Here is a 56,226-nt window from a genome sequence, read left to right as displayed (position 1 = left end):
GGAGGGAGGGAGGTAGCAGGGAGACAAGCAGAGAGGTAGGGAGGGAGGGAGGTAGCAGGGAGACAAGCAGAGAGGTAGGGAGGCAGGGAGGCAGCAGGGAGGGAGGCAGAGAGGCAGCGAGGCAGCAGGCAGGCAGAGAGGTAGGGAGGCAGCAGGGAGGGAGGTAGCAGGGAGACAAGCAGAGAGGTAGGGAGGCAGCAGGGAGGGAGGTAGCAGGGAGACAAGCAGAGAGGCAGCAGGCAGGCAGAGAGGTAGGGAGGCAGCAGGGAGGCAGGGAGGTAGCAGGGAGACAAGCAGAGAGGTAGGGAGGCAGGGAGGTAGCAGGAAGACAAGCAGAGAGGGAGGGAGGGAGGGAGGTAGCAGGGAGACAAGCAGAGAGGTAGGGAGGCAGGGAGGTAGCAGGGAGACAAGCAGAGAGGTAGGGAGGGAGGGAGCAGGGAGACAAGCAGAGAGGTAGGGAGGCAGGGAGGCAGCAGGGAGGGAGGCAGAGTGGCAGCAGGCAGGCAGAGAGATAGGGAGGCAGCAGGCAGGGAGGGAGGGAAGCAGAAGAGAGGCAGCAGGGAGGTAGGCAGAGAGGCAGCAGGCATGGAGGGAGGCAGCAGGCCAGCAGGGAGGGAGGCAGCAGGGAGACAGGCAGAGAGGTAGGGAGGCAGTAGGCAGCAGGCAGGGAGGGAGGCAGTAGGCAGAGAGGTAGGGAGGCAGTAGGCAGAGAGGTAGGTAGGCAGTAGGCAGAGAGGTAGGGAGGCAGTAGGCAGAGAGGCAGGGATGCAGGGAGGTAGCAGGGAGACAAGCAGAGAGGCAGGGAGGGAGGTAGCAGGGAGACAAGCAGAGAGGCAGAGAGGCAGCAGGCAGGCAGAGAGGTAGGGAGGCAGCAGGGAGGGAGGCAGGGAGGTAGCAGGGAGACAAGCAGAGAGGTAGGGAGGCAGGGAGGTAGCAGGGAGACAAGCAGAGAGGTATGGAGGGAGGGAGGTAGCAGGGAGACAAGCAGAGAGGTAGGGAGGCAGGGAGGTAGCAGGGAGACAAGCAGAGAGGTAGGGAGGGAGGTAGCAGGGAGACAAGCAGAGAGGTAGGGAGGGAGGGAGGTAGCAGGGAGACAAGCAGAGAGGTAGGGAGGGAGGGAGGTAGCAGGGAGACAAGCAGAGAGGTAGGGAGGCAGGGAGGCAGCAGGGAGGGAGGCAGAGAGGCAGCGAGGCAGCAGGCAGGCAGAGAGGTAGGGAGGCAGCAGGGAGGGAGGTAGCAGGGAGACAAGCAGAGAGGTAGGGAGGCAGCAGGGAGGGAGGTAGCAGGGAGACAAGCAGAGAGGCAGCAGGCAGGCAGAGAGGTAGGGAGGCAGCAGGGAGGCAGGGAGGGTAGCAGGGAGACAAGCAGAGAGGTAGGGAGGCAGGGAGGTAGCAGGAAGACAAGCAGAGAGGGAGGGAGGGAGGGAGGTAGCAGGGAGACAAGCAGAGAGGTAGGGAGGCAGGGAGGTAGCAGGGAGACAAGCAGAGAGGTAGGGAGGGAGGTAGCAGGGAGACAAGCAGAGAGGTAGGGAGGCAGGGAGGCAGCAGGGAGGGAGGGAGGGAAGCAGAAGAGAGGCAGCAGGGAGGCAGGCAGAGAGGCAGCAGGCATGGAGGGAGGCAGCAGGCCAGCAGGGAGGGAGGCAGCAGGGAGACAGGCAGAGAGGTAGGGAGGCAGTAGGCAGCAGGCAGGGAGGGAGGCAGTAGGCAGAGAGGTAGGGAGGCAGTAGGCAGAGAGGTAGGTAGGCAGTAGGCAGAGAGGTAGGGAGGCAGGTGGCAGAGAGGTAGGGATGCAGGCAGGCAGCAGGCAGGGAGGGAGGCAGGCAGGCAGAGAGGCAGCAGGGAGGAAGGCAGAGAGGCAGGGAGGGATGGAGGCAGGCAGAGAGGGAGGCAGGCAGGTAGCAGAGGGAGGGAGGCAGGTAGGGAGGCAGCAGGCAGGGAGGGAGTCAGCAGGCCAGCAGGGAGGGAGGCAGCAGGGAGACAGGCAGAGAGGTAGGGAGGCAGTAGGCAGCAGGCAGGGAGGGAGGCAGTAGGCAGAGAGGTAGGGAGGCAGTAGGCAGAGAGGTAGGTAGGCAGTAGGCAGAGAGGTAGGGAGGCAGTAGGCAGAGAGGTAGGGATGCAGGGAGGGTAGCAGGGAGACAAGCAGAGAGGCAGGGAGGGAGGTAGCAGGGAGACAAGCAGAGAGGCAGAGAGGCAGCAGGCAGGCAGAGAGGTAGGGAGGCAGCAGGGAGGGAGGCAGGGAGGTAGCAGGGAGACAAGCAGAGAGGTAGGGAGGCAGGGAGGTAGCAGGGAGACAAGCAGAGAGGTATGGAGGGAGGGAGGTAGCAGGGAGACAAGCAGAGAGGTAGGGAGGCAGGGAGGGTAGCAGGGAGACAAGCAGAGAGGGAGGGAGGGAGGTAGCAGGGAGACAAGCAGAGAGGTAGGGAGGGAGGGAGGTAGCAGGGAGACAAGCAGAGAGGTAGGGAGGGAGGGAGGTAGCAGGGAGACAAGCAGAGAGGTAGGGAGGCAGGGAGGCAGCAGGGAGGGAGGCAGAGAGGCAGCGAGGCAGCAGGCAGGCAGAGAGGTAGGGAGGCAGCAGGGAGGGAGGTAGCAGGGAGACAAGCAGAGAGGTAGGGAGGCAGCAGGGAGGGAGGTAGCAGGGAGACAAGCAGAGAGGCAGCAGGCAGGCAGAGAGGTAGGGAGGCAGCAGGGAGGCAGGGAGGTAGCAGGGAGACAAGCAGAGAGGTAGGGAGGCAGGGAGGTAGCAGGAAGACAAGCAGAGAGGGAGGGAGGGAGGGAGGTAGCAGGGAGACAAGCAGAGAGGTAGGGAGGCAGGGAGGTAGCAGGGAGACAAGCAGAGAGGTAGGGAGGGAGGTAGCAGGGAGACAAGCAGAGAGGTAGGGAGGCAGGGAGGCAGCAGGGAGGGAGGCAGAGTGGCAGCAGGCAGGCAGAGAGATAGGGAGGCAGCAGGCAGGGAGGGAGGGAAGCAGAAGAGAGGCAGCAGGGAGGCAGGCAGAGAGGCAGCAGGCATGGAGGGAGGCAGCAGGCCAGCAGGGAGGGAGGCAGCAGGGAGACAGGCAGAGAGGTAGGGAGGCAGTAGGCAGCAGGCAGGGAGGGAGGCAGTAGGCAGAGAGGTAGGGAGGCAGTAGGCAGAGAGGTAGGTAGGCAGTAGGCAGAGAGGTAGGGAGGCAGTAGGCAGAGAGGTAGGGATGCAGGCAGGCAGCAGGCAGGGAGGGAGGCAGGCAGGCAGAGAGGCAGCAGGGAGGAAGGCAGAGAGGCAGGGAGGGATGGAGGCAGGCAGAGAGGGAGGCAGGCAGGTAGCAGAGGGAGGGAGGCAGGTAGGGAGGCAGCAGGCAGGGAGGGAGTCAGCAGGCAGGGAGGGAGTCAGAGAGGCAGCAGGGAGATAGGCAAAGAGGCAGCAGGCAGGCAGCAAGGGGGTAGGCAGGCAAAGAGGCAGCAGGCAGGGAGGCAGGCAGAGGCAGTAGGCAGGCAGCAAGGAGGCAGGCAGGCAGGCAGGAGGCAGGCAGGCAGCAGGGAGGCAGGCAGGCAGGCAGCTGGGAGGGAGGCAGGGAGGCAGGCAGACAAGCAGGCAATGAGGCAGCAGGGATTGGAGGGAGGCAGGGAGCTGTCTCTCTGTCTAGCCTCAGTAAAGCCTCAGTAAAGGTCACCTAAGCTGTCTCTCTCTCTAGCCTCAGAAAAAGTCACCTAAGCTGTCTCTCTCTCTAGCCTCAGTAAAGTTCACCTTAGCTGTCTCTCTCTCTAGCCTCAGTAAAGGTCACCTTAGCTGTCTCTCTCTCTAGCCTCAGTAAAGGTCACCTTAGCTGTCTCTCTCTCTAGCCTCAGTAAAGGTCACCTTAGGTGTCTCTCTCTCTAGCCTCAGTAAAGGTCACCTTAGCTGTCTCTCTCCAGCCTCAGTAAAGGTCACCTTAGCTGTCTCTCTCTCTAGCCTCAGTAAAAGTCACCTTAGCTGTCTCTCTCTCTAGCCTCAGTAAAGGTCACCATAGCTGTCTCTCTCTCCAGCTTCAGGATTATTGATCTAATGTAGGGAGGATGATTTATCTGATGGAAGGAGTTTTATTGATCTGATTGGGTGAGGATAATTGAGCTGATGGAGGGAGGATTATTGATCAGATAAAGGAGGATTATTGATTGGATTGAGGGAGATTTATTGATCTTTTGGAGAGAGGATTATTGATTTAATGGAGGGAGGATTATTGATCGGATGGAGAGAAGATTATTGATCTGATGCAGGGAGGATTATTGATCTGATGCAGGGAAGTTTATTGATCCGATAGAGGGAAGATTATTGATTTGATGGTTGGAGGATTATTGATTTGATGGAGGTAGGATTATTGATCTGATGTAGGGAGGATTATTGATCGGATAAAGGCGGATTATTGATTGGATTGAGGGAGGATTATTGATCCGATGGAAGGAGGATAGTTTATCTGATAGAGGGAAGATCATTGATCTGAAGGAGGGAGAATAATTGATAGATTTTGATATAGGATTATTGATTTGATGAAGGGAGGATTATTGATCGGATAGAGGGATGATTATTTATTTGATTGAGAGAGGATTATTGATTGGATGGAGGAGAAGAAAATTGATCTGATGGAGGGAGGATTATTGATCTAATGTAGGGAGGATTATTGACATAATGGAGACAGGATTATTGATCTGACGGAGACAGGATTATTAATCTGACGGGGGAGGATTATTGATCTGATGGAGAGAGGATTATTCATTTGACAGGGGGAGGATTATTGATCTGATGGAGAGATGATTATTGATCTGACGGAGGGAGGATTATTGATCTAATGTAGGGAGTATTATTGATCTGACGGAGGGAGGATTATCGATCTAATGGAGGGAGGATTATTGATCTGATGGAGAGAGGATTATTGATCTGACGGAGGGAGGATTATTGATCTGATGGAGAGATGATTATTGATCTGACGGAGGGAGAATTATCGATCTAATGGAGGGAGGATTATTGATCTGATGGAGGGAGGATTATTGATCTGATGGAGAGATGATTATTGATCTGGCGGAGGGAGGATTATCGATCTAATGGAGGGAGGATTATTGATCTGACGGAGGGAGGATTATCGATCTAATGGAGGGAGGATTATTGATCTGATGGAGAGAGGATTATTGATCTGATGGAGAGAGGATTATTGATCTGATGCAGGGAGGATTATTGATCTAATGGAGGGAGGATTATTAATCTGATGGAGGGAGGATTATTGATCTGTTGGAGTGAGGATTATTGATCTGATTGATAATTTTTGATCTAATGAGGATTATTGATCGGATGGAGGATTATTGATTTGATATATGGAGGATCATTGGTCCGATGGAGGTAGGATTATTGATCTGATGGAGGGAGGATTATTGATTTGATGGAGGGAGGATTATTGATTTGATGTTAGGAGGATTATTGTTCTAATGGGGGGATGATTATTGATCTGATGGAGGGAGGATTATTGATTTGATGTTAGGAGGATTATTGATCATATCAAATCAAATGTACAGTGCCTTGCGAAAGTATTCGGCCCCCTTGAACTTTGCGACCTTTTGCCACATTTCAGGCTTCAAACATAAAGATATAAAACTGTATTTTTTTGTGAAGAATCAACAACAAGTGGGACACAATCATGAAGTGGAACGACATTTATTGGATATTTCAAACTTTTTTAACAAATCAAAAACTGAAAAATTGGGCGTGCAAAATTATTCAGCCCCCTTAAGTTAATACTTTGTAGCGCCACCTTTTGCTGCGATTACAGCTGTAAGTCGCTTGGGGTATGTCTCTATCAGTTTTGCACATCGAGAGACTGAATTTTTTTCCCATTCCTCCTTGCAAAACAGCTCGAGCTCAGTGAGGTTGGATGGAGAGCATTTGTGAACAGCAGTTTTCAGTTCTTTCCACAGATTCTCGATTGGATTCAGGTCTGGACTTTGACTTGGCCATTCTAACACCTGGATATGTTTATTTTTGAACCATTCCATTGTAGATTTTGCTTTATGTTTTGGATCATTGTCTTGTTGGAAGACAAATCTCCGTCCCAGTCTCAGGTTTTTTGCAGACTCCATCAGGTTTTCTTCCAGAATGGTCCTGTATTTGGCTCCATCCATCTTCCCATCAATTTTAACCATCTTCCCTGTCCCTGCTGAAGAAAAGCAGGCCCAAACCATGATGCTGCCACCACCATGTTTGACAGTGGGGATGCTGTGTTCAGGGTGATGAGCTGTGTTGCTTTTACGCCAAACATAACGTTTTGCATTGTTGCCAAAAAGTTCAATTTTGGTTTCATCTGACCAGAGCACCTTCTTCCACATGTTTGGTGTGTCTCCCAGGTGGCTTGTGGCAAACTTTAAACAACACTTTTTATGGATATCTTTAAGAAATGGCTTTCTTCTTGCCACACTTCCATAAAGGCCAGATTTGTGCAATATGCGACTGATTGTTGTCCTATGGACAGAGTCTCCCACCTCAGCTGTAGATCTCTGCAGTTCATCCAGAGTGATCATGGGCCTCTTGGCTGCATCTCTGATCAGTCTTCTCCTTGTATGAGCTGAAAGTTTAGAGGGACGGCCAGGTCTTGGTAGATTTGCAGTGGTCTGATACTCCTTCCATTTCAATATTATCGCTTGCACAGTGCTCCTTGGGATGTTTAAAGCTTGGGAAATCTTTTTGTATCCAAATCCGGCTTTAAACTTCTTCACAACAGTATCTCGGACCTGCCTGGTGTGTTCCTTGTTCTTCATGATGCTCTCTGCGCTTTTAACGGACCTCTGAGACTATCACAGTGCAGGTGCATTTATACGGAGACTTGATTACACACAGGTGGATTGTATTTATCATCATTAGTTATTTAGGTCAACATTGGATCATTCAGAGATCCTCACTGAACTTCTGGAGAGAGTTTGCTGCACTGAAAGTAAAGGGGCTGAATAATTTTGCACGCCCAATTTTTCAGTTTTTGATTTGTTAAAAAAGTTTGAAATATCCAATAAATGTCGTTCCACTTCATGATTGTGTCCCACTTGTTATTGATTCTTCACAAAAAAATACAGTTTTATATCTTTATGTTTGAAGCCTGAAATGTGGCAAAAGGTCGCAAAGTTCAAGGGGGCCGAATACTTTCGCAAGGCACTGTATTTATATAGCCCTTCGTACATCAGCTGATATCTCCAAGTGCTGTACAGAAACCCAGCCTAAACCCCCAAACAGCAAGCAATGCAGGTGTAGAAGCACGGTGGCTAGGAAAAACTCCCTAGAAAGGCCAGAACCTAGGAAGAAGCGTAGAGAGGAACCAGGCTATGAGCGGCGGCCAGTCCTCTTCTGGCTGTGCCGGGTGGAGATTATAACAGAACATGGCCAAGAGGTTCAAATGTTCATAAATGACCAGCATGGTCAAATAATAATAATCACAGTAGTTGTCAAGGGTGCAGCAAGTCAGCACCTCAGGAGTAAATGTCAGTTGGCTGTTCATAGCCGATCATTCAGAGTATCTCTACCGCTCCTGCTGTCTCTAGAGAGTTGAAAAAGGCAGGTCTGGGACAGGTAGCACGATCGGATGGAGGGATGATTATAGATCTGATGGATTGGCCAAAACAACAATTGTTAATGTCAATGCGATATTATCATTGACTAAATCCAGTACATATTATCCAGGTCAGAGTCGTTGATAACTTACACTGCATATATTTAGCTCTTTAATTCATTATTTCATGCAGAAGAGTAAAAGTGAAAGAGTGAGATTAACATTTACTAAACCCCAGACTGTGGCACAGTACTACTGTACATACTATGTTTTCCTCTCTTTAATTCATTATTTCACCCAGAAGGGATTTTGTTTTACATTGTTGTCACGCCCTGATCTGTTTCACCTGTCTCTGTGCTTGTCTCCACCCCCCTCCAGGTGTCGCCCATCTCCACCCCCCTCCAGGTGTCACCCATCTCCACCCCCCTCCAGGTGTCGCCCATCTCCACCCCCCTACAGGTGTCGCCCATCTCCACCCCATTATCCCCTGTGTATTAACACCTGTGTTTTCTGTTCCTGTTGCCAGTTTGTCTTGTTTGTCAAGTTTTGTCCTGTCAGCTCCTGTCTTTTCCCAGCCTCTATTTCTTCTCGCCCTCCTGGTTTTTGACCCTTGCCGGTTCGGACCCTGAACCCGCCCGCCGGACCACTCTGCCTGATTTCGTTCTTGAGCCTGCCTGACCCCGACCTTGAGCCTGCCTGACCCCTGACCTTGAGCCTGCCTGACCCCCAACCTTGAGCCTGCCTGACCCCCAACCTTGAGCCTGCCTGACTCCCGACCTTGAGCCTGCCTGACCCCCAACCTTGAGCCTGCCTGACCCCCGACCTTGAGCCTGCCTGACCCCCGACCTTGAGCCTGCCTGACCCCGACCTTGAGCCTGCCTGACCCCCGACCTTGAGCCTGCCTGACCCCCGACCTTGAGCCTGCCTGCCCCTGACCTTGAGCCTGCCTGACCCCCGACCTTGAGCCTGCCTGACCCCCAACCTTGAGCCTGCCTGACCCCCGACCTTGAGCCTGCCTGACCCCCGACCTTGAGCCTGCCTGCCGTCCTGTACCTTTTCCCCTGTTGCTGTAATAAACATTGTTACTTCGACACGGTCTGCATCTGGGTCTTACCTTATCCTGATAACTATGTCAGGTACAGTATATCATTGTTGAGTTTGATATTTCATAAAACACAAGAGGGCATGAAGAACTGACCAATACTGTGTAGGATGTAATAAACAACCATTACAAACAGCTAAACAAAGTCCCCTGTCATGATAGTGCCTCTCAGCCATCATCTGTATGACATGTCTAAAACATTATAAATAACATAAAATTAAGGTGTACCATAAGTATTTGGAATGGAATTACATAGAAAAGACTCAAGGTATACTGTATGGCGTATACCGTAAGTCTTTAGTAAATCATTCCGTTTGTGGGATTAAATTCTGTCTACAATAAATTCATCCCAGGACTCACCCCTCCCGGTGGAATTGAAAAGGATTGTCTGCAATGTATCTACACATGATGACCTCTAACCCTAAACATAATCTAGACATGATGACCTCTAACTCTAATCTACACATGATGACCTCTAACCCTAAACATAATCTACACATGATGACCTCTAACCCTAAACCTAATCTAGACATGATGACATCTAACCCTAAACCTAATCTAGACATGATGACCTCTAACCCTAATCTAGACATGATGACCTCTAACCCTAATCTACATATGTTGGCCTCTAAACCCTAAACCTAATCTACACATGATGACCTCTAACACTAAACCTAATCTAGACATGATGACCTCTAACCCTAATCTACACATGATGACCTCTAAACCTAATCTACACGTGGCACATGTCTACATGTGACGTCCTCTAACCCTCTAACCCTAATCTAGACATGATGATCTCTAACACTAATCTAGACATGATGTCCTCTAACCCTAACCCTAATCTTGACATGATGTCCTCTAACCCTAACCCTAATCTAGACATGATGTCCTCTAATCCTAACCCTAGTCTAGACATGATGTCTTCTAATCCTAATCTAGACATGATGTCCTCTAACCCTAATCTAGACATGATGTCCTCTAACCCTAATCTAGTCATGATGTCTCCTAACCCTAATATAGACATGATGTCTTCTAACCCTAATCTAGACATGATGTCCTCTAACCCTAATCTAGACATGATGTTCTCTAACCCTAATCTAGACATGATGTTCTCTAACTCTAATCTAGACATGATGTTCTCTAACCCTAATCTAGCCATGATGTTCTCTAACTCTAATCTAGACATGATGTTCTCTAACCCTTATCTAGACATGATGTCTTCTAACCCTAATCTAGACATGATGTCCTCTAATCCTAACCCTAATCTAGACATGATGTCTTCTAATCCTAATCTAGACATGATGTCTTCTAACCCTAATCTAGACATGATGTCTTCTAACCCTAATCTAGACATGATGTCTTCTAACCCTAATCTAGACATGATGTCCTCTAATCCTAACCCTAATCTAGACATGATGTCTTCTAATCCTAATCTAGACATGATGTCTTCTAACCCTAATCTAGACATGATGTCTTCTAACCCTAATCCAGACATGATGTTCTTTAACCCTAATCTAGACATGATGTTCTCTAACCCTAATCTAGACATGATGTCTTCTAACCCTAATCTAGACATGATGTTGTCTAACCCTAACCCTAATCTAGACAATGTTCTCTAACCCTAACCTTACTCTAGACATGATGTCCTCTAACCCTAATCTAGACATGATGTTCTCTAACTCTAATCTAGACATGATGTCCTCTAACCCTAATCTAGACATGATGTCCTCTAACCCTAATCTAGACATGATGTTCTCTAACACTAATCTAGACATGATGTTCTCTAACCCTAACCCTAATCTACACAGGATGTCCTCTAACACTAATCTAGACATGATGTTCTCTAACCCTAACCCTATTGTAGATGTGACGATATCTTGTCCTGCTCATCCCTTCTGTTCCCAAGCGACTAGTCTCATCTCTGCTGATCTCTTGCTTAGGGAAAACAACACACATACACTGATTAAGAATTCAACCCTGTGGCTTCCCCTCATTGGCCAGTCAATAACTCATGGTGAGTTCAACATATGGCCAGGTCAACATGTGGCCAGTCAATTACTCATGGTGAGTTCAACATGTGGCCAGGTCAACATGTGGCCAGTCAATTACTCATGGGGAGTTCAACATGTGGCCAGTTCAACATGTGGCCAGTCCAACATATGGCCAGGTCAACATGTGGCCAGGTCAACATGTGGCCAGGTCAACATGTGGTGAAGTCAACATGTGGCCAGTTCAACATGTGGCCAGGTCAACATGTGGCCAGTTCAACATGTGGTCAGGTCAACATGTGGCCAGTTCAACATACGGCCAGGTCAACATATGGCCAGGTCAACATGTGGTCAGGTCAACATGTGGCCAGTTCAACATGTGGTCAGGTCAACATGTGGCCAGGTCAACATGTGGTCAGGTCAACATGTGGCCAGTTCAACATGTGGTCAGGTCAACATGTGGCCTGGTCAACATATGGCCAGTTCAACATACGGCCAGGTCAACATATGGCCAGGTCAACATGTTGCCAGGTCAACATGTGGCCAGTTCAACATGTGGTCAGGTCAACATGTGGCCAGGTCAACATGTGGCCAGTTCAACATGTGGCCAGGTCAGCATGTGGTCAGGTCAACATGTGGCCAGTTCAACATGTGGCCAGGTCAACATGTGGCCAGGTCAACATGTGGTCAGGTCAACATGTGGCCAGGTCAACATGTGGCCAGTTCAACATACGGCCAGGTCAACATATGGCCAGGTCAACATGTTGCCAGGTCAACATGTGGCCAGTTCAACATGTGGTCAGGTCAACATGTGGCCAGTTCAACATGTGGTCAGGTCAACATACGGCCAGTTCAACATGTGGCCAGTTCAACATGTGGCCAGGTCAACATACAGCCAGGTCAACATATGGCCAGGTCAACATACGGCCAGGTCAACATATGGCCAGGTAAACATGTGGCCAGTTCATCATGTGGCCGGGTAAACATGTGGCCAGGTCAACATGTGGCCAGGTCAACATGTGGCCAGTTCAACATGTGGCCAGGTCAACATGTGGCCAGGTCAACATGTGGCCAGGTCAACATGTGGTGAAGTCAACATGTGGCCAGTTCAACATGTGGCCAGGTCAACATGTGGCCAGTTCAACATGTGGCCAGGTCAACATACAGCCAGGTCAACATATGGCCAGGTCAACATACGGCCAGGTCAACATATGGCCAGGTAAACATGTGGCCAGTTCATCATGTGGCCGGGTAAACATGTGGCCAGGTCAACATGTGGCCAGGTCAACATGTGGCCAGTTCAACATGTGGCCAGGTCAACATGTGGCCAGGTCAACATGTGGCCAGGTCAACATGTGGTGAAGTCAACATGTGGCCAGTTCAACATGTGGCCAGGTCAACATGTGGCCAGTTCAACATGTGGTCAGGTCAACATGTGGCCAGTTCAACATACGGCCAGGTCAACATATGGCCAGGTCAACATGTGGCCAGTTCAACATCTGGCCAGTTCAACATGTGGCCAGTTCAACATGTGGCCAGTTCAACATGTGGCCAGTTCAACATGTGGCCAGGTCAACATGTGGCCAGGTCAACATACGGCCAGGTAAACATATGGCCAGTTCAACATGTGGCCAGGTCAACATGTGGCCAGGTCAACATGTGGCCAGGTCAACATGTGGCCAGGTCAACATGTGGCCAGGTCAAAACAACAATTCCAGTGTGTATTGAAATAGACTTTCTCAGAATGAGATAAAGGGTCAGGTTGTTTGGTGTGTGTGTGTGTGCATGTGGGCATGTGCATGTCTGTGTGTGTGCGTGCGTGTGTACATGTGTGGTCCTGTGACTGAGTACGTGTGTGTCCGCTGTGTCTGAGGTGACAGAAATAGCAGATACTTCCTCACTCTAGCTTAACCAATCACAGAGGAGGAACATAGAATGATTACCATGGCAACCCGGTCCTCAGACAGACTCCCATTCGCTCTCTCTCTCTCTCTCTCCCTCCCTCTCTCTCTCTCTTTCTGTCTACTCAAATCACATGTGCCAAATACAACAGGTGTAGACTTTAATGAGAAATTCTTACTTACAAGCGCTTTTCAACGATACAGTTAAACAAGAAACAAGTTAAATAGTAACACAAGAGGAATTAAAATACACAAGAATGATGCTATATTCACCTTGGATTGTAAACTGTCATGGTCAAAACATATAGATTTAATGAGTGTAAAGATGGGGAGAGGTCTGTCCGTAATAAAGAGATGTTCTGACACACTCCAAAAAGCAAGTCCTTCAGGCTCTAGTGTTATCTTACCTTGATTATTATTATTCTGTCATGTAGTCAAGTGCTTCAAGGAAAGACCTAAACTCAGCAAAAAAAGAAACGTCCTTTTTTCAGGACCCTGTCTTTCAAAGATAATTCGTAAAAATCCAAATACCTTCACAGATCTTCATTGTGAAGGGTTTAAACACTGTTTCCCATGCTTGTTCAATGAGCCATAAACAATTAATGAACATGCACCTGTGGAACGGTCGTTATGACACTAACAGCTTACAGACGGTAGGCAACTATGGTCACAGTTATGAAAACGTAGGACACTGAAGAGGCCTTTCTACTGACTCTGAAAAACACCAAAAGAAAGATGCCCAGACTGTCCGCAATAGGCTGAGAGAGACTGGACTGAGGGCTTGTAGGCCTGTTATAAGGCAGGTCTTCACCAGACATCACCGGACATCACCGGCAACAACGTCTCCTATGGCCACGTCTGGCTTGTAGGCCTGTTATAAGGCAGGTCTTCACCAGACATCACCGGCAACAACGTCTCCTATGGGTACAAACCAACCGTTGCTGGACAAGACACGACTGGCAAAAAGTGCTCTTCACTGATGCGGTTTGGTTCGCGTTTATTGTCGAAGGAATGAGCGTTACACCGAGGCCTGTACTCTGGAGTGGGATCGATTTGGAGGTGAAGAGTCCATCATGGTCTGGGGCGGTGTGTCACAGCATCATCGGACTGAGCTTGTTGTCACTGCAGGCAATCTCAACGCTGTGCGTTACAGGGAAGACATCCTCCTTCCTCATGTGGTACCCTTCCTGCAGGCTCATCTTGACATGACTCTCCAGCATCACAATGCCACCAGCCATACTGCTCATTCTGTGTGTGATTTCCTGCAAGACAGGAACGTCCGTGTTCTGCCATGGCCAGCGAAGAGCCCCGATCTCAATCCCATTGAGCACGTCTGAGACCTGTTGGATCAGACGGTGAGGGCTAGGGCAGAACACGGACGTTCCTGTCCTGCAGGCTCATCTTGACATGACTCTCCAGCATCACAATGCCACCAGCCATACTGCTCATTCTGTGTGTGATTTCCTGCAAGACAGGAACGTCCGTGTTCTGCCATGGCCAGCGAAGAGCCCCGATCTCAATCCCATTGAGCACGTCTGAGACCTGTTGGATCAGACGGTGAGGGCTAGGGCCATTCCCCCCCAGAAATCTCCGGGAACTTGCAGGTTCCTTGGTGGAAGTGTGGGGTAACATCTAATAGCAAGAACTGGTAAATCTGGTGCAGTCCATGAGGAGGAGATGCACTGCAGTACTTAATGCAGCTGGTGGCCACACCAGACACTGACTGTTACTTAACGCCCCCCCCCCCTTTGTCGAGGGACACATTATTCAATTTCAGTTAGTCACATGTCTGTGGAACTTGTTGAGTTTATGTCTCAGTTGTTGAATCTTGTTACGTTCATACAAATATTTACCCATGTTTAGTTTGCTGAAAATAAATGTAGTTGACAGTGAGAGGACGTTTAGTTACGCTGCAGCTGGTCCAGAACAGAGCGGCAACGTCTTGCTCTTCATTGTAATCAGAGGGCTGATTATAAATACTATGCTGCCAGTCTCTCTTGGTTAAGAGTTGAGGAGTGACTGACTACATCACTTCTTCTTACAGTATTATGCAGACCCATTGTTGCATGGAACTCCCTTCCATCTCATATTGCTGAAAGGAACAGCAAACCTGGTTTCAAAAAACAGATAAAGCAACACCTCACGGCACAACGCCTCTCCCCTATTTGACCTACATAGTTTGTGTGTACTCATGTATTGATAAGTAGGCTATTTGTTCCTTTTTATAAATTGATATTGATATATTCTGTCCTTGAGCTGTTCTTGTCTATTGATGTTCTGTATTATGTCATTCTGTATTATGTTTCATGTTTTGTGTTCTGTTTCCTAGGAAGAGTAGCTGCTGCTTTCGCAAAACAGCTAATGGGGATCCTGATAAAATACCAGATACCAAATAACAAAGTAGTGCAGCCTCGTCAGTGTTGGAATGTCGTGGAGGGACGCACAGATGATGTCACAGAGCCGATTGAGATCCCCTTGTAAAAGATAGAAAATGCATACAGTATGGAGAGATGCACATACAGTACTAGTCTAAAGTTTGAACACACCTACTCATTCAAGGGTTTTTCTTTCTTTTTACTATTTTCTATATTGTAGAATAATAGTGAAGACATCAAAACTATTTTTTATTTTTATTTAACTAGGCAAGTCAGTTAAGAATAAATTCTTATTTTCAATGACGGCCTAGGAACAGTGGTTTTAACTACCTTGTTCAGGGGCCTGAACGACAGATTTTTACCTTGTAGCTAGGGGATTCAATCTTGTAACCCTTTGGTTACTAGTCCAACGCTCTAACCATTAGGCTACCTGCTACCCCATGGAATCATGTAGTAACCAAAAAAGTGTTAAAACAATCTAAATATATTTTATATTTGAGATTCTTCAAAGTTGCCACTCAATGCTTTTATAACAGCTTCGCACACTCTTGGCATTCTCTCAACCAGCTTCACCTGGAATGCTTTTCCAACAGTCTTGAAGGAGTTCCCACATACGCTGAGCACTTGTTGGCTGCTTTTCCTTCACTCTGCGGTCCAACTCATCCCAAACCATCTCAATATGGTTGAGGTCGGGTGATTGTGGAGGCCTGGCCATCTTGATGCAGCACTCCGTCCCTCTCCTTCTTGGTCAAATAGCCCTTACACAGCCTCGAGGTGTGTAGGGTCATTTTCCTGTTGAAAACAAATGATAGTCCCACTAAGCTCGAACCAGAATTCTAAATAAACAAAAGACATAGTCACATGCAATGCACCCCCACACAATCACACCTCCTCCTCCATGCTTCACGGTGGGAACCACACAATCAAAGATAATCCGTTCACCTACTCTGCGTCTCACAAAAACACAATGGTTGGAAACAAAAACATCCAATTTGGACTCATCAGACTAGACAGATTCGGTCTAATGTCCATCGCTCGTGTTTCTTGGCCCAAGCAAGTCTCTTCTTGTTATTTATGTCCTTTAGCAGTGGTTTATTTTCTGCAATTTGACAATGAAGGCCTGATTTGTGCAGTCTGCTCTGAACAGTTGATGCTGAGATGCGACGTGGTAAGGTTGGATCCAGGTGCAGAGAAGAGACCAGACGAGGAATCCGCTGTTAAGAATAAACAGAATACTTTAGTGAGAAAAGGTAGCCGCAGGATCACAGTACACATGAAAAAACAACAAACACTAAGTCTCGAAAACTCCCTCAGTCAACAATTCAAGCTTCTGCATAGAACAGAAAACACAATGAGTAAATTGGAAACACCTGAATGTCGTTAATGTCTCTAGGACAGTCTCTGCCGCTCGCTGGTGACAGGTGGAATCATGACAGTACCCCCCCCCCCCCCCCCCCCTTCTAGGAGCGGCTCCAGACGCGGAGCCAGGGAGACCACCAAGTAGTTGGTTGAAGTCCTGGATCCAGGATGTCCCGGGCAGGCACCCACGCCCGCTCCTCAGGGCCATAGCCCTCCCAGTCCACCAGGTACTGCAGGTTGCCTCGGATCCGATGAGCCTCCAGCAGACGCTGGACAGTGTAGGCCATGTGACCATCAACAAGTCGAGGGGACGGAGGGGCTGGTGGGGAGAGGGAAGGGACTGGTCCTTACCAGCTTGAGATGGTAGACATGGAAGGATGGACAGACCCTCATAGACCTGGGAAGCTGGAGACGATAGGTGACTGGGTTGATGCGACTCGGATCTTGAATGGTCCTATGTAGCCTGGAGCGAGCTTCTGCGAGTCCACCTTTAAGGGAAGATCACGGGTGGACAGCCACACCCATTGACCTGGTCAGAGGAGCCGAAGAGGCCTTCGGTGCCGGTTTGCCTGGTGTTGGTGTCGGGCAGTGGAGCGGAGCAAGGATGATTGCACTCTGATCCAGGTGGGGCGACATTGCTGAATAAATGCCTCGGCTGATGGCACCCACACTTCGGCCTCTTGTTCAGGAGAAAGGGAGGGGGCCAAACAGACACTTGAACGTTGACAGTCCAGTGGACGAGTTCGGCAGTGTGTTGTGAGCATACTCCACCCACACGAGGAACTTGCTCCAGCTGCTGGCCTGGGTGGAGATGAAATAGCGGAGGAACTTCTACAGATCCTGGTTGGCCCGCTCAGTTTGCCCATTCGACTGTGGGTGGAACCCAGAGGAGAGACTCACCGATGCCCCTAACAGGGAGCAGAAGGCTTTCCAATACCGTGCGACAAACTGGGGCACACGATCCGAGACAATGACCTGGGGAAGTCCGTGTAGACGATAGGCATGGGTAACCATGAGATCAGTGATTTTTTATTTTTATTTAAATGCATTCCAGGTGACTACCTCATGAAGCTGGTTGAGAGAATGCCAAGAGCATGCAAAACTGTCATCAAGGCAATGGGTGGCTACTTTCAAGAATCTCGAATATAATATATATTTTGATTTGTTTATTTGGTTACTACATTATTCCATATGTGTTATTTCATAGGTTGGATGTCTTCACTATTATTCTACAATGTAGAAAATAGTCAAATTCAAGAAAAACCCTTGAATGAGTAGGTGTGTCCAAACTTTTGACTGGTACAGTATATATAATACCAGTCATTAAAGAGACAGAGACATATAAAGAGCAATCAAACCTACAGTGCATAGCTCCTTATTAAAGGAATAGTCCGCCACTATTTCTGCGTTGAACAACTGTTGCCAGAGTTGCAAAACAGGTAATATTATCATTGAACATCGGGAGGCTTACCTCTGATTATATTCTTTGTCATCAACAACCCCTGGGTACAATACAGTAGTATGATCATCATTACCCCTGGGTACAGTACAGTAGTATGATCATCATAACCCCTGGGTACAGTACAGTAGTATGATCATTATTACCCCTGGGTACAGTAGAGTAGTATGCTCATCATTACCCCTGTGTACAGTACAGTAGTATGATCATCATAACCCCTGGGTACAGTACAGTAGTATGATCATCATTACCCCTGGGTACAGTACAGTAGTATGATCATCATTACCCCTGGGTACAGACAGTACTGTAGTATGATCATCATAACCCATGGGCACAGTACAGTAGTATGATCATCATTACCCCTGGGTACAGTACTGTAGTATGATCATCATTACTCCTGGGTACAGTACTGTAGTATGATCATCATAACCCCTGGGTACAGCACTGTAGTATGATCATCATAACCCCTGGGTACAGCACTGTAGTATGATCATCATAACCCCTGGGTACAGTACTGTAGTATGATCATCAAAAACCCTGGGTACAGTACAGTAGTATGATCATCATTACCCCTGGGTACAGTACTGTAGTATGATCATCATAACTCCTGGGTACAGTACTGTAGTATGATCATCATTGCCCCTGGGTACAGTACTGTAGTATGATCATCATTACCCCTGGGTACAGACAGTACTGTAGTATGATCATCATTACCCCTGGGTACAGACAGTACTGTAGTATGATCATCATAACCCCTGGGTACAGTACAGTAGTATGATCATCATTACCACTGGGTACAGTACAGTAGTATGATCATCATTACTCCTGGGTACAGTACTGTAGTATGATCATCATAACCCCTGGGTACAGTACTGCAGTGTGATCATCATAACCCCTGGGTACAGCACTGTAGTATGATCATCATAACCCCTGGGTACAGTACTGTAGTATGATCATCAATAACCCCTGGGTACAGTACAGTAGTATGATCATCATTACCCCTGGGTACAGTACAGTAGTATGATCAGCATAACCCCTGGGTACAGTACAGTAGTATGATCATCATTACCCCTGGGTACAGTACTGTAGTATGATCATCATAACCACTGGGTACAGACAGTACAGTAGTGTGATCATCATAACCCCTGGGTACAGACAGTACTGTAGTATGATCATCATTACCCCTGGGTACAGTACAGCAGTATGATCATCATAATCCCTGGGTACAGTACAGTAGTATGATCATCATTACCCCTGGGTACAGACAGTACAGTAGTATGATCATCATAATCCCTGGGTACAGTACAGTAGTATGATCATCATTACCCCTGGGTACAGACAGTACAGTAGTGTGATCATCATAACCCCTGGGTACAGTACTGTAGTATGATCATCATAACCACTGGGTACAGTACAGTAGTATGATCATCATAACCCCTGGGTACAGTACTGTAGTATGATCATCATAACTCCTGGGTACAGTACAGTAGTATGACCATCATAACCCCTGGGTACAGTACTGTAGTATTATCATCATTACCCCTGGGTACAGAACAGTAGTATGATCATCATAACCCCTGGGTACAGTACAGTAGTATGATCATCATTACCCCTGGGTACAGTACTGTAGTATGATCATCATTACCCCTGGGTACAGACAGTACTGTAGTATGATCATCATAACCCCTGGGTACAGTACAGTAGTATGATCATCATTACCACTGGGTACAGTACAGTAGTATGATCATCATTACTCCTGGGTACAGTACTGTAGTATGATCATCATAACCCCTGGGTACAGTACTGCAGTGTGATCATCATAACCCCTGGGTACAGCACTGTAGTATGATCATCATAACCCCTGGGTACAGTACTGTAGTATGATCATCAATAACCCCTGGGTACAGTACAGTAGTATGATCATCATTACCCCTGGGTACAGTACAGTAGTATGATCAGCATAACCCCTGGGTACAGTACAGTAGTATTATCATCATTACCCCTGGGTACAGTACAGTAGTATGATCATCATTATCCCTGGGTACAGTACTGTAGTATGATCATCATAGCCACTGGGTACAGACAGTACTGTAGTATGATCATCATAACCCCTGGGTACAGTACAGTAGTATGATCATCATTACCACTGGGTACAGTACAGTAGTATGATAATCATAACCCCTGGGTACAGTACTGCAGTGTGATCATCATAACCCCTGGGTACAGCACTGTGGTATGATCATCATAACCCCTGGGTACAGTACTGTAGTATGATCATCAATAACCCCTGGGTACAGTACAGTAGTATGATCATCATTACCCCTGGGTACAATACAGTAGTATGATCAGCATAACCCCTGGGTACAGACAGTACTGTAGTATGATCATCATTACCCCTGGGTACAGTACAGTAGTATGATCAGCATAACCCCTGGGTACAGTACAGTAGTATTATCATCATTACCCCTGGGTACAGTACAGTAGTATGATCATCATTATCCCTGGGTACAGTACTGTAGTATGATCATCATAGCCACTGGGTACAGACAGTACTGTAGTATGATCATCATAACCCCTGGGTACAGTACAGTAGTATGATCATCATTACCACTGGGTACAGTACAGTAGTATGATAATCATAACCCCTGGGTACAGTACTGCAGTGTGATCATCATAACCCCTGGGTACAGCACTGTGGTATGATCATCATAACCCCTGGGTACAGTACTGTAGTATGATCATCAATAACCCCTGGGTACAGTACAGTAGTATGATCATCATTACCCCTGGGTACAATACAGTAGTATGATCAGCATAACCCCTGGGTACAGACAGTACTGTAGTATTATCATCATAACCCCTGGGTACAGTACAGTAGTATTATCATCATAACCCCTGGGTACAGTACAGTAGTATGATCATCATTACCCCTGGGTACAGACAGTACTGTAGTATGATCATCATTACCCCTGGGTACAGACAGTACTGTAGTATGATCATCATAACCCCTGGGTACAGACAGTACTGTAGTATGATCATCATTACCCCTGGGTACAGACAGTACTGTAGTATGATCATCATAACCCCTGGGTACAGACAGTACTGTAGTATGATCATCATAACCCCTGGGTACAGACAGTACTGTAGTATGATCATCATAACCCCTGGGTACAGACAGTACTGTAGTATGATCATCATTACCCCTGGGTACAGTACAGTAGTATGATCATCATAACCCCTGGGTACAGTACAGTAGTATGATCATCATAACCCCTGGGTACAGTACTGTAGTATGATCATCATTACCCCTGGGTACAGTACAGTAGTATGATCATCATAACCCCTGGGTACAGTACTGTAGTATGATCATCATTACCCCTGGGTACAGCACTGTAGTATGATCATCATTACCCCTGGGTACAGTACAGTAGTATGATCATCATAACCCCTGGGTACAGTACAGTAGTATGATCATCATAACCCCTGGGTACAGACAGTACAGTAGTATTATCATCATAACCCCTGGGTACAGACAGTACAGTAGTATGATCATCATTACCCCTGGGTACAGACAGTACAGTAGTATGATCATCATTACCCCTGGGTACAGTACAGTAGTATGATCATCATTACCCCTGGGTACAGACAGTACAGTAGTATGATCATCATAACCCCTGGGTACAGTACAGTAGTATGATCATCATAACCCCTGGGTACAGACAGTACAGTAGTATTATCATCATAACCCCTGGGTACAGACAGTACAGTAGTATGATCATCATTACCCCTGGGTACAGACAGTACAGTAGTATGATCATCATTACCCCTGGGTACAGTACAGTAGTATGATCATCATAACCCCTGGGTACAGACAGTACTGTAGTATTATCATCATAACCCCTGGGTACAGACAGTACTGTAGTATGATCATCATAACCCCTGGGTACAGACAGTACTGTAGTATGATCATCATTACCCCTGGGTACAGTACAGTAGTATGATCATCATAACCCCTGGGTACAGTACAGTAGTATGATCATCATAACCCCTGGGTACAGTACTGTAGTATGATCATCATTACCCCTGGGTACAGTACAGTAGTATGATCATCATAACCCCTGGGTACAGTACTGTAGTATGATCATCATTACCCCTGGGTACAGCACTGTAGTATGATCATCATTACCCCTGGGTACAGTACAGTAGTATGATCATCATAACCCCTGGGTACAGTACAGTAGTATGATCATCATAACCCCTGGGTACAGACAGTACAGTAGTATTATCATCATAACCCCTGGGTACAGACAGTACAGTAGTATGATCATCATTACCCCTGGGTACAGACAGTACAGTAGTATGATCATCATTACCCCTGGGTACAGTACAGTAGTATGATCATCATTACCCCTGGGTACAGACAGTACAGTAGTATGATCATCATAACCCCTGGGTACAGTACAGTAGTATGATCATCATAACCCCTGGGTACAGACAGTACAGTAGTATTATCATCATAACCCCTGAGTACAGACAGTACAGTAGTATGATCATCATTACCCCTGGGTACAGTACAGTAGTATGATCATCATTACCCCTGGGTACAGTACAGGAGTATGATCATCATTACCCCTGGGTACAGTACAGGAGTATGATCATCATTACCCCTGGGTACAGTAGAGTAGTATGATCATCATTACCCCTGGGTACAGTAGAGTAGTATGATCATCATTACCCCTGGGTACAGTACAGGAGTATGATCATCATTACCCCTGGGTACAGTACAGGAGTATGATCATCATTACCCCTGGGTACAGTACAGTAGTATGATCATCATTACCCCTGGGTACAGTACTGTAGTATGATCATCATTACCCCTGGGTACAGTACAGTAGTATTATCATCATTACCCCTGGGTACAGTACAGTAGTATTATCATCATTACCCCTGGGTACAGTACAGTAGTATGATCATCATTACCCCTGGGTACAGTACAGTAGTATGATCATCATTACCCCTGGGTACAGTACAGTAGTGTGATCATCATTGAGTTTGATTTTGAGTGTATTTATATTTTTACAGGGACAGTGCACATTAATCAACATTTCAGTAAAAGTGCCGGTTTTAGCCAACCGGCTAATTTTCAACCGCAGTCCCTGGGCAGGTTATTAAAAACAATTACAATATAGACAATAGCAACATAGAACAAGCAAGACATAGCATACAGACAGAGCAACATAGGACAAGCAAGACGTAGCATACAGACAGAGCAGCATAAAACAAAAAGCAGCAAGACAAAATTCATAAAAGCAACAAAGTGTTTCCACACCTCACAAGCTACAGACAACAGACAACATGGAGTGGCAACACACAGCTAGGGACCATGTTCACAAATCTGATTGACCTTTAGCCATGTCTTCAAGCATTTTGTGAAAGTGTGATATGTGGTGCAGTTATGTGTGTCTGATGGCAGTGTATTCCAGACATGGGAAGCTCTCACAGGGAATGCAGATTTACTAAAGGTGCTTTTCCTTAGGGGAACTATAGTCACCTCTCATGGCAGACCTTGTGGATCTGCTGCCATATGTCTGGGTTTTCTGTTTAACAAAAATATTGAGTGGAGGGGGAGCCAGGCCATTGAGGATCTTGAATACAAGACATGCGTCGGTGTATTGCACAAGATTTTCCCAACTCAAGAGCTCATGCTTTCTAAGGATGTGACAATGATGATGGCTATTGGGCTTCCTATCAAGCACTTTGAGAGCCTGTTTGTAGCCAGACTGAATAGGTTTTAATGTTGTACAGCAAGCTTGGGCCCAACTAGTCAAGCAGTATGTTAAGTGGGGGAGTATCATAGATTTGAAGTACAGTTTTGCTACCTCTGTAGTCAAACAATTTCGTATAAATCGGAAATTAGCTAGGTTGAATTTGGTTATTTGAATGACCTTTTTCACATGCTTTTTAAAAGAGAGGTTGGAATCAAGTATGATGCCAAGGTACTTAAAATCGGATACCACCTGGAGCTTCTCCCCTGACACATAGACATCTGGCTCAGTAGCATCTGTTGCCCTCTTTGTGAAGAACATGCAAACAGTTTTTTTCACATTGAGATGCAAACACGAGTCACTGAGCCACTTTGTAACCTGGACCATTACAGTAGTGAGTTCTTGTGCAGCTTGTTGTTTGCTCTTTGCATGCACATATATCACTGTATCATCTGCATACATTTGAACTTCAGACCCAGTACAGACAGAAGGCAGATCATTAATGTACAGGCTGAACAGGAGGGGCCCCAGTATTGACCCTTGGGGCACGCCCACATCATAGCTACGAGTGGGCGACAGCTCATTGCTCACTCTGACACACTGAGTTCTGCCTTCAAGGTATGATTTCATCCATCTCAAGGCATCAGGGGAAAAGTTGAACTTGGACAATTTTGTGATGAGAATCTCATGGTTAACAGTATCAAAAGCCTTCCTTAGGTCCAGAAACACAGCCCCAACAGCACCCCCTTTGTCCATCTTGGACTTCACATTTTCCAGAAGAAAGCAGTTGGCCGTTTCTGTGGAGTGTTTCGCTCTGAAGCCAAACTGCATGGAGTGTAATGTGAAGGGGCTGTTGTTGAGGTGGGCAATCAGTTGTTCTGCTACACACTTTTCAACAACCTTTGACACCACAGGTAATATACTAATGGGCCTGTAGTTACTCACGTTAGCAGGGTCTCCTGATTTAAAGATGGCCGTTATTATGGCCGACTTCCATACCCTTGGAAACACACCGAGACCAATAGATGTGTTGGTGACCTTAGTAATGGGGCCAATGAGTGACTCTTTGTAGTTTTTAAGAAAGGTAGAGTCCATCCCAAACACATCTTTGGCTTTAGAGTTCTTTAGTGAGCTAATCACCTTGTTCACCTTTGACTCAGAAACCTCCCTTATGATGAAGACAGGTTGAGTGTCATTCACTAGCACTGAGCCCAAGAAACAAGTGGAGGGGTTCTGTGTCAGTACCCTGACAGAGTCAATAAAGTAGGAATTGAAGGCTATTGCTATTTCGACTGCATCCTGTGTTAGATTGTTATTCACCATGATTTCTAGTCTTTTTGCAGTGTTACTATGGTCTTTCCCTGTTAACTTTTTTAGATTCTCCCATATCAATTTAGAATTTCCCTTTGCTTCACCAATTATGTTAATAAAAAAGTTTGCCTTGGCCTGTCTGATTTCTTTCATCACCTTATTTCTCAACATGGTAAACCTACGTCTGTCATGCTCTAATTTAGATTTTAGGGCTATTTTTAGAGCATAATCTCGTTCTTTCATCAATTTCCAGATTTCTCCATTTAGCCAAGGAAGAGTGCTCTTTTGGCCAGGTTTGGATTTGATTTTCTTTAGGAAGCCATTTATTGTAGTCTGGATTGTGGATAGAAAAACCTGACTATCAGCTTCCACATCTGTATAGGACAAGAGATCATTCCAGTTTATTCCCTTAATTGCTTTTTCAAAATTATTTAATTCACTCTTAGGTATTCTGAGTTGATCCGGCTTTCTAACAGTAGAGAGGTTAAACCTGCTCTTAGACAGCTTTCTGGCTATAAGTGTCAGATTATGATCAGACAGCCCAGTAACCATATTGAATGATTTAGTCACTATCTCTGGTTTATTACTGAACACCAAATCAATCTGTGTTTTAGAGCAACACGTCACCCTGGTTGGCCCTTTAACTAGCTGTGTAAGGTCAAAGGTATTAGTGATCCGTTTGAGGGTTTTCCTACAACACTTGTCTTCATAATTAATGTTAAAATCTCCCATTAAGATGACCTCTTTCCCAAAATCACATTCCCTAAGCATGGTATTAAACTGATCAAAAAACACACTTTTGGTGGAAGGTGGCCTATACATTCCAATGAGGGTAAAAGACATTTGGGGAGACAGTGTAACGTTCAGGCCGATACATTCTAGTTCATTATCACATGACCACTCAATTTGTTTACATCGGATATGTTCTTTAATGTAAATCATCACACCCCCTCCTCTTCCCTCAATCCTGTCTCTCCTGAAAACATTGTAGCCAGGCACAACCAAAGCAGCACATAGAGAGTGTTTATGGAGCCATGTCTCTGAGAGGCAGAGAAAGTCAAGGTTGGAGTCTGTGAGTAGATGTTGAATTTGATCAATTTTTGGAATGACACTACGAATGTTCAAGTGCCCCCCTAGTAGTCCCTTGGGCTTAGCTCGTGGGTCCCAGATGACTCGAGAGTGATTGACACATTGAAAAAAGTTACATTTTCTGTGTTTTCTGACGGCTGGGTTTAGGCCGTTTTGTTTCGTTTTGATTAGGGGCAGTTCGGTAGCGCAATTAACAATCCCTCCCGCCTGCACTGGATGCGGGGAACTAATTAAAATAGCTTGCGTACCAGAAGCAGAGTCAGGGATCGCATATAGCGACTCTGGTATGTTTGAAGAGTCAAAATCTATCCTGGAACCGGGTGAGTCGAGAGAAACCATAGGACCATAGCACTCACCCACCTCCACTGCGGCGACGACCAGTGGACGAGGCCATCCACCGCTCTCCACTCCGGTGCGTATCACTGGCTCGGTGATATTGGGCCCAGGATTGAGTTGTACATCCCCGGAGAGCAGGAGGGTAGCGAACATGTAGTTTAACAGTTTCCGATAAATGTTGGACTTGTGTTTGTTACGCCTAAGCGGTTCAGTAGAATAAGGAGCGAGGTAGACTTGGCCATTATTCAGAACATTATGGTATGCTGTGTACTGTCCGCTCCCGTGGAACGGTGAACCAATGTGTTTGGTGTTGATATTCTCCGGTAGTAGACTGATTGTGTCATCCCAGCAAGGACGCACTGAGATTATCAGTAGAGCAGCTACATAACTGACAATCATGGCAGAGTACTGGAGATAAAACACATAATTGCGCTTTAACTCTGCATGAGTTACTTAGCTGGGATCGGCGTACACCTGATGGTTTAGATAAAATTACAGCATTCGAATGAGAAGCGGCACCTGCCGCACCACCCTGTCTTCCGTCCGCCATTTTGTTGGTCCGTTTTCAGTTGTTGAATTGGAATTTTCCTCAGTGGTAAAGGACTATGATGTGTCAGCTACCCTGGGTACAGTACTGTAGTATGATCATCATAACCCCTGGGTACAGACAGTACAGTAGTGTGATCACCATAACCCCTGGGTACAGACAGTACTGTAGTATGATCATCATTACCCCTGGGTACAGTACAGCAGTATGATCATCATAACCCCTGGGTACAGTACAGTAGTATGATCATCATTACCCCTGGGTACAGACAGTACAGTAGTGTGATCATCATAACCCCTGGGTACAGTACAGTAGTATGATCATCATAACCCCTGGGTACAGTACAGTAGTACGATCATCATAACCCCTGGGTACAGTACTGTAGTATGATCATCATAACTCCTGGGTACAGTACTGTAGTATGATCATCATTACCCCTGGGTACAGTACAGTAGTATGATCATCATAACCCCTGGGTACAGTACAGTAGTATGATCAACATAACCCCTGGGTACAATACAGTAGTATGATCATCATTACCCCTGGGTACAGACAGTACTGTAGTATGATCATCATTACCCCTGGGTACAGACAGTACTGTAGTATGATCATCATAACCCCTGGGTACAGTACTGTAGTATGATCATCATAACCCCTGGGTACAGTACTGTAGTATGATCATCAACAACCCCTGGGTACAGTACAGTAGTATGATCATCATAACCCCTGGGTACAGTACAGTAGTATGATCATCATAACCCCTGGGTACAGTACTGTAGTATGATCATCATTACCTCTGGGTACAGTACAGTAGTATGATCATCATAACCCCTGGGTACAGTACAGTAGTATGATCATCATTACCCCTGGGTACAGTACAGTAGTATGATCATCATTACCCCTGGGTACAGTACTGTAGTATGATCATCATTACCCCTGGGTACAGTACAGTAGTATGATCATCATTACCCCTGGGTACAGTGCAGTAGTATGATCATCATTGCCCCTGGGTACAGACATTACTGTAGTATGAGCATCATTACCCCTGGGTACAGTACAGTAGTATGATGAACATAACCCCTGGGTACAGTACAGTAGTATGATCATCATTACCCCTGGGTAGAGACAGTACTGTAGTATGATCATCATTACCCATGGGTACTGACAGTACTGTAGTATGATCATCATAACCCCTGGGTACAGTACTGTAGTATGATCATCATTACTCCTGGGTACAGTACAGTAGTATGATCATCATTACCCCTGGGTACGGTACAGTAGTATGATCATCATTACCCCTGGGTACAGTACAGAAGTATGATCATCATTACCCCTGGGTACAGACAGTACTGTAGTGTGATCATCATAACCCCTGGGTACAGTACAGAAGTATGATCATCATTACCCCTGGGTACAGACAGTACTGTAGTATGATCATCATAACCCCTGGGTACGGTACAGTAGTATGATCATCATTACCCCTGTGTACAGTACTGTAGTATGATCATCATAACCCCTGGGTACAGTACAGTCGTATGATCATCATAACCCCTGGGTACAGTACTGTAGTATGATCATCAACAAACCCTGGGTACAGTACAGTAGTAAGATCATCATAACCCCTGGGTACAGTAGAGTAGTATGATCATCATAATCCCTGGGTACAGTACTGTTGTATGATTATCATTACCCCTGGGTACAGACAGTACTGTAGTATGATCATCATTACCCCTGGGTACAGTACAGTAGTATGATCATCATAACCCCTGGGTACAGTACTGTAGTATGATGAACATAACCCCTGGGTACAGTACAGTCGTATGATCATCATTAACCCTGGGTACAGCCTGTACTGTAGTATGATCATCATAACCCCTGGGTACAGCCTGTACTGTAGTATGATCATCATAACCCCTGGGTACAGCCTGTACTGTAGTATGATCATCATTACCCCTGGGTACAGTACTGTAGTATGATCATCATAACCCCTGGGTACAGTACTGTAGTATGATCATCATTACCCCTGGGTACAGTACAGTCGTATGATCATCATTACCCCTGGGTACAGTACTGTAGTATGATCATCATAACCTCTGGGTACAGTACAGTACTGTAGTATTATCATCATAACCCCTGGGTACAGTACAGTACTGTAGTATGATCACCATTACCCCTGGGTACAGTACAGTAGTATGATCATCACTACCCCTGGGTACAGTACTGTAGTATGATCATCATAACCCCTGGGTACAGTACAGTAGTATGATCATCATAACCCCTGGGTACAGTACAGTAGTGTAGTATGATTACCATTACCCCTGGATATAGTACTGTAGTATGATCATCATTAACCCTGGGTACAGACGGTACTGTAGTATGATCATCATTACCTTTGGGTACAGTACAGTAGTATGATCATCATTACCCCTGGGTACACGTAGATGATTTTGTGAGTGCCACTGTAAAACCATGGCTTACCAGTAGATGGTGGTGTTAGATCTCTGAATGAGTGACAAAGCCCTGGCAGAGAGAGAAAATTATGAGAGAAGAGAAGACAGAGAACAGAGCAGCATTGGGAGAGAAGAGGAGACAGAGAACACAGCAGCATTGGGAGAGAAGAGGAGACAGAGAAGACAGCAGCATTGGGAGAGAAGAGGAGACAGAGAACACAGCAGCATTGGGAGAGAAGAGGAGACAGAGAACAGAGCAGCATTGGGAGAGAAGAGGAGACAGAGAACACAGCAGCATTGGGAGAGAAGAGGAGACAGAGAACACAGCAGCATTGGGAGAGAAGAGGAGACAGAGAAGACAGCAGCATTGGGAGAGAAGAGGAGACAGAGAACACAGCAGCATTGGGAGAGAAGAGGAGACAGAGAACAGAGCAGCATTGGGAGAGAAGAGGAGACAGAGAACACAGCAGTATTTGGAGAGAAGAGGAGACAGAACAGAGCAGCATTAGGAGAGAAGAGGAGACAGAACAGAGCAGCATTAGGAGAGAAGAGGAGACAGAACAGAGCAGCATTGTCGATTAAGGCAGCCCTCAGCACCACTCTGATTCACATTTCAGTTGAATGACAACTGACTAGGTATCCTCCTTTCCCTTTCCCATTGGAAGAGAAGAGGAGACAGAGAACACAGAGCAACATTGGGAAAGAAAAGGAGAAGGAGAACATAGCAACAATGGGAGAGAAGAGGTGAGAGAGCTGAGAACGTTTTAGGCAATAACTGGCAAATCCAACTCCTAACCAATTTTCAATCTGTCCCTGGCCGAGTCTGTAATACCTGTAATACATGTTTCAAGCAGACCACCATAGTCCCTGTGCCCAAGAACACCAATGTAACCTGCCTAAATAACTACCAACCTGTAGTCTGTAGCCATGAAGTGCTTCAAAAGGCTTGTGATGGCTGACATCAACACCATTATCCCAGAAACCCAAGACCCACTCCAATTTGCATACCGTCCCAACAGATCCACAGATGAAGCGATCCCTATTGCACTCCACACTGCCCTGTCCCACTTGGACAAAGGGAACTCCTACAGTGCGTTAATGTACTGTTCACTGTCTACAGCTCAGCGTTCAACACCATAGTGCCATCCAAACTCGTCACTAAGCTAAAGGGCCCTGGGACTAAACACCTCCCTCTGCAACTGTATCCTGGAATTCCTGACGGGCCGCCCCCAGGTGGTAAGGGTAGGCAACAACACATCTGCCACGCTGATGCTCAACACGGGGGCCCCTCATGGGTGTGTGTTTAGTCCCCTCCTGTACTCCCTGTTCACCCACGACTGTGTGGCCAAGCACGACTCCAACACCATCATTAAGTTTGCCGACAACACAACGTGGTAGGCATGATCACTGACAATGATAAGACAGGATATAGGGAGGAGGTCAGAGACCTGACAGTGTGGTGCTAGGACAACAACCTCTCCCTCAATGTGATCAAGACAAAGGAGATGATCGTGGACTTCAGGAAAAAGAGGACCGAGCCACGCCCCCATTCTCATCGACTGGGCTGTAGTGGAGCAGGTTGAGAGCTTCAAGTTCCTTCGTGTCCACATCACCAACAAACTATCATGGTCCAAACACACCAAGACAGTCGTGAAGAGGGCACGACGATGCCTATTCCCCCTCAGGAGACTGAAAAGATTTGCAATGGGTCCTCAGATCCTCAAAACGTTCTACAGCTGCACCATCGAGAGCATCCCGACTGGTTCCATCCACGCCTGGTAAGGCAACTGCTCGGCTTCTGACCACAAGGAGCTACAGAGGGTAGTGCGTACGGCCCAGTACATCACCGGGTTCAAGCCTCCTGCCATCCCGGACCTCTATACCTGGCGGTGTCAGAGGAAGGCCCTAAAAAATTGCCAGCCACCCAAGTCATAGACTGTTCTCTCTGCTACCGCACTGCAAGCGGTACTGGAGCGCCAAGTCTAGGTCTCAAAGGCTCCCTAACAGCTGGCTACCCGGAATATTTGCATTGACCCCCCCCCCTTTTCTTTTTTACATTGCTGCTACTCACTGTTTATTATCTAAGCATAGTCATTTACCCCTACCTACATGTGCATATTACTTCAATTACCTCGATTAACCTGTACCCCCGTACATTGACTCGGTACCGGTACCCCCTGTATGGCCTCGTTATTATTATTTATTGTTTGACTTTTTTATTTTTTTACTTTTAGTTTATTTAGTAAATATTTTCTTAACTCAAATGTTTCTTAAAACTGCATTCATCAATCATCAATCTATCATCAATCAATGCATGACGTGATGTAGTAGAGTGTCAGTGTCAGGTATATTTCTCTGGTATCCTCGTGTAGTTGGATTCTGGATATTTAAAACGGTACGACAGCGGAACTCAAAAAGCAGGAAAGGCGAGAAAATGTCAAACATTTGTTACATTTGATTGATTCTGAAGGTAAAAAATAAAATGGCACAAATGATGACGTGCTTCTACACCTGCATTGCTTGCTGTTTGGGGGTTTTAGGCTGGGTTTCTGTACAGCACTTTGAGATATCAGCTGATGTACGAAGGGCTATATAAATACATTTGATTTGATTTGATACTCTACAGTATTTAATCTATTCTCTCATGTTACATTTCTCTTCTGCAGTCAGATTCAGATACATTGGACTTCTTTAACAAACCATTCAAAGGCCTTTAACTTTATTTGCACGATCCTTCTAACAGAACCAGCAGGTTCATTGCTGATACAGTGGGTACTCCATGAACTCACTGTGTACAATGTACCTTGTAGTAGTCTTAGAGCAGAAGCCATTTAAAAATCGCTTTCATCAATTGTTTTCTCTTCCCCAACACCTGAATCACAGGAGGTTGGTGGCACAGTTATTGGGGAGGACAGGGCTCGTGGTAATGGCTGGGGCGGAATAAGTGGAATGGTATCAAATACATCGAAGCACATGGTGTCCAGGTGTTTGATGCCGTTCCATTTGCTCCGTTCCAGACGTTATTATGAGCCGTTCTTCCCTCAGCATCCTCAGGCAGCATGTTCCCCAACACCTCAAAATACTATTCTCTCTAACAGGCAGCATGTTCCCCAACACCTCAAAATACTATTCTCTCTGACAGGCAGCATGTTCCCCAACACCTCAATATACTATTCTCTCTGACAGGCAGCATGTTCCCCAACACCTCAAAATACTATTCTCTCTGACAGGCAGCATGTTCCCCAACACCTCAAAATACTATTCTCTCTGACAGGCAGCATGTTCCCCAACACCTCAAAATACTATTCTCTCTGACAGGCAGCATGTTCCCCAACACCTCAATATACTATTCTCTCTGACAGGCAGCATGTTCCCCAACACCTCAAAATACTATTCTCTCTGACAGGCAGCATGTTCCCCAACACCTCAATATACTATTCTCTCTGACAGGCAGCATGTTCCCCAACACCTCAAAATACTATTCTCTCTGACAGGCAGCATGTTCCCCAACACCTCAATATACTATTCTCTCTGACAGGCAGCATGTTCCCCAACACCTCAATATACTATTCTCACTGACAGGCAGCATGTTCCCCAACACCTCAAAATACTATTCTCTCTAACAGGCAGCATGTTCCCCAACACCTCAATATACTATTCTCTCTGACAGGCAGCATGTTCCCCAACACCTCAATATACTATTCTCTCTGACAGGCAGCATGTTCCCCAACACCTCAATATACTATTCTCTCTGACAGGCAGCATGTTCCCCAACACCTCAATATACTATTCTCTCTAACAGGCAGCATGTTCCCCAACACCTCAATATACTATTCTCTCTGACAGGCAGCATGTTCCCCAACACCTCAAAATACTATTCTCTCTGACAGGCAGCATGTTCCCCAACACCTCAAAATACTATTCTCTCTGACAGGCAGCATGTTCCCCAACACCTTAATATACTATTCTCTCTGACAGGCAGCATGTTCCCCAACACCTCAATATACTATTCTCTCTAACAGGCAGCATGTTCCCCAACACCTCAATATACTATTCTCTCTAACAGGCAGCATGTTCCCCAACACCTCAATATACTATTCTCTCTGACAGGCAGCGTGTTCCCCAACACCTCAATATACTATTCTCTCTGACAGGCAGCATGTTCCCCAACACCTCAATATACTATTCTCTCTGACAGGCAGCATGTTCCCCAACACCTCAATATACTATTCTCTCTAACAGGCAGCACGTTCCCCAACACCTCAATATACTATTCTCTCTAACAGGCAGCATGTTCCCCAATACCTCAATATACTATTCTCTCTAACAGGCAGCATGTTCCCCAACACCTCAATATACTATTCTCTCTGACAGGCAGCATGTTCCCCAACACCTCAATATACTATTCTCTCTGACAGGCAGCATGTTCCCCAACCTTCAATATACTATTCTCTCTGACAGGCAGCATGTTCCCCAACACCTCAATATACTATTCTCTCTAACAGGCAGCATGTTCCCCAACACCTCAATATACTATTCTCTCTGACAGGCAGCATGTTCCCCAACACCTCAATATGCTCTTCTGTTAGTCACCAAGAGGCCTTGTCTTGCTGTGTCTTTTACCTTCATGCTTATTTCTGACAGCGTTGTGTAAAAATTCCAGTGCAAAAACAAATATCTAATATTCTAAACTCTTAATGGCTATACAAACTCCTCCTCAAAGCAAAGACCTTGACGACCAAACACCAACAGCAATCCTTTTGATAAAACAACAAAACTGCCAACTAACTGAAGCACAGACAGGAACAGACTAACTGAAGCACAGACAGGAACAGACTAACTGAAGCACAGATGGGAACAGTACCATAGATATTAAACTATAGTCAGTACCACAGATATTAAACTATAGTCAGTCAGTACCATAGATATTAAACTATAGTCAGTCAGTACCATAGATATTAAACTATAGTCAGTCAGTACCATAGATATTAAACTATAGTCAGTCAGTACCATAGATATTAAACTATAGTCAGTCAGTACCATAGATATTAAACTATAGTCAGTCAGTACCACAGATATTAAACTAAAGTCAGTCAGTACCATAGATATTAAACTATAGTCAGTCAGTACCATAGATATTAAACTATAGTCAGTCAGTACCATAGATATTAAACTATAGTCAGTACAATAGATATTAAACTATAGTCAGTACCATAGATATTAAACTATAGTCAGTACCACAGATATTAAACTATAGTCAGTCAGTACCATAGATATTAAACTATAGTCAGTCAGTACCATAGATATTAAACTATAGTCAGTACCATAGATATTAAACTATAGTCAGTCAGTACCATAGATATTAAACTATAGTCAGTCAGTACCACAGATATTAAACTATAGTCAGTCAGTACCATAGATATTAAACTATAGTCAGTCAGTACCATAGATATTAAACTATAGTCAGTCAGTACCATAGATATTAAACTATAGTAAGTCAATACCATAGATATTAAACTATAGTAAGTCAATACCATAGATATTTAACTATAGTCAGTCAGTACCACAGACATTACACTATAGACAGTGTTCCATTCCATTATCCATCATGTTTTATATGTTTAGTAATTGTGTGACAGGCACCTGAAGAATACCCTTAGCCGAAGAAGCAGACTCTATCCTGATTCATCGTGGTTAACGACATGGCTCTCTCTCATGAGAGTATAGATAGGAAGCGTGCTGCATAAAATCCATTGCCATAATGTGTGTTCAAGGTTTAACTAGCTATTAGCTATTTAGAACGTCCCACCGAAACGTCCCACCGAAACGTCCCCACCAAAACATCCCCACCGAAACGTCCCCACTGAAACGTCCCCACTGAATGTCTGTTGACGGAATTTAATTCCTCTGTTTTAATTCCCAATTAAAATTAAACACTACCAAGGAACAGAACGTCATTGTTCTAAACTCTTGACTACATTCACTACATTATATTCAATACTGGGATCAAGAGAGAAAATTCATACATGTACATTAGCATAATAGTATTCTGATTAGTACATCCTGATTGAAATGTATACATAATTAGTCATTATAGATAAAAATTCCCTTAACAATGTCCCACTGAAACGTCCCCACTGAACGTCCCACTGAACGTCCCACTGAACGTCCCCCCTGAACGTCCCACTGAATGTCCCCCCGAAACATCCCCACTGAACGTCCCACTGAACGTCCCACCGAACGTCCCCACTGAACGTCCCCACTGAACGTCCCACTGAACGTCCCACTGAACGTCCCCACTGAACGTCCCACTGAACGTCCCCACTGAACGTCCCCACTGAACGGCCCACTGAACGGCCCACTGAACGGCCCACCGAAACGTCCCCACTGAACGTACCCACTGAACGTCCCACAGAAACGTCAACAAAACAAAACAAAGGAGATGATCGTGGACTTCAGGAAACAGCAGTCAGAGCATCCCCCCATCCACATCGACGGGACAGTAGTGGAGAAGGTGGAAAGTTTTAAGTTCATCGGCGTACACATCACGGACAAACTGAAATGGTCCAACCACACAGACAGCGTTGTGAAGAAGAAGCAACAGCGTCTCTTCAACCTCAGGAGGCTGAAGAAATTTGGCCTGTTACCTAAAACACTCACAAACTTTACAGATGCACAATCGAGAGCATCCTGTCGGGCTGTATCACCGCCTGGTACGGCAACTACTCCGCCCAAACAATCGCAAGGCTCTCCAGAGGGTAGTGAGGTCTGCACAACGCATCACCAGGGGCAAACTACCTGCCCTCCAAGACACCTACAGCACCCGATGTCACAGGAAGGCAAAAAAGATCATCAAGGACAACAATCAACCGAGCCACTGCCTGTTCACCCCGCTATCATCCAGAAGGCAAGGTCAGTACAGGTGCATCAAAGTTGGGGCCGAGAGACTGAAAAACAGCTTCTATCTCAAGGCCATCAGACTGTTAAACAGCCATCACTAACATTGAGTGGCTGCTGCCAACATACAGACTCAAATCTCTAGCCACTTTAATAGATGTAATAAAGGTATCACTAGTAACTTTAAACAATGCCACATTAATAATGTTTACATATCCTACATTACTCATCTCATATGTATATACTGTATTCTATACCATCTATTGCACCTTGCCTATGCCGCACAGCCATCGCTCATCCATATATTTATATGTACATATTCTTATTTAACCATTTAGATTTGTGTATAAGGTAGTTGTTGTGAAATTGTTCGATTACTCGTTAGGTATTACTGCACTGTCGGAACTAGATGCACAAGCATTTCGCTACACTTGCATTAACATCTGCTAACCATGTGTATGTGACCAATAAAATCTGATATGATTTGCAATGTGCACTATTTTTGACCAAAGCCCTATGGGCCTTCCTACATGCCCTATGGGCCTTCCTACATGCCCTATGGGTCTTCCTATGGGTCTTCATACGGGCCTTCCTACGGGTCTTCCTATGGGCCTTCCTATGGGCCCTATGGGTCTTCCTATGGACTTTCCTATGAGCCTTCCTATGGGCCTTCCTATGGGCCTTCCTACAGGCCATATGGGTCTTCCTATGGGTCTTCATACGGGCCTTCCTACGGGTCTTCCTATGGGCCTTCCTATGGGCCTTCCTATGGGCTTTCCTATGAGCCTTCCTATGGGCCTTCCTACAGGCCATATGGGCCTTCCTATGGGCTTTCCTACGGGACTTCCTACAGGCCTTCCTACGGGTCTTCCTATGGGCCTTCCTACAGGTCCTATGGGTCTTCCTATGGGCCTTCCTATGGGCCCTATGGGTCTTCATACGGGACTTCCTACGGGCCTTCCTATGGACCTTCCTATGGGCCCTATGGGTCTTCCTATGGGCTTTCCTATGAGCCTTCTTACGGGCCTTCCTATGGACCTTCCTATGGGCTTTCCTACGGGACTTCCTACGGGCCTTCCTAAGGGCCTTCCTATGGGCTTTCACATTAACACCACTGGGATGAGTGAGACTTCTTTCTTCCACACTATGCAAACCTGGTACAGATATCTGGCTACAGTCAGAGACACATGGCTATGGTCACTACATATGATTCATCCATCCATTACATCACTCAGAGACGCACATGCACAAGGTTCACATTAAAACATTATGCATATGAAAACGAAGGCTAGCGATTGGATCTCGCAGTCGCTTCCAATACTGAGAAACGTGAACCTTTGCTTGGTTAAACAAGACTGTTGTTTAACCAGGCTAGAACAAACCATACTGAATTATGTTGTTTAACCAGGCTAGAACAAACCATACTGAATTATGTTGTTTAACCAGGCTAGGACAAACCATACTGAATAATGTTGTTTAACCAGGCTAGAACAAACCATACTGAATTCTGTTGTTTAATTAACCAGGCTAAATCAAAACAAACTGAATCATGTTATTTAATTAACCGGGCTAAATCAAACCATACTGAATTATGTTGTTTAACCAGGCTAGAACAAACCATAATGAATTATGTTGTTTAACCAGGCTAGAACAAACCATACTGAATTATGTTGTTTAACCAGGCTAGAACAAACCATACTGAATTATGTTGTTTAACCAGGCTAGAACAAACCATACTGAATTATGTTGTTTAACCAGGCTAGAACAAACCATATTGAACTCCGTAATTCAGTATGAAAATTAACCAGGCTAAATCAAAACAAACTGAATTATGTTATTTAATTAACCGTGCTAAATCAAAACAAACTGAATTATGTTGTTTAACCAGGTCACAACTTCCACCGAAGGTCCCTCTCCTTGTTCGGGCGGCGTCCGGCGGTCGAAGTCGCCGACCTTCAAGCCATCGCTGATCCTCTTTTCATTTTCCATTGGTTTTGTCTTTTCTTGTATCTCACCTGGTTCCAATCCCATTCATGACATGTTGTGTATTTAACCCTCTGTTCCCCCTCATTGTCCTTGTCGGTGATTGTGTGTTTGTAAGCATTGTGCAAGTTATGTTCTGGTGTGTGACGGGTTTTGTACCTGCTTGTTTTTATTTTGTATATTTTGGTTTTCGGAGTTTTGAGCACTTATTAAACTGCTCCGTTTTATACCAAGTTCAATCTCCTGCGCCTGACTTCCCTGCCACCAACATGCACCCTTACAAACCAGGCTAGAACAAACCATACTGAATTATGTTGTTTAACCAGGCTAGAACAAACCATACTGAATTATGTTGTTTAACCAGGCTAGAACAAACCATACTGAATTATGTTGTTTAACCAGGCTAGAACAAACCATACTGAATTATGTTGTTTAACCAGGCTAGAACAAACCATACTGAATTATGTTGTTTAACCAGGCTAGAACAAACCATAATGAATTATGTTGTTTAACCAGGCTAGAACAAACCATAATGAATTATGTTGTTTAACCAGGCTAGAACAAACCATAATGAATTATGTTGTTTAACCAGGCTAGAACAAACCATATTGAACTCGGTAATTCAGTATGAAAACAAACGTAGCTTGACTTGAGCGCTCAGGGCATTTCCTTCAGATCACCCTAATTACATACAGTAGAGGAAAGTACTAAAGTAAAAAATACTTGTACAAAAGTCATTTTTGGGGGGTATCTGTACTTTACTATTTATATTTTTGACAACTTATTTTAACTTCACTACATTCCTAAAGAAAATATATATCTATATCCTCTGACACCCAAAAGTACTTGTTATATTTAGAATTGCTTAGCAGGACAGGAAAATGGTCCAATTCACACACTTATCAAGAGAACATCCCTGGTCATCCCTACTACCTCTGATCTGGCAGACTCACTAAACACAAACACTTCATTTGTAAATGATGTCTGAGTGTCTGGTGATCAGTAAAGAAATAAATCAAGAAGACTGAGACGTCTAGTTTGCTTAACATATGGATTTTTAAATGATTTATGCTTTTACTTTTGATTCTTACGTGTATTTGAGCAATTACATTTACTTTTGATACTTAAGTATATTTAAAACAAATAGTTTTTAGACTTTTACTCAAGTATTATTTTACTGAGTGACTTTAACTTTTACTTGAGACATTTTCTATTAAGGTATCTTTACTTTTACTCAAGTATGACAATTGGGTACTTTTTCCACCACTGATTACACAGCACAATACCTGTTTGCCTGAGTGGCAGTGACTGCTCTCAAATGTAATAAAAGGACAACTCCATAATGACAAAATACGCAATAATATTCAAACCAATCCAGACAGAATCATAGCTGTCACTGTGATGGGCCACCTCCCTATCTACATCGACGGGACCGCAGTGGAGAAGGTGGAAAGCTTCAGGTTCATTGGCGTACAGTTCACTGACAAACTGAAATGGACCACCCACACAAAGAGTGTGGTAAAGAAGGTGCAACAGAGCTTCTTCAACCTCAGGAGGCTAAAGAAATGTGTCTTGTCACCTAAAACCATCAAATGTTTTTTTTTACAGATGCACAATTGAAAGCATCCTGTCGGGCTGTATCACCGTCTGCTCCCACTGCAATCGCAAGGCTCTCCAGAGGGTAGTGAGGTCTGCCCAACGCATCACCGGAGGAAAACTACCGGCCCTCCAGGACACCTAGAGTGCCCGATGTCACAGGAAGGCCAAAAAGATCATCAAGGACATCAACCACTCGAGCCACTTCCTGTTCACCCCGCTATCATCCAGAAGGCGAGGTCAGTACAGGTGCATCAAAGCTGGGACCGAGAGACTGAATAACAGCTTCTATCTCAAGGCCATCAGACTGTTAAACAGCCATCACTAGCACATTAGAGGCTGCTGTCTATAGGCATAGACTAGGAATCACTGGCCACTTTAAGGAATGGAACACTAGTCACTTTAATAATGTTTACATATCTCGCATTACTAATCTCATGTGTATATACTGTTTTCTATACTATTCTACAGTATCTCATTCACTTAATAATGTTTACATATCTTACATTACTCATCTCATATGTATATCCTGTATTCTATACTATTCTACTGTATCTTAGTCCGTTCCGCTCTGACATCGCTCGTCCATATGTATATAGTCTTAATTCATTCCTACTTAGATTTGTGTGTATTGGGTTTACAGTATGTTGTGTAATTTGTTAGATATTCCTTGTTAGATATTACTGCACTGTCAGAGCTAGAAGCACAAGCATTTCACTACACCCGCAAATACATCTGCTAATCACCTGTATGTGACCAATAGAATTTGATTTGATTTGATATAATGGACTTGTGTTGGTGTGGTAGCATAGGAGAACAAGCTGGAAAAAAATGTGTCTGCACACACACACAGGGAGACACACACAAACACGTACATGCACAGGCACGCACACGCACCCACACAGTGAGGCAGAGGGAAGCCTTATCAAACGATGTAATTAGCATTCAGATGTCAGTAGCCCTGTCGTTGTCATGACAAAGACGCTCACGATAATGTAATGACACCGTTCTGATTCGCCAAGACGTGGACGGTGGTGAACGGCCTCGTCTACTTGAAAACCTGGTTAATTTGGGCTCAAGAGCCAGCAGCTCTTGAAAAGGCCCTGCATACAATTTGCATTTATGAATTGAATTTGAAGACAGAGCCAATAACTTACTGAGGAAGAGATGTGTTACCTGAATCAGCTCAGACAGCACAACACTAATGAACAACTCTGTGTTTTCCCCGGCCTTACAGAGCACAGGGCCATGTTCAGTGGGGCACACTGTAGTCAAAGCTTCTGTAACAGGGAATTAAAAATGGGTGTTCTTATTGGACATATTCTGGTAGTACATCCTCGTTTCACTCTGTTTCAAAAAGTTTCTTCCTTTTCAACATAACCCATCTCTTTCCTGTCAGTCTGGGACATAGCATGCTAGTCTGGGACACATCATGATGATGTATATTCATGGGACATAACATGCTAGCTTCATCATGATGATGTATATTCACGGGACATAGCATGCTAGCTTCATCATGATGATGTATATTCACGGGACATAGCATGCTAGCTACAGCATGATGATGTATATGCATGGGACATAGCATGCTAGCTACATCATGATGATGTATATTCATGGGACATAGCGTGCTAGCTACAGCATGATGATGTATATTCATGGGACATAGCATGCTAGCTACATCATGATGATGTATATTCATTGACATAGCATGCTAGCTACAGCATGATGATGAATATTCATGGGACATAAGCGTGCTAGCTACATCATGATGATGTATATTCATGGGACATAGCGTGCTAGCTTCATCATGATGATGTATATTCACGGGACATAGCATGCTAGCTACAGCATGATGATGTATATTCATGGGACATAGCATGCTAGCTACATCATGATGATGTATATTCATGGGACATAGCGTGCTAGCTACAGCATGATGATGTATATTCATGGGACATAGCATGCTAGCTACATCATGATGATGTATATTCATTGACATAGCATGCTAGCTACAGCATGATGATGAATATTCATGGGACATAAGCGTGCTAGCTACATCATGATGATGTATATTCATGGGACATAGCGTGCTAGCTACAGCATGATGATGAATATTCATGGGACATAGCGTGCTAGCTACAGCATGATGATGAATATTCATGGGACATAGCGTGCTAGCTACAGCATGATGATGTATATTCATGAACCTGGGCTAGCAGGTGGAGACAGGTGGTTCTCTAATGAGCTGTCCTAATGACTGGCTGTGTTCACCTACTATACAGTGCATTCACTATGACAGGGAACATTACCACGAAGAACGACACCACTTGGCAGAAGCATGTCGTATGGTGCAGTATACAGACCTCAATATGTCTCTTTTTTTCAGTGTGCAAGTCTTTGAAAGTATATATTTTATTTTATCTACGATTAGGAATCCATGATAAAACAGTATTTTCCATTACACTATTGTATAATAGCTCATCTCTTTGTGACTGGCTTCCTAAAACAGGTAGGCAATAGGAATGCATGGCTTAACAAGGGTGAAGTCTTCCTCATTCACCTACTGTACAAATAACTGAATCAAGCATCAAGCGAACAACAATAAAGGTGAACCACAATGAACTTTTATTATGCTATTCCGCTCTATTGCTATCTCATTATGACTAAATAAATCATCTGACCTAGCAGTCTGCCTACTTGAGAGTGTAAAATAAGTCACACTCATGTTATAAGCTACATTTCCTGGTTCCCACTCACAGGCCCACTCAGTCTGGTCTCTGGGCTGTAGTGTGATGTTTGTTTATAACATGGCTGTTCCTCTTCAGTATGAATCACTGGTTCTGACTATTCATGACCAGAGAGGTACCTAACGGCTCGATTCAATCCATTGTAGCACAATTTACATTTGTTACTATGTTTGGCCAACTCTGGATCTGGTGTCCATGTTGTTGTGTTTGTCCAACTCTGGATCTGGTGTCCATGTTGTTGTTTGTCCAACTCTGAATCTGGTGTCCATGTTGTTGTTTGTCCAACTCTGGATCTGGTGTCCATGTTGTTGTTTGTCCAACTCTGGATCTGGTGTCCATGTTGTTGTTTGTCCAACTCTGGATCTGGTATTCATGTTGTTGTTTGTCCAACTCTGGATCTGGTGTCCATGTTGTTGTTTGGCCAACTCTGAATCTGGTGACCATGTTGTTGTTTGGCCAACACTGAATCTGGTATTCATGTTGTTGTATTTGGCCAACTCTGAATCTGGTGACCATGTTGTTGTTTGTCAAACTCTGAATCTGGTGTCCATGTTGTTGTTTGGCCAACACTGAATCTGGTGACCATGTTGTTGTTTGTCAAACTCTGAATCTGGTATTCATGTTGTTGTATTTGGCCAACTCTGGCCCCGTATGTCTGTCTGTGCGGGTGGAGGGGTATATGCATAGAAATATAATTATTAGAACAGACATTCCCATCCAAGTCAATGTTCTGTGATGGGTGGCCCGGTGGCCATAATGAATGTACCCATGCCAGGAAGTAATATAAAGTAATTCTATTTCTATGTGTATAGCTACCGTATGTACGTTCTGTGTGTATTAAAGTCTACAGAAGACTCACGCTAGTCTACTCCTATTAGTAAATAGAAATATGAGTCAGTCTACAAGGGTCATGCTCATGACTTGACTATATATATATATCTGTACGAACTATGTTCTTTTCCAAACTTTATTCATCTCAATGTTTAAAATGGCTCACAATCTCATATTTTCTGTCCTCCACCAATCAATGTCTTCCTGAGTACTGCTACCGTCCTACATGATATCCACCGTTACTGTGCCACAGGAAGGAATAGTGTCCTCTTACACTCCACTGGGCACAGACGTCAATTCCACGTCTAGTCCACATTGGTTCAAAGTAATTTCATTGAAATGACGCGTAAACAACGTTGATTCAACCAGTGTGTGCCCAGTGGGACTCCTCTGTCAGGCTTTCACAGTATGTATATTTTAAGTGCTACAGATCAAATGCTGGGTCCTGTTTATTGTCAGTTGTCCTTGTTAATACCAAGGCAATGTGTTAACACTCCCCTGAAGCTTCTGATTGGTCGGTTTAGTGAACTGTGATTGGCTTTCTGTCCAAGGAAGTAGTCACAGTTTCATCCAATCACACCACGTACATCCCTGATCCATCCAATCACGTCCCGGCGTACATCCCATATCGACGGTCCGTACCATCTCAGACCACTATGGGGGTGTCAGAGAAGACAGAACTAATAGACTCAGCCACAGACTTCTTCCTCCTTCCCTTCCCCAGTAACCCTCCCTCCACATCCATCTCTCCCTGGTCCCCCTCCCCATCGTTGGGGTTCACCTTCCCGTTCAGCCCCTGTCCCAGCTCCTTGGGGTCGATGAAGGCCACGTGCCTTGGGTCAGTGTTGTTGACCAGGTCCTCATGGCTGGGTGTGGCGCTGAGCATGGAGGAGTGGATGGAGTCCTCGTGGTTCTTCTTGGGGCAGCAGAAGCATCGGCAGGGGGTCAGGTACAGGTAGATGAGCACTAGGACCACGCTGGTCAGGCAGCCCACCAGGGTGGTGTAGGCCGTGTTCAGGGCTTCGCCGTTGCCGTTCTCCGTGAAGTTATGCACCTTTGGGAATCGATAGGAATGGAGTTGATTTGAATTGAATTGTTATTTACATTTCTTGTCTTTTTTCACTAATCCAGAGTGAATTGAATTGGTTTGAGCAGAATTGAATTGGTTTGAGCTGAATTGAATTGGTTTGAGCTGAATTGAATTGGTTTGAGCTGAATTTAATTAAATTGGTTTGAGCTGAATTATCCCCCAAGGGGAAATTAAGATGTCACAGGATCATTGGACACACAACATTACAACACACAACACGTATACATTATGAAACAGTATCCAACATACCTTGAGCAGCACGTAGAGCGTCTCATTGAGGGCTTCGCTCACAGCGTAGCATGTGTACGTCCCCGAGTCCTCCGACTTCACCGGGCCGATCTGGAGACTACCGTCAGGAAGCACCTTGGCTGTCTGATTAAGGCCTTCCGTCACCACTACATCACCAGGCATCACCCAGGTCTTAGACAGATCTCTGTGTTTAGTATCACAGCGCAAGATCAGCGTCTGTTCCAGCCAAGCTTCCTCGTCCGCCTCGTAGAACGTACTACAGTTCATGTAGTCTCTGTTCAGGTCGAAGACCCCCACCCTGCTTTTCTGGGACCCGGGGAGATAGCAGCTGTACTCATCTTTAAAGTCCAGGGCTGAGTTGAGCCGGCGGATGTGCCAGTGGGCCAGGAGACTATATAGGCTACAGTCACAGATCAGAGGGTTGTTGTGGAAGTAGAGGCCGTTCTTTATCCAGGCAGGCAGCACCTGCAGCTCCTCAATGGGTGGAACCTATATTAGATTCAAATGTTTATGTCCTCAATGAGTAAATTCATTTTGCAGCAATAACATATAAAAAGTCAATGAACATACAAAGTAATTGATAAAAACACCACTTACAATGTAAAAACATTATATGATGCACCGTCACTAATTAGATTAGATTAAATTGTGCAAAAAATACAGGTAAAAGATGCTATGCACATGGGTCTTTCTATAAATCATGGGGCCAAATGTGTGACATTGGGATCAAATTTTCAAAATGGTTTGAAACAAAAAATAATGCAGTTCCACATATGTACTTAGAGGAATTGAATATGCAAATTGGCACATCTATACAAAAACAGAGGCCTAGGATTATACACAAATACAATTATCTGTAAAGGTGCCTCAGTTGAGCACTGAATTTTAAACACAGATTCCACAACAAAGACCTGGGAGGTTTTCCAATGCCTCGCAAAGAAGGGCACCTATTGGTAGATGGGTAACAATATAAAAAGCAAATACTAAATATCACTTTGAGCATGGTGAAGTTATTATTTACACTTTGATGGTGTATCAATACACCCAGTCACTACAAACATACAGGCGTCCTTCCTAACTCAGTTGCCAGAGAAGAAGGAAACCGCTCAGGGATTTCATCATGAGGTCAGTGGTGACTTTAAAACAATTACAGAGTTTAATGGCTGTGATAGAGGAGAAAACTGAGGATGGATCAACAACATTGTAGTTACTCCACAATACTAACGTAAATGACCGAGTGAAAAGAAGGAGGCCTGTACAGAATAAAAATATTCCAAAACGTGCATCCTGTTTGCAGCAAGGCACTAAAGTAATACTGCAAAAATGTGAGAAAGCAATTCACTTTTTGTCTTGAATACAAAGTGTTATGTTTGGGGCATGTCCAGCACAACACATTGCTGAGTACCACTCTCCATATTTTCTAGCACAATGTTGGCTGCATCATGTTAAGGGTATGCTTGTAATCACTAAAGACTGGGGAGTTTTTCAGGATAAAAAATAAATGGAATGGAGATAAGCAGGAAAATCCTAGAGGAAAACCTGGTTCAGTCTGCTCAGATGAATTCACTTTTCAACAGGACAATAACCTAAAACAGAAGGCCATATCTACACTGGAGTTGCTTACCAGGAAGACAACGAATGTTCCTGAGTGGCCGAGTTACAGTTTTGACTTAAATCTGCTTGAAAACCTATGGCAAGACCTGAAAATGGTTGTCTAGCAATGATCAACAACCAATTTGACAGAGTTTCAAGAATTTTTAAAAGAATAGTGGGCAAATATTGCACAATCCAGGTGTGGAAAGCTCTTAGAGACTTACCCAGAAACACTCACAGCTGTAATCACTGTCAAAGGTGCTTCTAGAAAGTATTGATTCAGGGGTGTGAATACCTATGTAAATGAGATATTTCTATATTTCATTTTCAATAAATTTGCAAACATTTCTAAAAACATGTTTTCACTTTGTCATTATGGGGTATTGTGTGTAGATGGGTGAGAAAACAAATGTATTTAATCCATTTTGAATTCACAACACAACAAAATGTGGAATGAGTCAACGGGTAGGTATATTTTCTGAAGGCACTGTACATCCTTTAAGTTTAGGTTCATACAGACATTAGCAATTCAAATGCAAGGACCTGTAGGGACATTTTAAGCACTTAGGACCTAATATAAACTGAACAACAAAAAGAAACGCAACAAGAAACAATTCCAAAGATTTTACTGAGTTACAGTTCATAGAAGGAAATCAGTCAATTTAAATAAATGCATTAGGCCCACATGACTGGGCAGGGGCGCAGCCATGGGCAGGCCTGGGAGGGCCTACCACTTGGGAGCCAGGTCCACCCACGAGGGAGCCAGGCCCAGCCAATCAGAATGAGTTTTTCCCTGCAAAGGGGCTTTATTACAGACAGATATAGTCCTCAGCAACCCCTCTCCCCCTCCTAGCAGTTCCTGGAGAAGTGAGTATACTCTAACTTTGCCAAAAATGTCCAAAACGGCCCACCCGGCGAAGGAAATGCTCCCTGAGTGAAAGTCTATGAGAAACAGTGACACACTTAGAATGACCTAAAATGATCAAAGAGCATATCGGTATATATTTTGTGTAGTTACCCATTAAATCAAGTGCACATGCACCTATTTTTATGTTTACCTTTATTTAAGTAGGCAAGTCCATCTTGTCCTGACAAAATATCCCATTTACTACGGGAACGTTATTTTTCCAAAAATGAAAATACTGCCCCCTAGTCACAAAAGAACAAATTCTTATTTTCAATGATGGCCTAGGAACAGTGCGTTAACTGCCTTGTTCAGGGGCAGAATGACAGATTTGTACCTTGTCAGCTCGGGGATTCGAAACGTGCAACTTTTGAATTACTCGTCCAACGGTCTAACCACTAAGCTCCCCTGCCGCCCCATGTCTTCAGCGGGCATTGCGTATACTCACTTCTTAATCCCCACCATGAGTATCAAAGTAGTATCGTGCAAATCAAATCAAATCAAATGTATTTATATAGCCCTTCGTACATCAGCTGATATCTCAAAGTGCTGTACAGAAACCCAGCCTAAAATCCCAAACAGCAAGCAATGCAGGTGTAGAAGCACGGTAACCATTATCCTCGTAACCATTATCCTGTGGCGGTATATGCTCTACCTTATCAATTGATAAAGCTGACGGAACAGATCTGAATGTTTAGTTTAAAATGTTCATCACATTTCAGGGCACCGCGGTAAAGACTTTATGCAAATGTTCCAAAAATGCAATTAGCGGGAAAACACCTTTCTAAAATGGGCCTCACACCTGAGGGGCGGTTTCATGGACAGAGATAGAAATATCAGTTAGAAATGTTGAAAGAGGTGAAATTAAAGATGCCACAACAATCATTGGTTAGTAAGATAATGGTTACGAGGATAATGGCGACTGGGATAATGGTTACAGGGATCATGGTGACTGGGATAATGGTTACGGGGATAATGGCGACCAGGATGATGGTTCCGGGGATAATGGTTACATGGATAATGGTTACCTGGATAATGGTTATTCAGATAATGGTTATGTGGATAATGGTGACTAGGATAATGGTTCCTGGGATAATGGTTACATGGATAATGGATACCCGGATAATGGTTATTCAGATAATGGTTACGGGGATAATGGTGACTGGGATAATGGTTACGGGGATAATGGTTACATTGATAATGGTTACCAGGATACTGGTTATTCAGATAATGGTTACGGGGATAATGGTTACTAGGATAATGGTTACGGGGACAATGTTTACCAGGATAATGGCTACTGGGATCATGGTTACTAGGATAATGGTTACAGAGATAATGGCTACGGGGATAATGGTTACTAGGATAATGGTTACAGTGATAATGGTTATTGGGATAATGGTTACATGGATAATGGTTACAGGGATAATGGTTATGAGGATAATGGTTACAGGGATAATGGTTACGAGGATAATGGTTACTAGGATAATGGTTACGGGGATAATGTCTTTAACGGCTGCTAGACAATGAAAGGAAGAGAACCAACGGGAGAAAGCATATGAGAAAGTCTTCACATGAGATGAGAGTTAGCTAAACAAATGGATTGAGGCAAATAATCATGATATCATTCTGCCAGGTAGACATACTGCAGGCTACTTTGTAGTTAACATTTAATAGAGAAGGTTTTTGTGAAAGCCATTTCCATTAAAACGTTATTCTGATGAATTTATTCATACTATTTCATCCTTCCACAATATATAGTCCCGAAACAAATCTAGGGTTGGTACCCAAGCCGGCTGGTCGTTTGTTCTATTGGTTCGGTTGCCAGAGATACGACCCAGTCGTTCAGTCTTTTTGTTCTGTATCTATATGGACCCAGTCGTTCGTTTTAAATATTCCTTTGCCATACTGGCTGGCAACATTCTTATCCCTTGCTTGCTAGCCAATTACGGCTAGCGTACAGTCACATCAAACAGTGCAGACAATAACAACAGTAGCTTCATTTGTTTAAGCTGTTTTCTAGTGACATTTATTTGGATACATCCATAACAATGCGCTAATGAGGTGCGATTTAGCCTGGCATAGAAAATGTGCTCTCTCGTCAGGACACTGTTGTTCAGAGGAGCTAGCCAACAACACAGAAAACACAATCACTTCAAACTGAAGCTGGAAAGACTGCAAACTATCTGCACTTTGTTTCGTTTGACCTTTTTTCAATTGACATTTCTTTGTATGTATCCATAAAAATGATGCCTGCTGATTCATGATTACGACCGGCTGAGTAAAACTGTCTGCCTGTCTGTCTCGTCCAGACTCCCGACAAGTTCATTACTATGGGACAGCTGGAGATCAAATTTGAATACAGAAACAATGTTTCAAATGTCAGAGAGACAGACATGTTTATACAAATCTCCGCTGTTGAAAACTAAATGTTAGTCTAAAGGAAATGTGAGATAATGTCTAGATGCTTTTTATAGTGGAGATCAAGGTTATAAATTGCCTGGCTGGGCTGATGAGACAGTGGATTACGCAGTCAGATGGAACAGAATAAATAGGCATTTTAAACTTCATAGATTTAGCCGGTGGTAACTTGTGGAATAGACACCGACTGGAATGCGCTTTTAACCAATCAGCATTCAGGATTAGACCCTGCCTTTGTGTAAATAGACTACTTCAAGCCCCTTGTAATTGTTTTAAATTGCAGGTGTAACATGGAACCCAGATGTATTTGTAATTTCATTACCAGATCATATTGTGTATAAATTCACTAGGATATGTCATTTGTTGTCATTATACTTAGAATAATAAATAAGAATAGGGTTTGGTGTTGCGCGATAATATATCCTGCACAATTACGCACAGTAGACTCTGTGTCTAAATGAAACATGTAACATATGAAAACATGAGCTCATTACCTTAATGCTTTCTCTGTTAAACCTCACAAGACCCTGCTGTAAATCAAGCAAAAAACAACAGATGATCCACCTCAATTTGTTGGAAATATTAGATCCAATGTGAATACAGTCACAACTGTCTTCACCGGTGAAAGGAATGAGACACCAAAACATCCTGGACATTCTCAAACACCTTTTTTCCCCCCCTCAGCACGTGGGTTGTAGTGGAAATTGTTTGTCACTTGACTGTCATTCGGAAATTCCTTCCTGGATCAGATGTTGATGTGGTGAAAATATCACGCCATTATTAAACACGCTCAACACCAAATGCGCATCCAACAAATATTATACATAAATTATTGAAGAACTGGGTAAATAACAGTATCGATTTAAGGTTTTAAGTTTCACGGTTAAAAATTAAGGTGACATTTTTGGTTAGAAGCATTCGATTTTGCAATCACATACATTTTGGGGGATTTGCGTGCCCATGAAAACTCTGTTCACCTGATAACATGGGACACGAAATGTTAAGTAGTTACACTGCATTTCTGAGATCTCTGTACAAAAAAAACTGTCAGACAGATAGATCCAGGATTCAAGGTATAATTTAACTGATTAATGCTGATTATACTTACATAAATGCAAGGACAGAAAGTTAGGTTTAATGTCCCACGATTTTGGACAAATCCGTCAAGACACCAACCATGAGAATGTGTTAAACACAGGTTTTAAATCTATTTGTGAATTGTATTGAATATAGCTATGCTCCCAACTTATATCTTAATGTAATGACATGACAAAAATTGGCAGATTATTAGCAATGAATTACAAACAGCTGTAACAAGTTGTCTAGTGTAGGAAATCCTCACCCTAGTTTATAGAAAGACCCACTTACACTTCACGTTATTATTTAATATAGATGTATGAACCTTGATCCTGTTGGAGGAGATGTCCATCAGGCGGAGTTTCTCCAGGCGGGTCTTGTCCTTGACCAGTTCCAGGGGGAAGCGTGAGATCATGTTCTGGGACAGGTAGAGTTTCTGCAGGCTGTGGAGACCCTGGAAGGCTGAGCGGTCAATCTGAGATATACGGTTGTTGTACAGCAACAGCACCTGCAAATAATATGGAAATATGGATTTTGTAATTATGGAAATTGTACATTTTATCAAATAATTCAGCTGGTACTACAGTACCAGTCAAAAAGTTTGGACACACCTACTCATTCAAGGGTTTTTCTTTATTTTTACTATTATCTACATCGTAGAATAATAGTGAAGACACCACAACTATGAAATAACACATACGGAATCACGTAGTAACCAAAAAAGTGTTCAAAATCAAATTATATTTTAGATTTGAGAATTTTTAAAGTAGCCACCCTTTGCCTTGATGATAGCTTTGCACACTCTTGGCATTATTTCCACCAGCTTCATGAGGAATGGTTTTCCAACAGTCTTGAAGGAGTTCCCACATATGCTGAGCACTTGTTGGCTGCTTTTCCTTTCCTCTGTGGTCCAACTCATCCCAAACCATTTCAACTGGGTTGAGGTCAGGTGCTTGTGGAGGCCAGGTCAACTGATGCAGCACTCCATCCCTCTCCTTGGTCAAATAGCCATTACACAGCCTGGATGTGTGCTTTGGGTCATTGTCCTGCTGAAAAACAAATGATAGTCCCACTAAACGCAAACCAGATGAGATGGCGTATCGCTGCATAATGTTGTTTTAGCCATGCTGATGCCTTGAATTCTAACTAAATCACAGTGACAGTGTCACCAGCAAAGCGCCCCCACACCATCACACCTCCTCCACCATGCTTCACGGTGGGAACCACACATCCGGAGATCATCCATTCACCTACTCTGCGTCTTACAAATAGACTGTGGTTGGAACCAAAAATCTCAAAGTTGGACTCTTCAGACCAAAGGGCAGATTTCCAACAGTCTAATGTCCATTGCTTGTGATTCTTGACCCAAGCAAATCTCTTCTTCTTATTGGTGTCCTTTAGTAGTGGTTTATTTACAACAATTATAATTTATCTTCTGCAGCAGAGGTAACTCTGGGTCTTCCTTTCCTGTGGCTGTCCTCATGAGCGCTTGATCGTTTTTGTGACTGAGCTTGAAGAAATGTTAAAAGTTCATGAAATTTTCCGCATTGACTGACCTTCATGTCTTAAAGTAATGACAGACTGTCGTTTCTCTTTGTTTATTTGAGCTGTTCTTGCCATAAAATGGACTTGGTCTTTTACCAAATAGGGCTATCTTCTGAATACCACCTCTACCTTGTCACAACACAACTGACTGGCTCAAACACATTAAGAAGGAAATAACTTACACAAATTAACTTTTAACAAGGCACACCTGTCAATTGAAATGCATTCCAGGTGACTACCTCATGAAACTGGCTGAGAGTGACAAGAGTGTGCAAAAGCTGTCATGAAGGCAAAGGGTGGCTATTTTAAAGAATCTCAAGTATAAAATATATTTTGATTAGTTTAACACTTTTTTGGTTACCACATGATTCCATATGTGTTATTTCATAGTTTTGATGTCTTCACTATTATTCTACAATGTATAATCCTTGAATGAGTATGTGTGTCCAAACTTTTGACTTGAACTGTTTGTAAAAGTCAGAATTGTAAAAACAACTATCTCTCTCTGTCTCTTTGTCTCGCTCTCTCTCTCTCTCTCTCATACTCTCTGTCTCTCTCTCTGTCTCTCTCTGTCTCTCTATCTCTCTCTGTCTCTCTCTCTCTCTGTCTCTCTATTCCTCTCTGTCTCTTTCTCTATCTCTCTCTGTCTCTCTCTCTCTCTCTATCTACCTCTCTTTGTCTCTCTATTCCTCTCTCTCTCTCGCTATCTCTCTGTCTCTCTCTCTCTCTCTCTCTCTCTCTCTCTCTCTCTCTCTCTCTCTCTCTCTCTCTCTCTCTCTGTCTCTCTCTATCTACCTCTCTTTGTCTCTCTATTCCTCTCTGTCTATCTCTCTCTCTTTCTCATTGTCTGTTGTCTCCCCGTCTCTGTCTCTCTCTCTCTCTCTCTGTCTGACTCTCTATATTTCTTTCACTGTCTCGTCTCAGTCTGTCTGTCGCTCTCTCTCTCTCTATCTGTTTCTCCTACTCTCTCTCTCTCTCAATTCAAATGGCTTTATTGGCATGGGAAACATGGGAAACCTGGGAAACATTGCCAAAGCAAGTGAAGCAACAACAAAAAAGCAACGAAAAAACGAAAACAAAGACAACAACATTAACAGTAAACATTATACACACAAATAGTTCCAAGAGAATAGCAACGTTAAAAATAATAAATTATACTTTTTCTATTATCAGTTTAAAATGCTACATAAGAGATGTACAGTGGTGTGACAATGTGCTAATAGTAGAATGTAAGAATGACGGTGGGGGGGGGGGGAGGGGGATAAATATAGGTTATATTACATTGGTGTTTCTGACTCACTGGTTGACCTTTTGTTGTGGAAGCAAGTCACACATTTTGCTGCTGGGATTGCACACTGCTGCATTTCACCTAACAGATATGGAAGTATGTCAGAATGTGATTTGTGTTCGAAATTCTTTGCTGGTCTGTGTAATCTGAGGGAAATATGTGTCTCTAATTATGATCATATATTTGGCAGAAGGTTAGGAGGTTATCTCTCTCTCTCTCTCACCTCCAGCTGCCCCAACGGTTCGAAGATGAACTCGTCCAGCTGTCGCAGGTCGTTGGAGGACAGGTCCAGGTAGCGCAGGTGTTTGACGTAGACAAAGGCCTCGGAGGAGAGGAAGTGAAGGCCGTTGTGACTGAGTAGGAGGTTGTGGAGTTTGGTGAGTTTCACCGTGGTCCACTCAGCCCTCAGCCGGGAGACGTCGTTGTAGCTGAGGTCCAGGACGGCCGTGTAGAGAGGCAGGCCAGTGGGCACTGTAGTCAGGTTCATCTTGGAACAGCTCACGATATTACTGGCACAGATGCAGGTCTTGTGGCAGTTGAGGGTTGAGGCTACCGCCCCAGACGGGTACCAGAGGAGGGCCAGGGAGAGGTACAAGGCCCATTGAACCTGGACCCTCCTCAGGCTGGGAGAGGGAGAGGGAGAGGGAGAGGGAGAGGGAGAGGGAGAGGGAGAGGGAGAGGCAGATGGAGAGGCAGATGGAGAGGGCTCTGGCAGGGCGTCTGCTCTGTGTGGAGGCAACATGCTAGTTGTTGGTGTGTTGTTGTTATTTAAGGAGCAGAACTTCCTGTATTATAGTTCTCTTCCTACACAGCATGGAGCAGCAGCTGGTGGAATCCCTGGCATCGCATAATTGAGGTCTGAAAGAAAAGCAAACCAACTAGTGTTGTTGTAAACAGAGACGGCTGTATCAATGCATTCAAATGTTAAAGGTCCAATAGAGCCATATAATATACAATCATTTCTGGGTAACAATTAAGGACCTTACTGGGATTGTTTTCAATTAAAATGGTGTGAAAAATTAACAAAAATAGCTTCTTAGCAAAGAGCAATTTCTCAAGCTAGAATTTTATTAGGACTGTCTGGAGATGAAAACAGGGAATTAGCTGTTATTGGCAGAGAGGTTTGGAACACTATTTTGTATTGGTCTATTAACTAATTTACTGCCAGGCAGGTCCAAATCTCCATCCCACCAAAACAGGCTGAAATCTCAGGTGGTCTTTTCAAACCGCTCTTACACTAAAAAGGGCATTATCATCATTTTCAACGTCAGTTGCCTTTGAAGGGGCAATCTGCAGTTGCTTCATCCATTCTTTGCTTCTAAATGCATTAAATGTACCCATTGATTCTTGAAGAATATAACTTATGTCTCGTGAGCTTAGTTCAACTGTCATACGCCCCATCAGAACCTAAAATAGAAGCTTTTTTTTTCACTCCAATGTTTGTAAACAAAGTAGATGTAAACAAAACACTGTATAGTCTCAAAACATGGTTGAAACTATAATGTTGATATGATGGATGGTCAGTCCTTGTATCCGTACCGTAGCTCTGTCTATCCGTTTGAGAGTGGTTACATTTCTCCAGCCCCAATCCCCCCGAAACAAGGGGGAGGAAAAACGTTTCGTTTCAACTGCTGATTGACGCTTTAACAAATCGTTTGTTAGTAATTATATTAGTTTCTGCACATGCACAGTGCTGGTGAATTCAATGTTGCATTGCTCCATTCCATTTGATCCAAAACACAGCAATGGATCAAGTCATGGAAATGTTGATAAATTATAAATGATGTATCCTACCTTCACGTCAGATCAGATTAAGCCATTTTCTGAAATTAAATCCATCCGCTACCAAATCGGACACGTCTGTTTATAATTTGCACCTCGTTTTAGTCCCTTACAGTAATAGTCTATCCAATGTAAAGACAATAAGTGGGATGCAGGGCGAAAAGAAGAGAGCGCTGGAGAAATCCTTCCTTGCTCCCAGATCCTGACAACACACTGCTCCGCGCCGCATCCAAAACTCGGTATAAAATTACGCAAGGATAAGATTATGTAGAAATGTAAGAACACATGTCCTTGTTGGACCGGTGGCACTCACCCAACCTGAATTAATGACAGAGATAAATTCAACGCCAGGTATTCTGATGATGCATTATGTTCCCGAGGACAAGTGGTCTGGTCAGCCAAGCGACGGCCTTCGATTCCTTACGTCTTCTGCAGCAAACCAGTGCGTTTTCTCTTCATGAGTCGCATTGTCAGCAGCATCTCTGCGAGCTGAGGTGGTGAATCATGGGAGCGCATGAGCAGTCTTGTCTTGCCAGAAGAAATTGTTCGTGTTTTTTTCTTATTCATAATACTCCAGTCTGTGTAGTGTCACTGCTGCCCACAGCAACTGGCCGACTTTTGTAGACGTGTTTTTTTTCTTCCAATACTAGACCAACAATGACTGGTGGCCAACACTCACACTACGATACTAGTGGTACCCACTCCATAAAATCCATATTTTAACCTACGTATTGTGATAATCGGTTGTTTGATCTATAACCTGTTAGCTCATACGCCCCGCGACCGTGATATATTGGCCTAAAGGCCGAGACAATAAGAAGACAGTGGCAGAATAAATTCAACCACACCTTTGTTTCATCACAAAATCGGATAGCAACCTCTGTCCAGTGAAGTCCACAACGCATTTCGCATGTACAGTAACATACAGTACATGACCTACAGCCTGGTCAAGCAAGTTCATGTTTCCGATATTTTAGGACCGCTAATCAACTATTGATTTAGAACCACAG

At 44.4% G+C, this 56,226-nt stretch overlaps 2 protein-coding genes across 3 annotated transcripts; one reads left to right on the top strand and one right to left on the bottom strand.

The window, feature by feature from the left end:
• Nucleotides 1-36,640: 36,640 nt before the first annotated feature.
• Nucleotides 36,641-37,192, top strand: LOC109875713 (keratin-associated protein 21-1-like). The gene has a single exon (XM_020468135.1). It carries the CDS (start codon nt 36,641-36,643, stop codon nt 37,190-37,192), a length of 552 nt encoding a protein of 183 aa, XP_020323724.1.
• A 5,104-nt stretch (nt 37,193-42,296) lies between these two features.
• On the bottom strand, nt 42,297-56,008 carry amigo1 (adhesion molecule with Ig-like domain 1). Of its 2 annotated transcripts, none has more exons than XM_031804338.1 (5): nt 55,229-56,008; nt 53,658-54,292; nt 50,927-51,109; nt 44,610-45,098; nt 42,297-44,324 (listed from the first exon to the last, which is right to left on the bottom strand). In XM_031804338.1, exons 2-5 carry the CDS (start codon nt 54,174-54,176, stop codon nt 43,917-43,919), a joined length of 1,599 nt encoding a protein of 532 aa, XP_031660198.1. In that variant the 5' UTR covers nt 54,177-54,292; nt 55,229-56,008; the 3' UTR covers nt 42,297-43,916. The 2 variants fall into 2 exon arrangements, with proteins under 2 accessions (XP_031660198.1, XP_031660199.1); XM_031804339.1 differs by having other exon boundaries at nt 55,530-56,007.
• Nucleotides 56,009-56,226: the final 218 nt, after the last annotated feature.

Source organism: Oncorhynchus kisutch, linkage group LG24, assembly GCF_002021735.2.
Source record: "Oncorhynchus kisutch isolate 150728-3 linkage group LG24, Okis_V2, whole genome shotgun sequence".
NCBI classification, from domain to species: Eukaryota; Metazoa; Chordata; class Actinopteri; order Salmoniformes; family Salmonidae; genus Oncorhynchus; species Oncorhynchus kisutch.
This window is presented reverse-complemented; position numbering and strand designations above follow the sequence as displayed.

What these genes read in the sequence shown, in the direction of transcription:
- LOC109875713 (XM_020468135.1), top strand. Translation starts at nt 36,641, where the DNA reads ATGCCCTATGGGCCTTCCTACATGCCCTATGGGTCTTCCTATGGGTCT.
- amigo1 (XM_031804338.1), bottom strand. Translation starts at nt 54,176, where the DNA reads ATGTTGCCTCCACACAGAGCAGACGCCCTGCCAGAGCCCTCTCCATCT. An exon ending in AACCGTTGGGGCAGCTGGAG is followed by an intron (nt 51,110 to 53,657) that starts GTGAGAGAGAGA and finishes TATTATTTGCAG; the next exon opens with GTGCTGTTGCTGTACAACAA. An exon ending in CGCTCTACGTGCTGCTCAAG is followed by an intron (nt 44,325 to 44,609) that starts GTATGTTGGATA and finishes CGATTCCCAAAG; the next exon opens with GTGCATAACTTCACGGAGAA.